Below are 71,575 nucleotides of genomic sequence, written 5' to 3' on the forward strand. Positions count from 1 at the left end.
CTGCTGAATTTTTCTTTTGTGTAGTTCCGCAGATGCTGGTAGATCAGTGGCACAGTGGGTTAGCACTGCTGCTTCACAGCTCCAGGGACCCGGGTTCGATTCCCGGCTCGGGTCACTGTCTGTGTGGAGTTTGCACATTCTCCTCGTGTCTGCGTGGGTTTCCTCCGGGTGCTCCGGTTTCCTCCCACAGTCCAAAGATGTGCGGGTTAGGTTGATTGGCCATGCTAAAATTGCCCCTTAGTGTCCTGAGATGCGTAGGTTAGAGGGATTAGTGGGTAAAATATGTAGGGATATGGGGATAGGGCCTGGGTGGGATTGTGGTGCAGACTCGATGGGCCAAATGGCCTCTTTCTGCACTGTAGGGTTTCTATGGTCTCTGTTACCCAGCCCACAATTCCATTCTTTGTGTGTGCATCGGGATGATACCTGTATGGTACTTGATGGTTTGCCAGGCTGGTTCCGGGAATGGCGGGACTGATGTATGAGGAGAGATTGACTCGGTTAGGATTGTTTTCGCTGGAGTTCAGACGAATGAGGGGGGATCTCATAGAGACTTATAAAATTCTAACAGGACTAGACAGGGTAGATGCAGGGAGGATATTCCCGATGGAGGGGGGAGTCCAGAACCAGGGGTCACAGTCTGAGGATTCGGGGTAGACCATTTAGGACGGAGGTGAGGAGACATTTCTTCACCCGGTGAGCCTGTGGAATTCATTCCCACAGGAAGTAGTTGATGCCAAAACACAATGTATTCAAGAGGCGGCTGGATATAGCACTTGGGGGCGAACGGGATCAAAGGTTATGGGGGGAAAGCAGGATTAGGCTATTGAGTTGGGTGATCAGCCATGATGGTGATGAATGGCGGAGCAGGCTCGAAGGGCCAAATGGCCTCCTCCTGCTCCTATCTTCTACGTTTCTGTATTTAGACTGGCTGCCATCACAGGTGACCATGCGCCTCCCCTCGTTAAACTTCCCGGCCGGGTAGCCATTGGGATGTGGAATTCTGACAGATTTTCTCCCCCCCCCTCCAGAGGCACTGAGGACAGATTAATGCCCCAACTTCTCTGCTGTCGAGCTCTGCATAGGCTCTCCTGTGCTGGTGTCACGATAGCTGAGCCATCGCAGGACCGTTCTCTGTTAGATCAGATTCGTTTTGTCTGCAGATTTTCTTTTCGCCCTGTCCACTTATGCTCCTCAAAGTCGAGCTTTTTGCCCATACAAAATTATGACACAGGAACAAGAGTGGTCCATTCGGCCCCCTGACCCTGTCCCACCAGTTAATAAGTTCAGAGCTAACCCGGATTGAGACCTTAACTCCCCTTTCCTGCCTCCTTCCTTTACACCCTCTACCCAAAGTCTTTGACTCCCCCTCCAGTCAAAAAAATGATTCTGATGTGCGGAGCTTGAGCTAGAATTTGACGCAGCATGCGGGTTACCGCTGTTGAATGACCTTTCGTGCCAAATAGGATCACAGTCGCACAGGTTCCCAGTAATAGGTGCACCTTAATCACCCGTCTGAACGCTGCTTGCAGGTTGACCGTCTGCAGAGAGTAGCTGCCCAGCTGAACGAAGAAAAGATGGAACTGCAAGCCAAGCTGAAGCAGTTGGAGAGAAGCCCTGTGGACAAAGAGGAGATTCCCGCTGACGTCATGCGGGAGAATGGCCTTGGTGAAGACCTCCTGCCAGTCAGCAGCCAACAGCAAGGTACCGTGCGAATTACCCTTCACCCGTATTACTCGTTGTCGATTCGGAGCGGCACGGTGGTGCAGTGGTTAACACTGCTGCCTCACAGTGCCAAGGACTCGAGTTCAATTCCAGCCTTGCATGACTGTGTGGAGTTTGCACGTGTCTACGCGAGTTTTCTCCCACACTTGATATGCAGATTAGGTCGATTGGTCATGCTAAACTGACCCTTAGTGTCCAAAGATGTGCAGGTTAGGTGGATTGGCCATGCTAAACTGACCCTTAGTGTCCAAAGATGTGCAGGTTAGGTGGATTGGCCAGGCTAAATTGCCCCTTAGCAACCAAAGATGTGCAGGTTAGATGGATTGGCCATGGTAAATTGCCCCTTAGTGTCCAAAGATGTGCGGGTTAGGTGGATTGGCCGTACTAAATTGCCCCTTAGTGTCAAACGATGTGCAGGTTAGTTGGATTGGCCGTACTAAATTGCCCCTTAGTGTCAAACGATGTGCAGGTTAGTTGGATTGGCCACGCTAAATTGCCCCTTAATGTCCTAACGTGTTGGATTAATTAGCTGTGGTAAATGTGTGGGGATAGGGCCGGGGGCAAATATTCTGTCATAGTCGCGGTGCGGATTCAATGGGCCGAATGGCCTGCTTCTGCACTGTAAGGGTTCTGTTCCAAACGTGGGCTTGGTTTCTGAACCAAGACTGGAAATAAGTCATGGGACGCCCAACGATGTTAACTGTTGCCCTGTCAAGCTGTTGAAGAGACGTCTGCAAGTCTTAGTGCAAATTCCTCGGTTGGTGCAAAGGAAGCTATTCAATCATTTGCCAGTTACACGATTAACCTTGAACGTGTGCAATTCTGAGTGCCTATTAAATACAACATAAGCGTGTAAATGCATTAAAGTCATGATGGCTGTGCCAAAAGATTTAACAGAATGAAACACTTGTTTCCAACCTAACAGAGGGTTCGACCTGTCCATTCATACAGAACGTCAGTGTGCACGTAGAATCATAGAATCACTACAATGCAGAAGGAGGCCATTCGGCCCATCGTGCCTCCGCCAACCACAATCCCACCCAGCCCCTATCTCCATAACCCCATGCATTTACCGTAGCTGGTCCCCCTGACCCTAAGGGGCAATTTTAGCACGGCCAATCCATCTAACCAGCCCATCTTCGGACTGTGGGAGGAAGCCGGGGCACCCGGAGGAAACCCACGCAGACGCGGGGAGAATGTGCAAACTCCACACAGACAGTGACCCGAGCTGGGAATCGAACCCGGGTCCCTGGCGCTGTGAGGCAGCAGTGCCAACCACCATGCCACATGTGAGGTGTCAATGTATAAATAAGTGCCGTTTGTGGTAACTCAAACATCGTAAGGTCAAGGACTGTCTGCATTGTATTATTAATTAGTAAATACTTGTGGACTTAATCTTCAAGCGAGTATTTCACATCTGTAGTGAAAATGATAAAGCGCGGAGCAACCGCAAAGTAGAACTCAACAAATCTTTCATTAAGCTCTTTCTCTGGGAGATTTAGCCGCAAGATACTGTCTGTCTTAACACAGTAAGAAGTCTCTCAACACCAGGTTAAAATCCCAACAGGTTTATTTGGTAGCACGAGCTTTTGGAGCGCTGCTCCTTCATCGGGTGAGTGGAGAGTTGGGTTCCACAAACACGGTATATACAGACAGAGGCACAATTGCAAGATAACGGTTGGAATGTGAGCCTTTACAGGTAATCAAGTCTTTACAGGTACAGACAGTGCGAGTGGAGAGAGGGATAATCACAAGTTAAAGAGGTGTGAATTGTCTCAAGCCAGGGGACAGTTAGTAGGATTTTGCAAGCCCAGGCCAAGTGGTGGGGGTTACATCTAGTGTGACATGAACCCAAGATCCTGGTTGAGGCCGCCCACATGCGTACAAAGATGTGCAGGTTAGCTGGATTGACCATGCTAAATTTGCCAGTGACTCATTTCTCCCCATGGGTTAAGCAATTGACTGGAACTTGGCTATCCCTCTCTCCACGCACGCTGTCTCTACCTGTAAAGATTCGCATTCCAACCATTATCTTGCAATTGTGTCTCTGCCTGTATATGTCGTGTTTGTGGAACCTACCTCTCCCCTCACCCGATGAAGGAGTGGCGCTCCGAAAGCTCGCGATTCCAAATAAACCTGTTGGGACTTTAACCTGGTGGTTGTGAGACTTCTTACTGTGCCCCACCCCAGTACCAACGCCGGCATCTCCGCATCATGTCCTAACATGGTCAGAAGGGATTTTTAACTTGATATTCTTGCTATTTCTTTGAAGGTACCGCGCAGATCACAGCAAGTAGGCTGGGGGCTGACCTGGAAGCTTTGAGGCAAACACTTCAAGCGAAAAGTGAGGAGGCCAATCGCAATCTGTTCAGCTATTCTGACTTGCTGGACAAGCGTCAAGCGCTGCAGGCGGCGAACACGGCTCTGTTTAAAGCGGTCAATCACCTCCATCAGTGCAAGGCCGAAACTCTCAACGGTGACCCACGGGACGCTGTAGATCCGGAGCTGCAGGCCTCGACTGAAGACCAGAGGCCAGTCTCTGGGCAGCAGATCGGCGCCCAGGCAGGTGAAGAACGGGACCGGATTGAGACCAGTCAGGTGTCAAAGGGGCACACTGATCTTGGAGGACACTTACGGGGATTAAATCCCGCAGACATCATGATGAAAATCAATGCTGCTGAACTCGCTACTAGAATACAGAGGAATCGGCAATTCCGGCATCGCCTCTCAGTGGCTTTTGATGAAACTGATTATGAGCCATACGGATTACCTGATGTGGTGCAGAAGGGTAGGTCGCTAACAACATTTCCGAGCCAGTGCGACACAGGGTTACATACAGAGTAAAGCTCCCTCTACACTGTCCCCATTAAACACTCCCAGGACAGGGACAGCACGGGGTTAGATACAGAGTAAAGCTCCCTCTACACTGTCCCCCCCATCAAACACTCCCAGGACAGGGACAGCACGGGGTTAGATACAGAGTAAAGCTCCCTCTACACTGTCCCCCATCAAACACTCCCAGGACAGGTACAGCACGGGGTTAGATACAGAGTAAAGCTCCCTCTACACTGTCCCCCATCAAACACTCCCAGGACAAGTACAGCACGGGGTTAGATACAGAGTAAAGCTCCCTCTACACTGTCCCCCATCAAACACTCCCAGGACAGGTACAGCACGGGGTTAGATATTCCGTCTTTGCCAGTGACTCACTTCTCCCCACCGGTTAAGCAATTGACTGGCACTCGGTGAAGGGGGTAATGGTATTGTCACTGACCTGGTAATCCAGGGACCCATAATACTCTGGGGACCAGGGCTCAAAGTCCACCACAGCAGATCAAATTTGAATGCAATAAAAATCTTGGGTTAAAAGTCTAATGTTGATCATGAAACCATTACTGATTGTTGAAAAAAACCCATTTGGTTCACTATTGACCTTTAGGGAAGGAAATCTGCCATCCTTACTTGGTCTGGCCTACATCTGAATCCAGAGTCACAGCAACGTGGTCGACTCTTAGATCTACTCTCAGATGGCCGAACAAGGCAAGGTGTAGGGATAGGTGATAAATGCTGGACCCGCCAGTGACGCCCACAAGCATGAAATAATCAAACGGTGCCTCTTGCAACGTTCAAACTTAACATTGTCTGTTGGGGTGGAGAATTTGGGCACATATTAAACCAGTTCCTTTGATATTTCGCATTGATACTGGCAGTGGGACATTAAGTTGATTTACAAAAGTGTGCTAAACACCTCTGATGTGGTATTATCCTTGTCTACAATTGGGGAATTGCATGTCTGACATTGTGCCGTTTGGTTTACACTGTCAAGTTCTGCTGCAATACTCCCAGGACAGGGCGGCACGGTAGCACAGTGGGGGTTAGCACTGCTGCTTCACAGCTCCAGGGTCCCGGGTTCGATTCCCGGCTCGGGTCACTGTCTGTGTGGAGTTTGCACATCCTCCTCGTGTCTGCGTGGGTTTCCTCCGGGTGCTCCGGTTTCCTCCCACAGTCCAAAGATGTGCGGGTTAGGTTGATTGGCCAGGTTTAAAAAATTGCCCCTTAGAGTCCTGGGATGCGTAGGTTAGAGGGATTAGCGGGTAAAATACGTGGGGGTAGGGCCTGGGTGGGATTGTGGTCGGTGCAGACTCGATGGGCCGAATGGCCTCCTTCTGCACTGTAGGGTTTCTATGATTTCTATGAATACACTTGCATGATCACAAAGTAAAATGCCAAAGTGATCTGTTTTCCTTTGCATAGAAAATAGATGCAGGAGTAAGTAGGCCATTCGGCCCTTCGAGTCTGCACCACCATCCAATATGATGGTGGCTGATCATGCACTTTCAGTATCCCACTCCTGCTTTCTCTCTGCATCTCTTAATCCATTCTAGCCGCAAGGGCCACGTCTCTCTCCCTCTTGAACATATCTAATGAACTGGCCCCAACAGCTTTCTGTGGTAGAAATTTCCACAGTAACGTTTATTTATTAGTCACAAGTAAGGCTTACATTAACATTGCAATGAAGTTATTGTGAAAATCCCCCAATCGCCACGCTCCGGCACCTGTTCGGGTTACACTGAGGGAGAATTTAGCACCTAACCAGCACGTTTTTCGGACTGTGAGGGGAAACTGGAGCACCCGGAGGTTCTGCCTCATCTCAGTCCTGAATGGCTTACCCCTTATTCTTAGACTGTGACTCCCTAGTTCTTCACCAACATCGGGAACATTCTTCCCACATCCAGCCTGTCCAGTCCCAGCAGAATTTTATATGCTTCTATGAGATCCCCCCTCATTCTTCTAAATTCCAGTCGATGCAGTCTTTCTTTATATGTCAGTCCTGCCATTCTGAGAGTCAGTCTGGTGAACCTTTGCTGGACTCTCTGAATAGCGAGAATGTCCTTCCTCAGACTAGGAGACCCAAAACTGCACACAATATTCAAGGTGTGGCCTCGCTAAGACCCTGTATAACTGCAGCAAGACATCCCTACTCCTATACTCAATCCTCTTGCTATGAAGGCCAGCGTGGCGTCAGCTTTCCTTACTGCCTGTTGTACCTGCATGCCAACATTTAGCGACTGTTCCAACATTTAGCGACTGTTCCACCAGGTCACACTGCACTTCCCCTTTTCCTAAACTGCCACCATTCAGATAATCTTCTTTCCTGTTTTTTAACCTCACATTTATCCACATTACATTGCATTCGCCCACTCAGTCAGCCTGTCCAACTCACCCTGCAGCCTCTTAACATCCTCCTCACAGCACACACTGCCACCCAGCTTAGTGTCCTCTGCAACTTTAGAGATATTGTATTCAATTCCTTCGTCCAGATCATTAATGTATATTGTCAACATTTTACATTTTGGGATATTGCAAGAGTGGCATTTGTTGCCTGTAGATGTTGCCCTGGTCTGGAGGGCATTAGCTATGAGGAGAGATTGGAGAAACTTGGTTTGTTCTCACTGGAACGACAGAGGTTGAGGGGCGACCTGATAGAAGTCTACAAGATTATGAGAGGCATGGACAGAGTGGATAGTCAGAAGCTTTTTCCCCAGGATGGAAGAGTCAATTACTAGGGGGCACAGGTTTAAGGTGCGAGGGGCCAGGTTTAAAGGAGATGTACGAGGCAGATTTTTACACAGAGGGTGGTGGGTGCCTGGAACTCGCTGCCGGGGGAGGTAGTGGAAGCGGATACGGTCGTGACTTTTAAGGGATGTCTGGACAAGTACATGAATAGGATGGGAATAGAGGGATGTGGTCCCCGGAAGGGTAGGGGGTTTTAGTTCAGTCGGGGGCAGCATGGTCGGTGCAGGCTTGGAGGGCCGAAGGGCCTGTTCCTGTGCTGTAATTTTCTTTGTTCTTTATCCCTTGTTGCCCTTGAACTGAGTGGCTTGTGAGGCCACTTCAGGGATCAGTTGAGAATCAACCACGTTGGTGTGGCTCTGGAGTCTCGCGTAGGCCAGACCAGGTAAGGGCCGCAGATTTCCTTCCCTAAAGAACATTAGTGAACCAGGCAATCAATGATAGTTGTCATGTTGCCTTTACTGAGACCAGCTTTCAATTCCATTCCAAATTTATCAATCGAATTTAAATTCCACCGGCTGCCGTGGTGGGATCTGAACCTGTGTCTTTAGAATATTAGCCTGGGGCCTCTGGGTTACTAGCCCAGTGACATTACCACGCGATCACTATTTCTTCACCCTCCTCCCCATTTTGTAACGTACTGTGGCCTGGTCAGAGCTTAGCTGAAAGTCACCTCATCATCAAAACATCTGTCCAGTCCTCATATAAACATCTGAAGTAGGAGCAGATTTAGGCCATTCAGCCCCCTCGAGCCTGCTCCACCATTCAAGTAATTTAAAAAAATAAAGTTTATTTATTCGTCACAAGTAAGGCTTACATTAACACTACTGTGAAGTTCTCCTAGTCGCCCACACTCCGGCGCCTGTTCGGGTCAATGCACCCTAACCAGCACGTCTTTCGGACTGTGGGAGGAAACCGGAGCACCCGGAGGAAACCCACGCAGACACGGGGGGAGAACGTGCAAACTCCACACAGTGATGCAAGCCGGGAATCAAACCCGGGTCCCTGGCGCTGTGAGGCAGCAGCGCTAACCACCGTGCTGCCCATGGTGGCACAATAGATCCCTGATCTATTGCGCTAGTTCAGCGAATCCTGCCGAATTGGACTGATAACAGTGAGCCAAAACCCCGTCCCAAGCCTGTTTTCCCCTCCATCCCCCCTCAGTTTTTATTGAACAGTTTTTGCAGGTCTCTTTTTTTCCTTTTCGAAATCTGTATGTTGCCTGCAGAGCCCTGATGTTATTTTCTGTTTTACAGGTTTTGCAGATATTCCTTCTGGACCTTCCTGTCCACACATCCTACGGCGAGCAACTCTAAACTCCACGTTTTGTCCTCAGAAACAGGGAGAAGGGCAGTCTCTGTTTAGCTTCTTCAAGGCACTAGGTGGTAGCAGCAAGGACTAGCTCCAGAACAATGCACCCAAACAGAAAGCAGCAACAGAATGTTTCCAGATGAACGCTTCATGGGATTTGTTTAAAGTGGGAAACCGTTTGCAGTTATTTGCTCAGATTTTAAAAAAATATATATATATATAGAATTTTTAAACAATGAGTGCAAATGATGATTGAGACTGTCCAGATGTATGTGTATCAGTCTCTCTCTCTCCCTGGCTTTCCCTCTCTATCTGGTGTCTCTCTCCCTCTCTGGCTTTCTTTCTCTCTCTCTCTCTGATCTCTCTCTCTGGTGCCTCTCCCTCTCTCTCTGGCTTTTTCTCTCTCTCTCGCTCTCTCTCTCTGGTGTCTCCCTCTCTCTCTTTCTCTCCCTCTCTCTGGCATTTTTTCTTTCTCTCTTTCTCTCCCTCTCTCTGGCTTTCTCTCCCTGTCTCTGGCTTTCGCTCTCTCTCTCTCTGACTTTCTCTCTCTCTTTCTCTCTCTCTCTCTCTCTCTCTGGCTTTCTCTTGCTCTCTCTCTCTCTGGCTTTCTCTCTCTCTCTCTCTCTGGCTTCTTTCTCTCTGGCTTTCTCTCGCTCTCTCTCTGGCTTTCGCTCTCTCTCTCTGGCTTTCTCTCTCTCTCTGGCTTTCTCTCTCTCTCTCTCTCTCTGGCTTTCTCTCTCTGGCTTTCTCTCTCTCGCTCTCTGGCTTTCTCTCTGGCTTTCTCTCGCTCTCTCTCTCTCTGGCTTTCTCTCTCTCGCTCTCTGGCTTTCTCTCGCTCTGGCTTTCTCTCGCTCTCTCTCTCTCTGGCTTTCTCTCTCTCTGGTCTCACTCGTCTCTCATTGATCTTCCCCCTCACTCTGATACAGCTGGGTCAGAATTTTTAAGTTGCACATTCATTGACTGCTTGGGTTAATGGTGGGTTCATTGATTTTTAAGCTCAATCACTCAATCTTAATTTATTTGCTGTTTTACGATTAGAAAGGAGGATGTGTGGGTGCTGCATATTGATGCGCCTCTTGTTTGGGGTTGTGCTTGTGGACAGTTTCTCGCCTACGGCTTTCCACCCCGTTTAGGTTTTGTGTGTGAAGAGATTGGCACTCCTTGCGGGTAGAGAAATTAGATTAGACCCCCTCCCCCTCCCGGATTGTCCAGTGGCACCTTGTGACGAGGACGGTACAGAACACCCAGCTGCAGGCCTGATGTTAGTGAGCCTTGTCGGGGTACGCTTCAGTTACAGATGATGAAACCGTTCCGCTGGTCTTGTGGAGGGCAGCGAGAGGAAAACGGAACATTCGAACCTCTCCAAAGAATCGAAACCTGATGAAGAAAGGAAAAAAATCTTTCCACGTTTCTCCATTGTGGGACCCCTTGTTTTTGGACCATAGGTGTTGGGATCCCGTTGGGAGAGTTTTATTTATTGATATTTTTACTTGGGATTTTGGGAAATGTGGAGGACACTTTTTTATATTCTTGGTTTTCATGAGGACTGGTGTAATTTTTTGAAATATTTTAAATATGGATGGATGATCCGGGACCGTTTTGTTCTAATATTGCCTCTTATTTTAGGTCACTCACTCTATAACACTAAAGGATACATGTTACCCTCGGTACTTTTAGTTCCGTTTAGAACGGGAAAGCAGATGCTACATTACATCTGCAATGTGAACGAACAAATCAGTTTCTGCTGTGGTTGCAAATGCCCTGTTTACCCTTCCTACGTTTGTGATGAAAATGCTGCTTTTTTTTTAAAAAAAATTGTGTTCCAATTTATATGAGCAACACAGTTTATTTGGTGCCTTGTATCCACTGTGAGGTCTGACAGGGTGATCCCGGGAGGGTGTCCCCCTTGTCGCAGCCAGAACGGCGACAGTCATTCGTGTGAAGATCGGAGGAGTGGGCGGAATCTAAAGTTGCCTTGCTCTCTCTCTCTCTCTCTCTCGCAATTCCCACATCAGCTCAACGCACTGCCGTCAGGATTTTGCTACAACTTGGGGAAAGCAGCCTGTTTGGTGAAAGACGGCGAATTAACTTCAGGGAAATGTCTCTCTCACACACACACACCGTGGGAACGCCTTCAGGGAGAAGTCCTGTCTACGGTGACCGCACAATCACTCAAAATATCGCCGGGAGTTTGGGGGTGGCAATATCTCAGAAGTTCAGCTTCGCTAAACGGCCTCGCAATGATCGCTTCGAACATTGAGCCGAAGAATTACAGACAGTGGGGTACTTACTCTGCGTCCTCCGTAACAGGTTGTGAGCCGAGTATAAATCTGACAGCGTACTTTATATTTGACATCAAAAATCTTCAGGTGGACTGCAATGAATTTTTTGAAAAGGATAGTTGAATTAGAAAAAATATTAGAAACCCTACAGCACAGAAAGAGGCCATTCGGCCCATCGAGTCTGCACCGACCACAATCCCACCCAGGCCCTACCCCTACATAATTTACCCACTAATCCCTCTAACCTACGCATCCCAGGACACTAAGGGCAATTTTTAGCATGGCCAATCCACCTAGCCCACGCATCTTTGGACTGTGGGAGGAAACCGGAGCACCCGGAGGAAACCCATGCAGACACGGGGGAGAATGCGCAAACTCCACACAGGCAGTGACCCAAGCCGGGAATCGAACCCAGGTCCCTGGAGCTGTGAAGCAGCAGTGCTAACCACTGTGCTACCGTGCTGCCCATGGAATTGTTATAACTTGGAAACAGGTTTTTACTCTTTAATGAGATGTGCTAAAGTGGATTGTAATTGTTATTTCATTCACTCGGTGAATTAATGGGGCTATCCACATTTTTTAAAAACACTATATATCGAATATTTTTTGCACTCGAGGCATTTTACCATACTACAGCGCAGAATCGGGCCACTCAGTCCAGCATTCTCCTCATGATTATTCTCCAAACATTGTGGTAATGTCACTGGACTAGTAATCCCGAGGCCCGGGCTAATGCTCTGGGGGAGGGCCATGGATTTGAATCTCGCCACGGCGGCTGGTGGAATTTAAATTCGATTAATTGAGTTTAAAAATTGGCAGGTCATGTTGCAGCTTTACAGAACCTTAGTTAGGCCGCACTTGGCATATAGCGTTCAATTCTGGTCGCCACTCTACCAGAAGGATGTGGAGGCTTTGGAGAGGGTACAGAAAAGATTTACCAGGACGTTGCCTGGTATGGAGGGCATTAGCTATGAGGAGAGGTTGGAGAAACTCGCTTTGTTCTCACTGGAACGACGGAGGTTGAGGGGCGACCTGATAGAAGTCAACAAGATCATGAGGGGCATGGACAGAGTGGATAGTCAGAAGCTTTTTCCCCAGGGTGGAAGAGTCAATTACTAGGGGGCACAGGTTTAAGGTGCAAGGTTTAAAGGAGATGTACGAGGCAAGTTTTTTACACAAGGGGGTGGTGGGTGCCTGGAACTCGCTGCCGGTGGAGGTAGTGGAAGCAGATACGATAGTGAGTTTTAAGGGGCGTCTTGACATATACATGAATAGGATGGGAATAGAGGGATATGGTCCCCAGAAGGGTAGGGGTTTTAGTTCAGACGGTGCAGGCTTGGAGGGCCAAAGGGCCTGTTGCTGTGCTATAATTTTTTTTGTTCTTTGTTCTTAATAGGAGTCTCGGTTTGAAAACTAATCTCAGTGACGGTGGCCATGAAAGTGTCATTGGTTGTTGTAAAAACCCATCTGGTTCACCAATGTCCTCGAGGGAAGGAAATCTGCCATCCTGACCTGGCCTGGCCTCCATGTGACTCCCAAGTCCACAGCAAGTAGGTTGACCCTTTAGCTGGTCTCTGAAGCGACTGAGCAAGCCACTCAGTTCCAGTTCAGTTAGGGATGGGCAATAAATGCTGTTCTTGGGCAATGATGCCCACGTCCCATTGACAGAGAAAGGAAAAATCGCCCCTGTAATTAAGGAAAGGATGAGAGCATCCATTTCGCTTCAACGGCGGGGACCAGGAATGTATTTTCCTGAAGGTGTAGTCATTTAGGAATAACCCCTTCACTTCCCAGTTAGACTTCAGCTCTCCTGTACATGTGGCTCTGAAGGTGTTATTTGTTGAGGCTTCCATCTCGCGGAGGAGGCGATACCCTAATGGTATTATCGCTAGACTATTAATCCAGAAACTCAGCTAATGTTCTGGGGACCCGGGTTCGAATCGCGCCACGGCAGATGTTACGTTGTTACATTAAAGCTTTTGAAACCAGCCTTTGTGTTTAAGAAGTTGAGTGTTCTTTGACCAGTGACAGTCAGTGAATCTGGCATTCTTGCCCTGGCCACGGTTGAGGGCAGAGTCAAAATTACATGAATTGATGTAAAAGATCACAGAGGAGATGGGTGTGCGTGGTCTGGGATCTAATTCTCGAGTAGAATGGAATCATAGAGTGCAGAAGGAGGCCATTCGGCCCATTGAGTCAGCACCGACCGCAATCCCACCCAGGCCCTATCCCTATAACCCCATGCATTTACTCTCGCTAGTCCACTGACACGAAGGGGCAATTTAGCATGACTAATCCACCTAACCCGCACATCTCCCTCTCTCTGGCTTTCTCTCGCTCTCTCTCTCTCTCTCTGGCTTTCTCTCGCTCTCTCTCTGGCTTTTTGTCCTCAGTCTCCCTCTCTGTGGGAGGAAACCGGAGCACCCGGAGGAAACCCACGCAGACACGGGGAGAATGTGCAAACTCCACACAGACGGTGACCCAAGCTGGGAATCGAACCCGGGTCCCAGGCGCTGTGAGGCAGTAGTGCTGAGGCAGCAGTGCTAACCCACCGTGCCGCCCAGTGGAATTTGAATTCAATGAAGAAATCTGAAATTAAGAATCTACTGATGACCGTGAAACCATTGTCGGAAAAAACCCATCTGGGTCACTAATGTCCTTTAGGGAAGGAAATCTGCCGTCCTTACCCTGGTCTGGCCTACATGTGACTCCAGAGCCACAGCAATGTGGTTGACTCTCAACTGCCCTCCAAGGGCAACTAGGGATGGGCAATAAATGCTGGGCCCAGCCAGTGACACCCATGTCCCAGAATGAACTAATAAAATAAGTCCCTGATTGGAGTTTCCCAATGCTGTGTCACTTGCATAGGGACCACCATGAGTTTAGAATTGTGATTATCTTTCAGACTTAAGTTTCACCATCTTCTCTGTCAGTGACGCAGAGTCCAGGCAGTTGATTTTTATAAACGACCCCACCCTCGGCCTTTTTGCCTAAGGCAATGTTAATTACAGCGGCCTCATAAGAATATCTGGAATCCCCTGATAGTTTTGCTGTCCCGTTTGTTCTGGGACCCTTCAAGCTGCCTTCAGCATCGTCTATACCGGTGCGGGGGGGAGTCCAGCATAGCCATGCCATCGTCGACACTGAAACCCGTATCGACTAAATCCAGGGGGTGATCAATGTGGGAATTTGACAATCCGTAACTGGGGTTTGGGTTCCTGTTCCTAAAGTGCACTTGCTTGAAACCTTGCGTCAGAGACCTTTGATCATCTTGACTGTGTCGAAAGCTTCCTCGTGTCCATTTGTTCACAGGTCTTCAATCTGATCTTCTCACGCGAATGTTCCATACGAGCTACAAAATATGAAATCCTTGAGCTGTTCACTCCGCCATCAGCTGCGAAGATTACTTTGATGTTACTTTGACTACGGTTGGGGAAAAAAAATGAAACCACACAAGTGTCACAGTGGTCGTTGTGAAATGGTGCGTGATGCTTTTCCTGTAGAAAGCACAAAGCGTTTCTGTTTTGATAAAAAGCGATCATTCACACGGCCTTGTTTATTCCAGCAAGATGTAGAATCGTAGAATCCCTCCAGTACAGAAGGAGGCCGTTCGGCCTATCGAGACTGCACCGACAACAATCCCACCCCATCCCCGTAACCCCACATGTTTACCCTGCTAATCCCTCGAAACTAGGATCAATTTAGCACAGCCAATCAACCTAACCTGCACATCTTTGGAGTGTGGGAGGAAACCGGAGCACCCGGAGGAAACCCACGCAGACACGGGCAGACAGTGACCCCAAGCCAGGAATCGAACCCGGGTCCCTGGCGCTGTGAGGCAGAAGTGCTAACCCACCGTGCCGGGAATCGAACCCGGGTCCCTGGCGCTGTGAGGCAGAAGTGCTAACCCACTGTGCCATCGTGCTGCCCCATCAGTACTGGATTACACAATTTCGGGCCCCTGGGTGTGCAACGGCCAGCGGGACTTGGATGATAACTGTTTTCCGCTGGGCCTTTACCACAGCTCCCCCAGTGCGTCCCTCAGTACGTAGTCCTGGACTTTGGAATGTGCTGGTCTGCAACACTGGGTCGTAGACAACACTTTGCATCGGGAGTCATAGAGGTTTACAGCATGGAAACAGGCCCTTCGGCCCAACTTGTCCATGCCGCCCTTTTTTTTTAAAACCCCTAAACTAATCCCAATTGCCTGCATTTGGCCCATATCCCTCTATACCCATCGTACCCACGTAACCATCTAAATGCTTTTTAAAAGATAAAATTGTACCCGCCTCTACTACTACCTCTGGCAGCTTGTTCCAGACACTCACCACCCTCTGTGTGAAAAAATTGCCCCTCTGGACACTTTTGTATCTCTCACCTTAAACCTATTCCCTCTAGTTTTAGACTCCCCTACCTTTGGGAAAAGATATTGACTACCTACCTTGTCTGTGCCCCTCATTATTTTATAGACCTCTATAAGGTCACCCCTCAGCCTCCTACGCTCCAGAGAAAAAAGTCCCAGTCTATCCAGCCTCTCCTTATAACTGAATCCATCAAGTCCCGGTAGCATCCTAGTAAATCTTTTCTGCACTCTTTCTAGCTTAATAATATCCTTTCTATAATAGGGTGACCAGAATTGCACACAGTATTCCAAGTGTGGCCTTACCAATGTCTTGTACAACTTCAACAAGACATTCCAACTCCTGTATTCAATGTTCTGACCGATGAAACCAAGCATGCTGAATGCCTTCTTCACCACTCTGTCCACCTGTGACTCCACTTTCAAGGAGCTATGAACATGTACCCCTAGATCTCTTTGTTCTGTAACTCTCCCCAACGCCCTACCATTAACTGAGTAAGTCCTGCCCTGGTTCGATCTACCAAAATGCATCACCTCGCATTTGTTTAAATTAAACTCCATGTCCGGAAGTCTGCCAGATATCGGACAAAATAAAGACGGAACAGGCTCGAAGGGCTGGATGGCCTACTCCTGTCCCTAGTTCTTATATCTTTCATCCATAGTACACCGAAGGACTGGAAACTGTGTAAGATCGCTTGGACTGTGTGAGTGACATTGAATATATACTGTAAGAATCAGGAGTATGTGGCACAGTGGGTTAGCACTGCTGTCTCACAGCGCCAGGGACCAGGGTTCGATTCCCAGCTTGGGTCACTGTCTGTGTGGAGTCTGCACGTTCTCCCCGTGTCTGTGTGGGTTTCCTCCCGGGTGCTCCGGTTTCCTCCCACAATCCGAATGACGTGCTGGTTAGGGTGCTAAATTCTCTTCAGTGTAACCCGAACAGGCGCCGGAGTGTGGGCGACTAGGGGAATTTCACAGTAACATCATTGCAGTGTTAATGTAAGCCTTACTTGTGACTAATAAATAAACTTTAACTTTATTGTAATTGTGTTGAGGCAACACAATTATCTCGATTGGTAATTTCACTGAGTTGTTGATCCAGCAGCTGCAGTTGATGATCATAGAACTTCACACTTGAGGAAAGAAAGGCATGTTTGGGAAAGATTCTGCCGCACTTACACATGGATAGTTGAATTCTATTTTTACCTTCGTTATCGGGGACAGCGCAAACACAATCCCCCACTACCACAAATATGGTCGTTATTTGTTTTTAGTTTATTTATTAGTGTCACGTGTGGGCTTACATTAACACTGTAATGAAGTTACTGTGAATACAGTGTTCAATTCTGGTCGCCACACTACCAGAAGGATGTGGAGGTTTTGGAGAGGGTACAGAAATGATTTACCAGGATGTTGCCTGGTATGGAGGGCATTAGCTATGAGGAGAGGTTGGAGAAACTTGCTTTGTTCTCACTGGAGGGACGGAGGTTGAGGGGCGACCTGATAGAAGTCTACAAGATTATGAGGGGCATGGACAGAGTGGATAGTCAGAAGCTTTTTTCCCAGGATGTAAGAGTCAGTTACTAGGGGGGCACAGGTTTAAGGTGCGAGGGGCAAGGTTTAAAGGAGATGTACGAGGCAGATTTTTTACACAGAGGGTGGTGGGCGACTGGAACTCGCTGCCGGGGGAGGTAGTGGAAGCAGATACGGTAGTGACTTTTAAGGGGCGGCTGGACAAATACATGAATAAAACAAAGAACAATACAGCACAGGAACAGGCCCTTCGGCCCTCCAAGCCCGTGCCGCTCCCTGGCCAAACTAGACCATTCTTTTGTATCCCTCCATTCCCACTCCGTTCATATGGCTATCTAGATAAGTCTTAAACGTTCCCAGTGTGTCCGCCTCCACCACCTTGCCTGGCAGCGCATTCCAGGCCCCCACCACCCTCTGTGTAAAATATGTCCGTCAGATATCTGTGTTAAACCTCCCCCCCTTCACCTTGAACCTCTGACCCCTCGTGAACGTCACCACCGACCTGGGGAAAAGCTTCCCACCGTTCACCCTATCTATGCCTTTCATAATTTTATACACCTCTATTAAGTCTCCCCTCATCCTCCGTCTTTCCAGGGAGAACAACCCCAGTTTACCCAATCTCTCCTCATAACTAAGCCCCTCCATACCAGGCAACACCCTGGTAAGCCTCCTCTGTTCTCCAAAGCCTCCACGTCCTTCTGGTAGTGCGGCGACCAGAACTGGACGCAGTACTCCAAATGCGGCCGAACCAACGTTCTATACATCTGTAACATCAGACTCCAGCTTTTATACTCTATGCCCCATCCTATAAAGGCAAGCATGCCATATGCCTTCTTCACCACCTTCTCCACCTGTGACGTCACCTTCAAGGATCTGTGGACTTGCACACCCAGGTCCCTCTGTGTATCTACACCCTTTATGGTTCTGCCATTTATCGTATAGCTCCTCCCTACATTATTTCTACCAAAATGCATCACTTCACATTTATCAGGATTGAACTCCATCTGCCATTTCTTTCCCCAAATTTCCAGCCTATCTATATCCTTCTGTAGCCTCTGACAATGCTCCTCACTATCTGCAAGTCCTGCCAATTTTGTGTCGTCTGCAAACTTACTCATCACCCCAGTTACACCTTCTTCCAGATCGTTTATATAAATCACAAACAGCAGAGGTCCCAATACAGAGCCCTGCGGAACACCACTAGTCACAGGCCTCCAGCCGGAAAAAGACCCTTCCACTACCACCTTCTGTGACTGAGCCAGTTCTCCACCCATCTAGCCACCTCCCCCTTTATCCCATGAGATCCAACCTTTTTCACCAGCCTACCATGAGGGACTTTGTCAAAGGCTTTACTAAAGTCCATATAGATGACATCCACGGCCCTTCCCTCGTCAGCCATTCTGGTCACTTCTTCAAAAAGCTCCACCAGGTTAGTGAGGCATGACCTCCCTCTCACAAAACCATGCTGACTATCGTTAATGAGTTTATTCCTTTCTAAATGCGCATACATCCTATCTCTAAGAATCTTCTCCAACAACTTCCCCACCACGGACGTCAAGCTCACCGGCCTATAATTACCCGGGTTATCCTTCCTACCCTTCTTAAATAACGGGACCACATTAGCTATCCTCCAATCCTCTGGGACCTCACCTGTGTCCAGTGACGAGACAAAGATTTGCGTCAGAGGCCCAGCGATTTCATCTCTCGTCTCCCTGAGCAGCCTTGGATAGATTCCATCAGGCCCTGGGGATTTGTCAGTCTTTATATTCTCTAACAAACCTAACACTTCCTCCCTTGTCATGGAGATTTTCTCCAACGGTTCAACACTCCCCTCCGAGACACTCCCAGTCAACACATACCTCTCCTTTGTGAATACTGACGCAAAGTATTCATTTAGGATCTCCCCTACTTCTTTGGGCTCCAAGCATAATTCCCCACTTTTGTCCCTGAGAGGTCCGATTTTTTCCCTGACAACCCTTTTGTTCCTAACGTATGAATAAAATGCCTTGGGATTCTCCTTAATCCTGTCTGCCAAGGACATTTCGTGACCCCTTTTTGCCCTTCTAATTCCCTGTTTGAGTTCTTTCCTACTTTCTTTGTACTCTTCCAGAGCTCCCTCCGTTTTTAGCTGCCTGGACCTAACATACGCCTCTCTTTTCTTTTTGACCAGTCCCTCAATTTCCCTGGTTATCCGCGGTTCTCGAATCCTACCCTTCCTATCCTTTTTTACAGGCACATGCCTGTCCTGTAGCCCAAACAACTGTTCCTTAAAAGACTCCCACATGCCAGATGTGGATTTACCCTCAAACAGTCTTTCCCAATCAAGAGCTGCCAATTTCTGCCTAATCCCACTAAAGTTAGCCTTCTCCCAATCCAACACCTTACCCTTGGGATACCACTCATCCTTTTCCATCACTATCCTAAAGCTAACAGAATTGTGGTCACTATTTGCCACATGTTCCCCTACTGAAACTTTGAAGACCTGACCGGGCTCATTCCCCAGTACTAGGTCCAGTATAGCCCCCTCTCTAGTCGGGCTATCTACATATTGTTCCAAAGAACCCTCCTCTACGCATTTTACAAATTCCTCCCCATTCAGAGTCCCAGCTCTCAGTGATTTCCAGTCTATACCAGGGAAATTGAAGTCTCCCACTACAACAACCCTATTTTTCCTGCACCTATCCAGTATCTCCTGACATATCTGTTCTTCCACTTCCCTTGGGCTGTTGGGGGGCCTGTAGTATACCCCCAACATAGTGACTGCGCCCTTCCTGTTTCTAAGCTCCACCCAGAGTGACTCGTTACACGACCCCTCCGAATTGTCCTCCCTCTGCACCGCTGTAATATGCTCTCCAACTAATACTGCTACTCCCCCACCTCTTTTGGCCCTCTTTAGGATGGGAATCGAGGGATATGGTCCTCCAGAAGGGTAGGGGGTTTTAGTTCAGTCAGGCAGCATGGTCGGTGCAGGCTTGGAGGGCCAAAGGACCTGTTCCTGTGCTGTAATTTTCTTTGTTCTTTGAAAATCCCCTAGTCGCCACATTCCGGCGCCTGTTCGGAACACTGATGGAGAATTTAGCACGGCCAATGCACCTAATCAGCACGCTTTTCAGACAGAGAGGAAACCGGAGCACCCGGAGGAAACCCACGCAGACACGGGGAGAACGTGCGGACTCCGCACAGACAGTGACCCAAGCTGGGAATTGAACCTGGGTCCCTGGCACTGTGAGGCGGCTGCGCTAACCACTGTGCTATGTTGCATACCCACATTTGGAGACATTGCACTACGCTTGCAATGGGCTAGCTTCGCCCTGGGAGAACTTTTTTTCCCTCAAACTATACTTCGTTCATAAGTTTATAAAAGTACGTTACAAAACATTTCAAACTGAATGTTTACAGAGCGCAATAAAATTCAGCTCTCCTCCATACAGCATCTTCCTCTATGCATTGTCTCAGTAAAATTACAATACTCCTGATACTTACAATATATATTCTACGTCAGGCACACAGCCCAAGCGATCTTGCACAGTTTCCAGTCCCCCGGTGTATTATGGATGAAAGACATAAGAACTAGGAGCAGGAGTAGGCCATCTGGCCCCTCGAGCCTGCTCCGCCATCCAGTAAGATCATGGCTGATCTTTTCGTGGACTCAGCTCCACTTACCCGCCCGCTCACCATAACCCTTAATTCCTTTACTGTTCAAAGATCTATCCTTGCCTTAAAAACATTCAATGAGGTAGCCTCAACTGCTTCACTGGGCAGGGAACTCCACAGATTCACAACCCTGTGGGTGAAGAAGCTCCTCCTCAACTCAGTCCTAAATCTGCTTCCCCTTATTTTGAGGCCATGCCCCCTAGTTCTAGTTTCACCCGCCAGTGGAAACAACTTCCCTGCTTCTATCTTATCCATTCATAATCTTATATGTTTCTATAAGATCCCCCCCCCCGAATTCTGAATTCCAATGAGTATAGCCCCAGTCAGTCTCTCCTCATAAACCAACCCCCTCAACTCCGGAATCAACCTAGTGAATCTCCTCTGCACCCCCTCCAGTGCCAGTATATCCTTTCTCAAGTAAGGAGACCAGAACTATACACAGTACTCCAGGTGTGGCCTCACCAGCACCTTATACAGCTGCAACATAACCTCCCTGTTTTTAAACTCCATCCCTCTAGCAATGAAGGACAAAATTGTATTAGCCTTAATTACTTGCTGCACCTGTGATGCGCGTTCTCAAACACGAGGCTAGATGCTCGGGAAATAAAAGGCTTTTATTTACTGTAATGAAGCAGCCAATAATTATATACACTATCCCAGACTGAAGGGGTCCCAGCCAGAGCAGGGACTTTTATACCTCTCCCAGGAGGCGGAGCCCGACTGGGATGTACCACAACACTACAGTACAAAGGTATAACAGCCCCACCCTAACCCCAACAGCAACAAGTAGCACAACCCAACAGTAACATATGTACATCCTTGTAGTACTGGCCAGACCCTGGCTCAGTACTATCCAGTGGGAACCAACGATGGTTCACCACATTCACCCCTCCTTTGAGAACAAAGGCCGGCGGGGTACAAAAACAGAATAAAGTGTCATCAGTCTATAAGTTCAGACGGTCAGGGGAACCACACCGTCGTTGTGACCTCCTCAATACCGGCGGTGACACCGGAGTAGGCACTTGCGGTGGCGTTCTCCCCAAGGCGGCGTCCAGCTGTTCTTCCACGGACTCACAGGCCGGTTGACCCTGAGGTGACGGTAGTCCATGGGGTCCTGACACGCCCTGCAGTGGCGACCATCTTCTGGGCTCAGGCAAGCTGGATATTCATCATAGATTTGTCAAGTCTATGAGGCTTGGCCTGGTCCAGGATGATCGACGCCACCGTTGGTTCATGAGCGCCACTGCAGGCAGCTGAAATCGACGAGGAGGACCCCTGCTGGTCGTTCGCTGTCAGTGCCGACCAACATGGCCGCTCCCATAAGTCGCACGTGGGTGATGGCGCCAAACTCAGGTGGACGGAGTGAGGACGGACTGATGAAGGAGCATGCTACCAAATAAACCTGTTGGACTTTAACCTGGTGTTGTGAGACTACTTACTGTGTCTACCCCAGTCCAACGCCGGCATCTTCACGTCATGATTTGATTTGATTTGTCACACGTATTAGCATACAGTGAAAAGTATTGTTTCTTGCGCCCTATACAGACAAAGCATACCGTTCATAGAGAAGGAAAGGAGAGGGTGCAGAATGTTGTGTTACAGTCATAGCTAGGGTGTAGAGAAAGATCAACTTAATACGAGGTAGGTCCATTCAAAAGTCTGACAGCAGCAGGGAAGAAGCTGTTCTTGAGTCGGTCGGTACGTGACCTCAGACTTTTGTATCTTTTTCCCGACGGAAGAAGGTGGAAGAGAGAATGTCCGGGGTGTGCGTGGGGTCCTTGATTATGCCGGCTGCTTTTCCCCGAGGCAGCGGGAAGTGTAGACGGAGTCAATGGATGGGAGGCTGGTTTGCGTGATGGTCTGGGCTACATTCACGACCTTTTGTAGTTCCTTGGGGTCTTGGGGCTGAGCTGGACTTGTGGTCAATGGTGTTTTTCTGCATAAGCTTTTTCACAAGGGTAGGTGGTAAGACATGATCCAACTGCTTGGAGTGTTCTCCTGCAATGTGGCCAGACCCATCCTCCGGAAACAGTTAAACCTGAGCACACAATGACACTTGGTGTTTGCGTACTGAGGGTCTACGCAGTTTGATGCAGTCACACATAGAGGTGGCCATCAGGATGAGGCTGGCATTGGATATGTTTTTACCCCATTTATCTAAGAGGTTTGTAAAAAGTAAAGTAAAGTTTATTTATTAGTCACAAGTAGGGCTTACATTGACACTGCAATGAAGTCACTATGAAATTCCCCTAGTCACCACACTCCGGCGCCTGTTCGGGTCAATCATTACAATCCTTCCAAGTCCGTCTGCATGCCTGAGAACATTGGACGCACTATCACGCACATATGGACCTGAACACTGAGTGGTGCAGTCCATTCAGCCCATCTCTGTGGCCCACACATTCCTAGCCCCTCTCCCCACCTCATGTGGAGGTGATTGGAGCTACAGATCAAACGCTCCTTTGCCAGAATGTTTTTAAAAGTGCCACAAGTAAGGCTTACATTAACACTGCAATGAAGTTACTGTGAAAATCCCCGAGTCGCCACACTCCGGCGCCTGTTCGGGTTACACTGACAGAGAATTTAGCACCTAACCAGCACGTCTTTTGGACTGTGGGAGGAAACCGGAGCATTCGGAGGAAACCCACGCAGGCACGGGGACAACGTGTAAACTCCACACAGACAGTGACCCAAGCCGGGAATCGAACCCGGGGTCCCTGGCGCTGTGAGGCAGCAGTGCTAGCCACTGTGCCACCGTGCCGCCCTGCACGTTGGACTTCTGCAAACACGCTCCATTCTTGACCTCGTGATAAAACAGAAGATGGCGCAGAGACTCAAGTGGACATGTCACAGTGGTTAGTTGGGCCGAAGGGCCTGTTTCCATGCTGTAAACCTCTATGACTGATATATTATTCAGTTATATTACACCATTATGTAAATTGGCTATCCAATCAATAGCGACATCTCAAACTACAATTAACAAAGCCTAAGAATGCAAATGATTTCAAGTTTAAATTGGCCTTTGTCAACACAATTACAATCAGGGTTTAGCAATACAATCAAAAATGCAAATAGCCTAATCATTCTTAATCATCTTTTTCCTGTCTCTTATTGTTAAACTATACATTTTCTCAGACACACGCAATCATTTTAAACTCTGGTAATTTCCATTTAATCATACAATCATCATAGAATCCCACAGCGCAGAAGGAGGCCATTTGGCCCATCGAGTCTGCACCGACCCCAATTCCAGCCAGGCCCTATCCCCATAACCCCATGCATTTACCCTAGCTAGTCCCCCTGACGCTAAGGGGCAATTTAGCATGGCCAATCCACCCAACCCGCACATCTTTGGAAACTAAGGGACAATTTAGCACGGCCAATCCACCCAACCTGCACATCTTTGGACACTAAGGGGCAATTTAGTATGGCCAATCCCCCTAACCTGCTTTTTTTTGAACACAACGGGACAATTTAGCACGGCCAATCCACCTAACCTACACATCTTTGGACACTAAGGGACAATTTAGCATGGCTAATCCACCTAACCTGCACATCTTTGGACACTAAGGGGCAATTTACCATGGCCAAGCCACCTAACCTGCACATCTTTGGACACTAAGGGACAATTTAGCATGGCTAATCCACCTAACCTGCACATCTTTGGACACTAAGGGACAATTTAGCATGGCTAATCCACCTAACCTGCACATCTTTGGACACTAAGGGACAATTTAGCATGGCTAATCCACCTAACCTGCACATCTTTGGACACTAAGGGACAATTTAGCATGGCCAATCCCCCTAACCTTTTTTTTGAACACAACGGGACAATTTAGCACGGCCAATCCCCCTAACCTTTTTTTTGAACACAACGGGACAATTTAGCACGGCCAATCCACCTAACCTACACATCTTTGGACACTAAGGGACAATTTAGCATGGCTAATCCACCTAACCTGCACATCTTTGGACACTAAGGGACAATTTAGCATGGCCAATCCACCTAACCTGCACATCTTTGGACACTAAGGGGCAATTTACCATGGCCAAGCCACCTAACCTGCACATCTTTGGACACTAAGGGACAATTTAGCATGGCCAATCCACCTAACCTACGCATCTTTGGACACTAAGGGGCAATTTACCATGGCCAATCCACCTAACCTACACATCTTTGGACACTAAGGGACAATTTAGCACGGCCAATCCACCTAACCTGCACATCTTTGGACACTAAGGGGCAATTTACCATGGCCAATCCACCTAACCTGCACATCTTTGGACACTAAGGGACAATTTAGCACGGCCAATCCACCTAACCTACACATCTTTGGACACTAAGGGACAATTTAGCACGGCCAATCCACCTAACCCGCACATCTTTGGACACTAAGGGGCAATTTACCATGGCCAATCCACCTAACTCACACATCTTTGAACTGGGAAGAAACCGGAGCACCCAGAGGAAACCCACACAGACACGGGGAGAACGTGCAGACTCCGCACAGACAGTGACCCAAGCCGGGAATCGAACCCGGGTCCCTGGCGCTGTGAGGCAGCCCTGTGCCACCGTGCCACCCACTTCCATTCTAAATGGTTATATCTTCTTACCCTCTGTTATCCCTAATCATGGTGTGGCAACCTTTATTTATTCTGACCCTAATCAATGCAGCAGCTCTTCATACACCAGCAGTTATCTCTTTGCTTACCAAAGGCGTGCTCAGATATTTCTAATGTTCAATACCTGAAATCTATAGTACAAGGAAAAAGATATGAAATCCCATACTTCTGAGTGTAGAACAGGGCGGCACGGTAGCACAGTGGTTAGCACTGCTGCTTCACAGCTCCAGGGACCTGGGTTCGATTCCCGGCTTGGGTCACTGTCTGTGTGGAGTTTGCACATTCTCCTCGTGTCTGCGTGGGTTTCCTCCGGGTGCTCGGGTTTCCTCCCACCGTCCAAAGATGTGCGGGTTAGGTTGATTGGCCATGCTAAAATTGCCTCTTAGTGTTCTGAGATGCGTAGGTTAGAGGGATTAGCGGGTAAATATGTAGGGATATGGGGGTAGGGCCTGGGTGGGATTGTGGTCGGTGCAGACTCGATGGGCCGAATGGCCTCTTTCTGTACTGTAGGGTTTCTATGATTTCTATGAACATCACGATAATTAAATGCAAATTATAACCTTTGAATTGACATGTGGGGAAAGGCACGAATGAAAAGTGGAACTTTTTCAAGGAACAAATACTGTGTGTCCTTGATAGGTATGTCCCTGTCAGACAGGGAGGAAATGGTCGAGTGAGGGAACCATGGTTCACAAAAGAGGTGGAATGCCTTGTAAAAAGGAAGAGGGAAGCTTATGTGGGGATGAGGAAACAAGGTTCAGATGGCTCGATTGAGGGTTACAAGTTAGCAAGGAATGAGCTGAAAAAGGGGCTTCGGAGAGCTAGGAGGGGGCATGAGAAGTCCTTGGCGGGTCGGATCAAGGAAAACCCCAAGCCTTTTTACTCTTATGTGAGGAATAAAAGAATGACCAGGGTGAGGTTAGGGCCGGTCAAGGACAGTAGTGGGAACTTGAGTATGGAGTCAGTAGAGATAGGAGAGGCGATGAATGAATACCTTTCTTCAGTGTTCACCAAGGAGAGGGGCCATGTTTTTGAGGAAGAGAAGGTGTTACAGGCTAATAGGTTGGAGGAAGTAGATGTTCGGAGGGAGGATGTACTAACAGTTTTGAATAAACTGAATTTGATAAGGAGTTTAAGAGCTGTTATGCTGCAACTGTACAGGACCTTGGTGAGACCACATTTGGAATATTGTGTGCAGTTCTGGTCACCTCACCATAAGAAGGATGTGGAAGCGCTGGAAAGAGTGCAGAGGAGATTTACCAGGATGCTGCCTGGTTTGGAGCGTAGGTCTTATGAGGAAAGGTTGAGGGAGCTAGGGCTGTTCTCTCTGGAGCGGAGGAGGCTGAGGGGAGACTTAATAGAGGTTTATAAAATGATGAAGGGGATAGATAGAGTGAACGTTCAAAGACTATTTCATCAGCTGGATGAAGCTATTACCAGGGGGCATAACTATAGGGTTCGTGGTGGGAGATACAGGAAGGATATCAGAGGTAGGTTCTTTACGCAGAGAGTGGTTGGGGTGTGGAATGGACTGCCTGCAGTGATAGTGGAGTCAGACACTTTAGGAACATTTAAGCGGTTATTGGATAGGCACATGGACCACACCAGGATGATAGGGAGTGGGATAGCTTGATCTTGGTTTCAGATAAAGCTCGGCACAACATCGTGGGCCGAAGGGCCTGTTCTGTGCTGTACTGTTCTATGTTCTATGTGTACTTGTTGTTGCTGAGGCCTAAATAGAACATAAGAGGAAGAGGCTTGCCAACTGTGATTAAATATATTCCTAGATGGCATAGTGGTTAGCACTGCTGCCTCACTGCGCTAGGGACCCGGGTTCGATTCCGACCTTGGGTGGCTGACTGTGTGGAGTCTGCACGTTCTCCCCCCCCGGGTCTGCATGGGTTTCCTCCGGGTGCTCCGGTTTCCTCCCACAGTCCGAAAGATGTGCAGGTTAGGTGGACTGGCCATGCTAAATCGACCCTTACCGTCAGGGAAATTAGCAGGGTAAGTACACAATGTTACGGGGAAAGGGGCTAGTTGGGACTGTTGTCGGTGCAGGCTCGATGGGCCGAATGGCCTCTTTCTGCACTGTAGGGATTCTATTCTATGATTCTCACAGTGCCAGGGACCCAGGTTCAATTCCGGCCTTGGGTGACTGTCTGGAGTTTGCACATTCTCCTCGTGGTTGCGTGGGTTTCCTCCCACGGTCCAAAGATGTGCCGGTTATGTGGAGTGGCCCCATACTAAATTGCCCCTTTGCGTCCAAAGATCTGTAGCCAGAGTGTGGCGACGAGGGGATTTTCACAGTAACTTCATTGGAGTGTTAATGTAAGCCTACTTGTGACTGATAAATAAACTTTAAACTTCTTTGGAAGAACAGCAGGAGGAGGGATATCTCCCTGATGTCCTGGTGCCAATATTCTATCAGCACCACCACATGTAGCTCAATATCATAGTGCTGTTTATAGGAGCTTGCTGATTTGATGTGATTTATTATTGTCACATGTATTAACCTACAGTGAAATGTATTGTTTCTCGCGCGCTGTACGGACAAAGCATACCGTTCATAGAGAAGGAAACGAGAGACTGCAGAATGTAGTGTTACAGTCATAGCTCGGGTGCAGAGAAAGATCAACTTAATGCAAGGTAGGTCTATTCAAAAGTCTGACAGCAGCAGGGAAGAAGCTGTTCTTGAGTCGGTTGGTACGTGACCTCAGACCTTTGTATCTTTTTCCCGAAGGAAGAAGGTGGAAGAGAGAATGTCTGGGATGCGTGGAGTTCTTGATTATGCTGGCTACTTTGCCGAGGGAAGTGTAGACAGAGTCAATGGATGGGAGGCTGGTTTGCGTGATGGATTGGGCTACATTCACGACCCTTTGTAGTTCCTTGCGGTCTTGGGCAGAGCAGGAGCCCATACCAAGCTGTGATACAACCAGAAAGAATGCTTTCTATGTTGCATCTGTAAAAGTTGGTGAGAGTCGTAGCTGACATGCCAAATTTCCTTAGTCTTCTGAGAAAGTAGAGGCGTTGGTGGGTTTTTGTAACTATAGTGTCGGCATGGGGGGGGACCAGGACAGGTTGTTGGTGATCTGGACACCTAAAAGCTTGAAGCTCTCGGCCCTTTCTACTTTGTCTCCGTTGATGTAGACAGGGGCATGTTCTCCTTTACGCTTCCTGAAGTCGATGACAATCTCCTTCGTTTTGTTGACATTGAGGGAGAGATTATTGTTGCCGCACCAGTTCACCAGATTCTCTATCTCATTCCTGTACTCTATCTCATCATTGTTTGAGATCCGACCCACTACGGTGGTGTCATCAGCAAACTTGAAAATCGAATTGGAGGGAATTTGGCCGCACAGTGATAGGTGTATAAGGAGTATAGTAGAGGGCTGAGAACACAGCCTTGTGGGGCACCGGTGTTGAGGATGATCGCCGAGGATCGTTCAAGTTTTCCCTGAGCAGTTTAAATTGTTCAACTTTTGATGGAAGGCGCTATCTGAATGCAAGTTCTCCCTGAGCAGTTTAAATTTTAACATTTGATGGAAGGCGCTATATCAATGCAGGTTTTCCCTGAGCAGTTTAAATTGTTCAACATTTGTGGAAAGGCGCGATCTCAATGCAAGTTTTCCCTGAGCAGTTCAAATTGTTGAACATTTGATGAAAGGCGCTATATCAATGCAAGTTCTTCTTGAGCAGTTTAAATTTGCTGATGACACCAAGTAAATTTGCTAATGAATCATAGAATCCTACAGTGCAGAAAGAGGCCATTCGGCCCATCGAGTCTGCACCAACCACAATCCCACCCAGGCCCTATATCCCTACATATTTACCCACTAACCTATGCATCCCGGGACACTAAGGGGCAATTTAGAATGGCCAATCAACCTAGCCCGCATATCTTTGGACTGTGGGAGGAAACCGGAGCACCCGGTGGAAACCCACGCAGACACAGGGAGAATGTGCAAACTCCACACAGACAGCGACCCGAGCCGGGATTCAAACCCAGGTCCCTGGAGCTGTGAAGCAGCAGTGCTAACCACTGTGCTACCGTGCCGCCCATAATGACACCAAGTAAATTTGCTGATGACACCAAGATTGGTGGAGTAGTGGATGAGGTGGAGGGCTGTTGTAGGCTGCAAAGAGACATTGATAGGATGCAGAGCTGGGCCGAAAAATGGCAGATGGAGTTTAACACTGATAAGTGCGAGGTGATTCATTTTGGGAGGACAAATTTGAATGCAGATTACAGGGTCAACGGCGTGGTTCTGAGGAATGTGGGGGAACAGAGAGATCTTGGGGTTCATATCCACAGATCTCTGAAGGTTGCCACTCAAGTGGATAGAGCCGTGAAGAAGGCCTATAGTGTGTTAGCGTTTATTAACAGGGGGTTTGAGTTTAAGAGCCGTGGGGTTATGCTTCAACTGTACAGGACCTTGGTGAGACCACATTTGGAATATTGTGTGCAGTTCTGGTCACCTCACTATAAGAAGGATGTGGAAGCGCTGGAAAGAGTGCAGAGGAGATTTACCAGGATGCTGCCTGGTTTGGAGGGTAGGTCTTATGAGGAAAGGTTGAGGGAGCTAGGGCTTTTCTCTTTAGAGTGGAGGAGGATGAGAGGCGACTTAATAGAGGTTTATAAGATGATGAGGAGGATAGATAGAGGGACGTTCAGAGACTATTTCCTCGGGTGGATGTAGCTGTTACTAGGGGGCATAACTATAAGGTTTATGGTGGGAGATAGAGGAGGGATGTACAGGGTAGGTTCTTTACTCAGAGAGTGGTTGGGGTGTGGAATGGACTGCCTGCAGTGATAGTGGATTCGGGGCACTTTAGGAAATTTCAAGCGGTTATTGGATAGGCACATGGAGCACACCAGGATGATAGGGAGTGGGATAGCTTGATCTTGGTTTCGGACAAAGCTCGGCACAACATCGAGGGCCGAAGGGCCTGTGCTGTACTGTTCTATGTTCAATTCTTAGAATCTTAGAATCCCTACAGCACAGAAAGAGGCCATTCGGCCCATCGAGTCTGCACCGACCAAATCCCACCCAGGCCCTACCCCCATATATTTACCCACTAATCCCTCTAACCTACGCATCCCAGGACACTAAGGGCAATTTTTTTTTTAGCTTGGCCAATCAACCTAACCCGCACATCTTTGGACTGGGAGGAAACCGGAGCACCCGGAGGAAACCCACGCAGACACGAGGAGAATGGGCAAACTCCACACAGACAGTGACTCAAGCCGGGAATCGAACCCAGGTCCCTGGAGCTGTGAAGCAGCTGGTGTTGTTAAACTTCTTGCTGTGAAGCAGCAGTGCTAACCACTGTGCTACCGTGCCGCAATTGTTGAACATTTGATGGAAGGCGCTATCTCAATGCAGGTTCTCCTTGAGCAGTTTAAATTGTTGGAACATTTGGTGATAGGCGCTATGTGAATGCAGGTTCTCCCTGAGCAAGTTAAAGTTCCTTTGTTTGACCTTAGAGGGCGGCACCCCTCTGCCTGGGCGGGGCCAGGTGGGCGGCACTCCACTGCGTGGGCGGGGACAAGGACTCCGATTGACAGGGGGACGGGCCAATCAGAAGTGCGGCCGCCGGGAGAGGGGCCCCAATGAGGGACAGCGGGTCCGGATGACTGACAGGGCGGTTGACCAATAGGAGCCGGGGCCTGATGGAGGCAGCGACCAATGGGAGCGCGGCGGTGGGCGGGATGTTTGAAGGGAGCCAGGACGCAGCGGACGCCATTTTGTGGAGAGCGGTTGGGCGGGTGGTAGGAATAAAGGTGGTGGTTTTTAATCCTTAAAAAAAAGCACTCAAATTATCCTTTTTCCTCAAGGGAGGGGGAAAAAATGGTGAAAATATTTATCGGGAATCTGCCGCGCATCGCGACGAAGGAAGAGATTAAGGAGTTATTCGAGAAGTACGGCAAACTGACCGAGTGCGACATCATCAAGGTGGGAGAGAGTCGGTGAAGCGGATAAATAAATAAACAAGCTGGGCTTTAACCTACTCCAGTTGGTGCCCAGTGTCTGCGCTGCAGGCTGAGGGCACTGGGACAGGGGTTTAAAAATGTACTTTCCAGTGAGGCCGGGGGGGAGGCATTGGGGACGGACCGATCTGATGGTGGGGGTGTTACACTGAATCCCTTCCCCCCTCCCCAAAACCATGGACATGACCCAGCAAAGGGGAGATATTCAGCCCATCTTGTCCATGCTGGCCCAAAGACACTCAGGTGTTGCATTGTAATCCCACCGAGCTGCACTTGGCCCATAGCCCTGTAGCTTACAGCACTTAAATCCAAAAGTTTTTGAAGTTTATTTATTAGTCACAAGTAAGGCTTACATTAACATCGCAATGAAGTTACTGTGAAATTCCCCGAGTCGCCACACACTCCGGCGCCTGCTCGGGGCAATCCACCTAACCAGCACATCTTTCACACAGTGGGAGGAAACCAGAGCATCCCATAGAAGAGGGGTATTCGATCCATCTTGTCCATGCTGACCCAAAGACACTCAGGTGTCCCATTGTAATCCCACCTGGCTGCACTTGGCCCATAGCCCTGTAGCTTACAGCACTTAGGTGCAGATCCAAAGTTTTTAAAGTTTATTTATTAGCCACAAGTAAGGCTTACATTAACACTGCAATGAAGTTACTGTGAAAATCCCCGAGTCGCCACACTCCGGTGCCTGTTTGGGTCAATGCACCCTAACCAGCACGTCTTTCAGACTGTGAGGAAACCGGCGCACCTGGAGGAATCCCACACAGACAGTGACACAAACCGGAAATCAAACCCGGGTCCCTGGCGCTGTGAGGCAGCAGTGCTAATCGCTGCCACTGTGAGGCTAGCACTGCTGCCTCACAGCGCCAGGGACCCCCAGTTCGATTCCCGGCTTGGGTCACTGTGTGCAGTCTGCATGTTCTCCCCCGTGTCTGCGTGGGTTTCCTCCGGGTGCTCTGGTTTCCTCCCACAGTCCGAAAGCCATGCTGATTAGGTGCATTGGCCGTGCTAAATTCTCCCTCAGTGTACCCGAACAGGTGCCGGTGCGGGGGGGGCGACTAGGGGATTTTCACAGTAACTTCATTGCAGTGTCAGTGTAAGCCTACTTGTGGCACTAATAAATAAACTTTAAGTTCCAGATGCCCATCACCTCTGCGTTTTTAAAAAAAAAAAGATTTTCCTCATAACCCCTCTAATCCTTCTGCTCACTTAGCTTGAATCTATGACCATTGATTTTTGAACTCTATCAAGGGAAACAGGTTCCTCTATCTCCAATCTTCACAATTTTGTACACCTCAATCATGTCAGCCTTCTCTATTTCAAGGAATCAACTCCAACCTCTCCAATCCCCCCCTCGTAGCTACAATTCTCCAGCCCTGGCAACATTCTAGCAAATCTCCTCTGCAGATTCCCCAGTGCAATTACGTCCTTCCTGTAATGTGGTGACCAGAACTGCACACAATACTCCAGTTGTGGCCTCACCAGTATCATGTACAGTTTCATCATTAAATCCCTACTTTTTGTACCCTGTACCTCAGCAAATGAAGGAGAGCATTCCATATGCCTTTACAACCTTATCTACTGTACAGCTACCTTTAGGACCCTGTGCACTTGCATGCCAAGATCTCTCACTCCAGCTACCGGGACTTGATGGATTGAGTTATAAGGAAAGGCTGGATAGACTGGGACTTTTTTTCTCTGGAGCGTAGGAGACTGAGGGGCAATCTTATAGAGGTCTATAAAATAATAAGGGGCACAGATCAGCTAGAAAGTCAATATCTTTTCTCAAAGATAGGGGAGTCTAAAACTAGAGGGCATAGGTCTAAGGTGAGAGGGGAGAGATACAAAAGTGTTCAGAGGGGCAATTCTTTCACACAGAGGGTAGTGAGTGTCTGGAACAAGCTACCAGAGGTAGTAGTAGAGGTGGATGCAATTTTATCTTTTTCATAGAAACCCTACAGTGCAGAAAGAGGCCATTTGGCCCATTGAGTCTGCACCAGCCACAATCCCACCCAGGCCCTACCCCCATATCCCGACATATTTACCCACTAATCCCTCTAACCTATGCATCTCAGGACACTAAGGGGCAATTTTAACATGGCCAATCAACCTAACCCGCACATCTTTGGACTGTGGGAGGAAACCGGAGCACCCGGAGGAAACCCACGCAGACACGAGGAGAATGTGCAAACTCCACACAGACTGTGACCCAAGCAGGGAATCGAACCCAGGTCCCTGGAGCTGTGAAGCAGCAGTGCTAACCCACTGTGCTACCGTGCCGCCCCGTTCATGATAGTGCTGAAGAACATGACTATATGGCATTTAAAAAGCGTTTAGACAATTACATGGGTAAGATGGGTATAGAGGGATATGGGCCAAATGCGGGCAATTGGGACTAGCTTAGGGGTCTAAAAAAAAAGGCGGCATGGACAAGTTGGGCCAAAGGGCCTGTTTCCATGCTGTAAACCTCTATGACTCTACCCCTCTCAATTATATTTCCATTTATTGTGTATTCCCTTTTACCGGTTGATCTCCCTCAATGTATTACCTCACACTTGTGAGAATTGAACTCCATCTGCTAGTTGCTTGTCCACTCCACCAACCTGTCTAAATCATTTTGGAACTTACAGCTACCCTCGATACCATCCACAACACGGCCAATTTTGTGTCGTCTGCAAATTTCCCAATCGTGCCCCCCACGTTCAAGTCCAAATCATTAATGTAGGAAATAAATAGCAGGGGTCTCAACACCCAGCCCTGTGGAACACCACTTGGAATAGCTTTCCATTCGCAAGGACGGCCGTCAACCATTATCCTCTGTTTCCTCTTATTAACCAACTTTGGATCCAATTTGCCACGTTACCCTGTATCCTGATTTTACTTTCTTTGTAAGGAGTCTAACAACACCAGGTTAAAGTCCAACAGGTTTATTTGGTAGCAAACGCCACTAGCTTTTGGAGCGCTGCTCCTTCGTCAGGTGAGTGGGAGATCTGCTCAGAAACAGGGAATATAAAGACACAAACTCAAGTTACTGAATAATGATTGGAATGCGAGTCTTTACAGCTAATCAAGTGTTAAAAGTACAGACAATGTGAGTGGAGAGAGCATTAAGCACAGGTTAAAGAGATGTGTGTTGTCTCCAGACAGGACAGCCAGTGAGATTTTGCAAGTCCAGGCAAGTTGTGGGGGTTACAGATAATCATAGAAATCATAGAAACCCTACAGTGCAGAAGGAGGCCATTCGGCCCATCGAGTCTGCACCGACCACAATCCCACCCAGGCCCTACCCCCACATATTTTACCCGCTAATCCCTCTAACCTACGCATCCCAGGACTCTAAGGGGCAATTTTTTTAACCTGGCCAATCAACCTAACCCGCACATCTTTGGACTGTGGGAGGAAACCGGAGCACCCGGAGGAAACCCACGCAGACACGAAGAGAATGTGCAAACTCCACACAGACAGTGACCCGAGCCGGGAATCGAACCCGGGACCCTGGAGCTGTGAAGCAGCAGTGCTAACCACTGTGCTACCGTGCCATGCTCAGCGACAATCACCAGGCAAGACTGTTCTCTTCCTGTTGGGGAGGGTCACGGGCATTCGGCCTTTGATATTCGGGTAAGTGTTCTCCAAGGCGGCCTTCACGACACACGTCAGCGCAGAGTCGCTGAGCAGAGACTGATAGCCTGGTTCCGCACACATGAGGACGGCCTCAACCGGGATCTTGGGTTCATGTCACACTATCTGTAACCCCCACAACTTGCCTGGACTTGCAAAATCTCACTGGCTGTCCTGTCTGGAGACAACACGCATCTCTTTAACCTGTGCTTAACCCTCTCTCCACTCACATTGTCTGTACCTTTAAAACTTGATTAGCTGTAAAGACTCGCATTCCAATCATTATTCATTATTCTGTAACTTGAGTTTGTGTTTTTATATGCCCTGTTTACTGTTTGTTAGCAGATCTCCCACTCACCTGACGAAGGAGCAGCGCTCCAAAAGCTAGTGGCATTTGCTACCAAATAAACCTGTTGGACTTCAACCTGGTGTTGTTAGACTCCTTACTGTGTTTACCCCAGTCCAACGCCGGCATCTCCACATCTTTACTTTTTTTGACCAGTCTGCCACGTGGGATCTTGTCAAATACCTTATTAAAATCTGTGTAGACAACATCCACTGCACTCCCCTCATCGATCCTCTTTGTCACATCCTCAAAAAAGTCAACCAAATTTGTTCAGCGTGACCTTCCCTTAACAAAGCCATGCTGACTATCCCTGACTCATCCACGTCTTTCTAAGTGACAGCTTATCCGATCTCTCAAGATTGATTCCAAGTTTGTCCGCCACTGAAGTAAGACTAACTGGCCTATAATTGTTTAGAAATTACTTTGTACCTTTTTGAAGCAACAAACCACACTTGCGATCCTCCGGCTCATCACCTGTGTCCAGAAAAATAATCCTCCGAGGAGCTGCTATTTCATAGAATCCCTACAGTGCAGAAGGAGGCCATTCAGCCCATCGAGTCTGCACCGACCACAATCCCACCCAGACCCTACTCCCACAACCTCACATAATTACCTTGCTAATACCCCTCGCACTAGGGTCAATTTAGCTTGGCCAATCCACCTACCTACAGATCTTTGGACACTAAGGGGCAATTTAGCATGGCCAATCCACCTAACCTGCACATCTTTGGACACTATGGGACAATTTAGCATGGCCAATCCACCTAACCTGCACATCTTTGGACACTAAGGGGCAATTTAGCATGGCCAATCCACCTAACCCGCACATCTTGGGACACAGTGGCAATTTAGCATGGCCAATCCACCTAACCCGCACATCTTGGGACACAGTGGCAATTTAGCATGGCCAATCCACCTAACCTGCACATCTTTGGACAGTAAGGGGCAATTTAACATGGCCAATCCACCTAACCTACACATCTTTGGACAGTAAGGGGCAATTTAACATGGCCAATCCACCTAACCTGCACATCTTTGGACTGTGGGTGGAAACCGGAGCACCCGGAGGAAACCCACACAGACACGGGGCGAATGTGCAAAATCTGCACAGACAGTGACCCAAGGCTGGGAATCGAACTCGGGTCCCTGGCGCTGTGAGGCAGCAGCGCTAGCCACTGTGCCACCGTGCCACCCACATCCCTGTACTTTCTATGTTCCTCTGGGCTATCTGCAGTGTTGAGTTTTTTGTGACTATCGCCAGCTTTCTTTTTCTGTTTAATCTTCCCCTGTATTTTTCTAGCTAACCATGGGGGTCTAGATTTGGCAGTACCATTCTTATTTTTAGAGGGGAAACATATCTGCATTGGACCTTAAGGATTTTGCATATTATTGCTTCCCACTGGTTTACCACTGATTTGTCCTTCAGCAGTCCACCTCAGCCAAATCACATCTCAGTTTTGTAAAATGTGCCTCCCTCCAGTTTAAAACATTCACTCTTGATTGATCTCCTGTTCTTTGGCACGGTGGCACAGTGGGTTAGCGCTGCTGCCTCACAGCGCCAGGGATCCGGGTTCGATTCCCGCTAGGGTCACTGTCTGTGTGGAGACTGCACTTTCTCCCCGTGTCTGCGTGGGTTTCCTCCGGGTGCTCCGGTTTCCTCCCACAGTCTGAAAGATGTGTGGGTTAGGGTGCTAAATTCTCCCTCAGTATAACCCGAACAGGCACCGGAGTGTGGCGACTGGGGGATTTTCACAGTAACTTCATTGCAGTGTTAATATAAGCCTTACTTGTGACACTAGTAAATAAACTTTAAACTTTTTCCATAATAATACTAAATCTAACTGAATTGTCACTTTCTGGATGTGGACCATGGGAGTTGGTGGCATCAGTCAGGGGATGTCTCTGTAGGTGGCGAGTGGGAAGGGAGAGACCTTTTTCTACTAAGTGTTCCCATTCTGAAGAGAGAAATGAGGTACAATCTTAGTTCTGTAATGTCCCCGGGACTGTCTTCAGTGCAAAATACGTGGGGGGAAAAGCCCCGTGTGGAGCAACCTTTTTGCATCATCCATCAAAAACATTCATCTAGTGTGTTTAGAATTTTTTTTTTTTGGACAAGTGACAAGGTTGCAGGTTCCCCCACTCTGGGACGTCACAAAAATCTAGGCAGGTACTCCAGTGTCAGTACCGAGGAAGTGCTGTACTGTCAACAGTGTTGTCGGCACCTTCATGCCAGTACCGAGGGGTTGGTGCACTGTCAGGCGTGCCCGGCACCACCTCAGTGCCAGTACTGAGGGGCGCAGCGCTGTCGGCGGTGTCGTTGGCACCTTAGCGCCAGTACCGAGGGGCTGCAGCACTGTTGGAGGTGCCGTCTTTCCAATTAGACGTCGAGTGCCCTGTCTGCCCCGTCAGATGAACGTGAAGCCATCTTTTGGATGAGTCGTTAGGCTGTGCTCCTGTTTGTGCTCTTAGGTTCACATAAAAGATTCCTCGGTCACTAAAAGAGCAAGGAGACTTTTTATTTCGTTATCAGCTTCTCAAACAGATTTGATTGTTATCGCATTGCTGCTTGTAGGAGCTCGCTGTGCACACATTAGCTGCCATGTTTGCTATATTTTAGCAGTGACTACATTTTGAAATGGGCTGTAATGTGTTTAAAAATGGCTGGTAAATCATCCATCACTGTGTGAATGCCAGTCTCTGTTTGAAGGAGAAGGACTTTGGGTTTCCCATCACATAGGAGCTTTATAGGTATACCTAACTCAATTAAAGATTGTTCGCTTGAGTCCTATTCTAGATAGGGGGAACACGGTGGCGCAGTGGTTAGCACGGCTGCCTCACAGCACCAGGGACCCGGATTCAATTCTGGGCTTGGGTCACTGTGTGGAGTCTGCACATTCTACAAAGTTTACTTATTTGTCGCAAGTAAGGCTTACATTAACACTGCAATGAAGTTACTGTGAAAATCCCGTGGTCGCCACACTCCGGTGCCTGTTCGGGTTACGCTGAGGGAGAATTTAGCACGGCCAATGCACCCTAACCAGCACGTCTTTCTTTGGACTGTGGGAGGAAACCGGAGCACCCGGAGGAAACCCAGGCAGACACGGGGAGAATGTGCAAACTCCACACAGACAGTTCTCCCTGTGTCTGCGTGGGTTTCCTCCGGGTGCTCTGGTTTCCTCCCACACTCCAAAGATGTGCAGGTTAGGGTGGATTGGCCATGCTAAATTGCCCCTTAGTGTCCCGGGATGCGTAGGTTAGAGGCATTAGTGGGGTAAATATGTGGGGTTGCGGGGGATAGGGCCTGGGTGGGATTGTTGTCGGTGTAGACTCGATGGGCCAAATGGACTCCTACACTGTCGGGTTTCTTTCTATTTCTATATTTGAGTACAGAATCCAAGCTAACACGCTCAGGAGTGAGTGCTTGCTGCAGTTTTGGAGGTTTTGTCATTTTGGTTAGACCTTAAGTTGAGACCCTATCAGCCCTCTTGGGTGAATGTAGTGTGTTTCCTAAACTTTGTTCTTCTGTGCTTGACACTGAGTGTGACCTCAGAATGAAGATTGGGGTGCCGGGGTGGAGAGCTATTAAGCATGGTAGGGGGTTCAAAGAGCAGGGATATCGGCACAAAAACGCCTGCCATTTTCAGGCTGTCACTGTCAGTGATCAGGCCTTAACACATTGGATTAGTTAGCGCCCACGAACAAAGAACACACATGCATGAGGAACATAGAACATAGAACAGTACAGCACAGAACAGGCCCTTCGGCCCACGATGTTGTGCCGAGCTTTATCTGAAACCCAAGATCAAGCTATCCCACTCCCTATCATCCTGGTGTGCTCCATGTGCCTATCCAATAACCGCTTAAATGTTCCTAAAGTGTCTGACTCCACTATCACTGCAGGCAGTCCATTCCACACCCCAACCACTCTCTGCGTAAAGAACCTACCTCTGATATCCTTCCTGTATCTCCCACCACGAACCCTATAGTTATGCCCCCTTGTAATAGCTCCATCCACCCGAGGAAATACTCTTTGAACGTTCACTCTATCTATCCCCTTCATCATTTTATAAACCTCTATTAAGTCTCCCCTCAGCCTCCTCCGTTCCAGAGAGAACAGCCCTAGCTCCCTCAACCTTTCCTCATAAGACCTACCCTCCAAACCAGGCAGCATCCTGGTAAATCTCCTCTGCACTCTTTCCAGCGCTTCCACATCCTTCTTATAGTGAGGTGACCAGAACTGCACACAATATTCCAAATGTGGTCTCACCAAGGTCCTGTACAGTTGCAGCATAACCCCACGGCTCTTAAACTCCAACCCCCTGTTAATCAAAGCTAACACACTATAGGCCTTCTTCACAGCTCTATCCACTTGAGTGGCAACCTTCAGAGATCTGTGGATATGAACCCCAAGATCTCTCTGTTCCTCCACAGTCTTCAGAACCCTACCTTTGACCCTGTAATCCACATTTAAATTAGTCCTACCAAAATGAATCACCTCACATTTATGTGGACCTCATGGACCTCATAGCCATTCCCAGGACAGTCAAATCCCCACTCCACCGTGACCTCGATTACCCTTCCCACCCTCACTCTTGAGGGCCACGACCCACAGTTTGGGAATCCCAGATGTGAAGGACCCCGCAGCCACTACTCATATAAGAGCCGCGCTGACCTCTTTAACACGGCCGTTAACTAAATGGGAAGTTGTGATCAAGCTTTATAAAACACTAGTTTCAGCCTCATCTCGAGTATTGTATCCAAGGAAGGCGAAAGGTTGTTGAGAACGGTCCGTGGTGCGAATGAATTGGGTTACAGGGAAAAATTGGAGAAGGTGGGGTTGTTCTTGAAGGAGATTTGAACAGAGTTTGCAATCACGAGGTGTCCGGATCGAATCGATGGAAACTTTCCATCGGTAAAATGATTGAGCGGCTAATGCGATTGGTAAAATAACCAAAGGTGCCGCGAGGGAAATTGTTTTCCTCAGCGTGCCGTTAACATTTGGAATTCCACCACCCACAGGCGTGGAGGGGAGGGAGACAGAGTCAATCAGGAGCAAATCGGATAAGCACCTGAAGAGAGAACATTTGCAGGGCACTGCTTGGCACAAAGGCAGGGGAGTGGGACAAGAGCGGGCACGGAATACCACCAAGATGTGTTGGGGTCTGGTAATTTACGTGATTTCCTCTTTGTTAGTTCATTCCCTTTTGAAATTTATGAGTTGAAGAAAAAGCAAAGCTGTGACTTCCTCAATCTCCAAACTTCATTTACTCCCCACGTCCTTCCAGCTTCATCCACCTGTCTGATTCTGGATGATAACAGTTTCTACACTGGTGACTAATGTTGGAAAGGATTCCTCCCCATCCTCACAACTCTGCGTAATCAGGTTCTCCTCTTTGTTCTAGAGCTCTTGCATTTAATACTCGCGACCCTCATTAGAAACATAGAAGATAGGAGCAGGAGGAGGCCATTCGGCCCTTCGAGCCTGCTCCCCCATTCATCACCATCATGGCTGATCGTCCAACTCAATACCCTAATCCTGCTTTCCCCCCATAACCTTTGATCCCCAAATGCTATATCCAGCCGCCTCTTGAATACATTCAATGTTTTGGCATCAACTACTTCCTGTGGGAATGAATTCCACAGGCTCACCGGGTGAAGGAATGTCTCCTCACCCCCGTCCTGAATGGTCTACCCCGAATCCTCAGACTGTAACCCCCTGGTTCTGGACTCCCCCCACCATCGGGAACATCCTCCCTCATTCTTGATCCCTCAACTAACTATCTAGCTATCCTATCCCGTCCTTTCATAATCCGTAACCTTTCTCTTGGGTGTTACGTTTCCTCACAGTAGGTATCATCTCAGTGAACTGACACTACACCCTCTTAAAGCCTCACCTGCAGTGTGGAGAACATCCATTGTCAGGAGTTTGAGGTTGATCGTTGGCAGGGCAATGACGGCTTTGTGTTTAGTTTTAAGTCTTGTCCTGTGGTGCCTTGTAGCACCTACACATAATCTGGGAGATTGGTCAGTGGAATGGAGGTAAAGAGCTCACAGCTTTTGAAGAACTCAAAGCTGAAATGGAGACGAGAAGGTGCAGGAGGACTCTTGAATGGTGTTGTTTAAAACAAATGGTTGTTTAAAATGGTGTTGTGAGACTTCTTATGTTGTTTAAAAGACCATGGTAAGGAATTGGAGCGCCACGGTGGCAAAGTGGTTAGTAAAGTAAAGTTTATTTATTTTAGTCACAAGTAGTCTTACATTAACACTGCAATGAAGTTCTTGTGAAAATCCCCTAGTCGCCACACTCTGGCACCTGTTCAGGTTACACTGAAGGAGAATTTAGCACGGCCAATCCACCTAGTGTGCACATCTTTGGACTGTGGGAGGAAACCGGAGCACCCGGAGGAAACGCACGCAGACACGGGGAGAATGTGCAAACTCCACGCAGACAGTGACCCAAACCGGGAATCGAACCCAGGTCCTGGTGCTGTGAGACGGCAGTGCTAACCACCGTGCCGCCCGTTGCACTGCTGCCTCACAGCTCCAGGGTCTCAGGTTCGATTCCCGGCTTGGGTCACTGTCCGTGTGGAGTCTGCACGTTCTCCCCCCCGTGTCTGCGTGGGTTTCCTCCGGGTGCTCCGGTTTCCTCCCACAGTCTGAAAGACGTGCTGGTTAGGGCGCATTGACCCGAACAGGCGCCAGAGTGTGGCGACTAGGGGATTTTCACAGTAACTTCATTGCAGTGTTAATGTAAGCCTTACTTGTGACACTAATCAATAAACATTACTGTAGCTATCCATGTTTGAGGTTCGCGGAGAGGAGAAGAAATAAAATAATTGTTTCTTGTTTTGCTAGAATTATGGCTTTGTGCACATGGAGGATAAAGAGGCGGCGGACGAGGCAATCAAGAACCTGCACCACCACAAACTACACGGCCTGCCCATCAACGTCGAGGCCAGCAAAAGCAAGGTGAAGACCTCGACCAAGCTGCACGTCAGCAACATCGCTGCAGAATGTTCCAACCAGGAGCTGCGGGCCAGGTTCGAGGAGTACGGGCCTGTCATGGAGTGCGACATTGTCAAGGACTATGCCTTTGTGCACATGGAACGGGAGGAGGATGCCATGGAAGCCATTCGGGGGTTTGATGGCACTGAGTTTAAAGGTGAAATTGCTGGAGTGCGGGGGTGGTGGGGGGGATGAGAGTGGGGGGGGTGGGGGGGGGGGGGGGGGGGCGGTGTCAGCAAGGGTGTCGACCACACCAGGCAAGGGCACCACTGCGATACTGACACTTGGTATTTCTATTTTAGCATCCCATAGAACTGCCTAGTTGTTGTGGATGGAAGTGGCAGAACGGAGGGAGCAGTTAATGTTCTCTTTACATCTTTCAGCCACCCCTCACTGTTGTTCAGTAGAACGTTCCTTTTTAGGACAAGCGCACCTGATATCTGCAACATCTGACTTCCTTGTCTCTTCTCCATCTAGATTTATGTTTTTCCAGATGATGTGTGTGATGCTAGGGTTCTGGGTGAAGTTGCCAGTTGCGCTGAATCCTGCAGCACCAAGTCATTGTTCACATTGTCTATCCAGCTAGATAGGCAGTGTCGCTGATCTGGCGAGGGCTGTGGGTGAGGGAGTTAAATCTGTGAGCTGCTGATCACTGTCCAATAACTCCCCTCCCCCACCAACAGGGAGCACATTAACGCGCATTGAAGACTGGGGGTTGAGCTTGGATTTTGTCTTCCCATAGTTGAAGAGTTGCCCATACTCGACTCCGAGGTGAAGACTGTCTGTTTGAGCGCTGTTGGGGAGACCTGGAGTTGGTTCCCGATGTGTGAATCATTCAGCGGGAGGGGGGGAGGGAGGAGGGGGGGAAGGGGATGGGGGGGAGAGGGGGAGGAGGGGGGGGGAGGGAGAGGGGGAGGGAGGGCGGTGGGGGGAGAGGGGGAGGAGGGGGGGGGAGGGAGAGGGGGAGGGAGGGCGGTGGGGGGGAGGGAGAGGGGGAGGGAGGGCGGTGGGAGGGAGGGCGGTGGGGGGGGGGATGGGGGGGTCTGATGATTCCTTTAAATGAGTAGCGATGCGTCCATTCCCTGCAATTTCTTTCACACTTATCGATTGATGTGGGGATGGGGTGCTCACCTCAAAGTTTATTCGGTTCATTGGGGGCTTCCTTGAGGTAATTCTGAGTGCAGGGTCGCTTCAGCAGCGTCTGACTGAACGTAAATCGCTGCTGTGGACCGAACACAGGAAGAGCTGTGCTCAGATAATGATGCGGGAATTAAAAACCCGTGTTACTCTGATAGGCATCTTGCACTGAGCTTTGCATATCCGAAAGGCCTTGCTTTGATTCCCCAGGCCGTCCAGTGCAAGCTGTACGTTCCTCACTCACTGAAGGGGACGGAGACCGTAAATTGTTCAGGATTCCCACCCCTGAGAAGTGCAGACAGAACTGGGCGCCACACTGTTCCCCAACATAGACAAATAGCCTGTCAGTGAAATAGGCCACACGTGAGTGATTATCGCAAAAAAAAAACCTGTTTGAGAGAGGGTAATTTAACCAGAAAACTGTCAAATAACTTGTGTGCACCTCAGTTCCATTAGCCAGAGACCTGACAAATCCAGGTACTGATGGGTTAAATTGCAATAAATGAGCTCGGGAGACACTTTGTTTTAAATGGAAGTTCAGCAGTACTTAGTTTTGGTTTGCTGAAATTTATTGTGTGCCAGTCGGATTGGAATTGTAAATGAGGTTGCGTTGATTTTGCTGTTGTTACACTTTGGTTTGCAGTCCACCTGCTGTGTACGTGCCCGGTTGGCATTTGCTCTTTATCTGTCCTGGGTACACTCCCAATTGTTGTCCCTCCAGGAGCCGACCAAGAAAGCTATTCCGCAGTAAGTTTGTGAGCGCTGTTCTGTGCAGTGATGTAATGGTTGTGGGTTCTAGGGGTAATTCAAGCCATGCTGTGCTCCCAGTGAGGGCCCCGCACTGAAACGGCACGCAGGCAGGAGTTATAGCTCTGACAGTGTGTCCCCCTCGAGCCCGATTCCCCAGCCTATGTTTCTTACTGAGCTCAGGGTGGCACAGTGGTTAGCACCGCTGCCTCTCAGCGCCAGGGACCAGGGTTCAATTCTGGCCTCGGGTCACTGTCTGTGTGGAGTTTGCACATTCTCCCTGTGTCTGCGTGGGTTTCCTCCGGGTGCTCCGGTTTCCTCCCACAGTCCGAAAGATGTGCAGGTCGGGGGATTAACCATGATAAATTGCCCCTTAGTGTCAGGGGGATTAGCAGGGTGACTATGTGGGGGTTACGGGGACAGGATCTGGGTGGAATTGTTGTCGATGCAGGCTCGATTGGCCAAATGGCCTCCTCCTGCATTGTAGTGATTCTGAAACTCCCATCATGGCATTATCCCATTTACAAGGCAAAACCTGAATCTGTCACTGACCTCCTGAGAACTCAATAGAATTTGGTCTGTTTTCAAACCTTGAAGTAACAAAAGCTGTTCTCCTCGTGGCTCGGAAAGTTTATGTCGAGATTGACTTGTTCTAATGCCAACCTCTGCATCTTGTCCTCTCCTGCCTTCCTTTTGTGTTCTTAATGTTGTCGCCAGTGTTACTACATGTTCATCCTGCGATCGGCAGCTGTTTTATGGTCCTCGTTGTGCTCAGTGTTTGCTCTGCTTGGAATTCCTGGGCCTGGGAGCCTTCTTAACTCTTGTTGCCTCACTGTTGAATAAATCCTAAAATCAGAGCCATCAGGATGTGTTGGTATCAGCCGCGTCAGGAAATAAATGTGGACTCAAAAGTCCAAGATAGCTCCTGCCCTCTGAAGCTTGCATACTTGGCAGCTTGGTCACCTCAGATTTGGTGTGTTGATAACAGTACAGAGTAGCAAAGCTTATCATTTTATCCTTGTGTAACACTCTTCATACACCATCTTAGTCGGTGCGGAAGGTCACCCTCATGTTTGCAAGCAGAAGTTGAGAATTCCTTAACTGCTCTTTTCAAGTGAACATGCCGGAAAGATCTTGCAACCTTGCTCTTGGAAGCTTCACAAAAACCTGGCGTTCTCTGCAGCTTTGGCCCCTTGCTGACAAATATTCTCCTCTCTGCCCATCCACTTTGGATGTCGGCCTTTGGAAACTTGTTTCGCTTTTCAGCCAAGGTCCTGCAGCTCGGTGTCGTCTGTGGAACTACCTCGAGGGGCTCCACCGGGGGAGAGAAGCCACTCAGCTGCGCAGTCTGACTGACCTGCTGTCTCCTGGGTGGAGACCTCAGCGTTTTGCTCCTTTTAGAAACTTGCTTCTCCAGTTTGTGGAAAGCTGGTGCTCTGTGAGAACCTCGGGGAATTTCTGGGTGGTAAGTAATGTGAGGAGGCCGAATGTCGCATCCTTTCTGCTGACACGTTTGGCTTCCTCGCGCTCTGGCTTGACACCTGATCAGGTGATACCTCTTCACTCTCCAAGGTTTAATGGAAAAGTCCAAGGATTAAAGTACCAAAATTAATTTGCCTTAAATCATAAAATCTAGGGAAGCGAATCTTGAATTTAAAAAATGCTCTTCCATTTCCAAGGAGCAATGAAAAGATTGTGTTAAGACACCTTTTCTGATCCGCCTGGAGATTTGCCAGCCAGATTTCCCCTCTCTGCCAGACCAGTGCGTAATGGCACCCGTATGGAGTGATCAGCTGACTTTGATCAAAGAACAAAGAAAATTACAGCACAGGAACAGGCCCTTCGGCCCTCCAAGCCTGCGCCGACCAGGCTGCCTGACTTAACTAAAACCCCCTACCCTTCCGGGGACCATATCCCTCCATTCCCATCCTATTCATGTTTTTGTCAAGACGCCCCTTAAAAGTCACTATCGTATCTGCTTCCACTACCTCCCCCGGCAACGAGTTCCAGGCACCCACCACCCTCTGTAAAAAAAAAAATCTGCCTCGTACATCTCCTTTAAACCTTGCCCCTCGCACCTTGAACCTGTGCCACCCAGTAATTGACTCTTCCACCCTGGGAAAAAGCTTCTGACTATCCACTCTGTCCATCCCTCTCATAATCTTGTAGACTCCTATCAGGTCACCCCTCAACCTCCATCATTCCAGTGAGAACAAACCAAGTTTCTCCAACCTCTCCTCATAGCTGATGTCCTCCATACCAGGCAACATCCTGGTAAATCTTTTCCGCACCCTCTCCAAAGCCTCCACATCCTGCTGGTGGTGTGGCGACCAGAATGGAACATTATATTCCAAGTGCGGCCTGACTCAGGTTCTATAAAGCTGCAACATGACTTGCCAATTTTTAAACTCAATGCCCCGGCCGATGAAGGCAAGCATGCCGTACGCCTTCTTGACTACCTTCTCCACTTTCAGCGACCTGTGTACCTGTACACCCAGATCCCTCTGCCTATCAATACTCTGAAGGGTTCTGCCATTTACTGTATATCAATGCGGTGCCAGCCAAGATACCCCATCAGTTGGATCTGTAGCCCTCAGGAAATAGCAGCTGTATTCTTGTGGGGAATTCTAATTCCCGTACAGTATTTTGTGACTTCCCCTCTTCCCCCTTGAGCCTGGTGTTTGCAGAGCTAACGAGCCATTTGTCACAGAGCTAGTGTGTGAAATCCCTGTTCAGCCTCATCAACAATTCATTTTATAGAGTTAGTCTCTCTGTTTCACCAAATGTCTCCGAGTCTCTCCTGCGCCCCCCAACGCCCATTGCGATTCCCAGTCCCTCAGTCACCAAATGGTGGTTATTTGACTGGCCTGCCTAGTGGCGATTTATCCTCACGTTCTTTGGTAGCAGTTGTAATCAGAGCTCCCCCGAACCTACCCCACTTTCCCCACCACCCCCACCCCTTTGCTTTTTGCGTTGGGTTTAAGCAGAACCACACAGCAAGAGACCACATTTTTCTTTTTTTTTTGGAAAAAAAAAAATGTCATTGAGCAAACTCTCTCGCGTCTTGTTTTCAAAGGCAAACGGATCCATGTCCAGCTGTCGAGGAGCCGGCTTCGGACACAACCTGGGATGGGCGAGAAAAACAGCTGTTTCCGGTGCGGTAGAGAGGGCCACTGGTCTAAAGAATGTCCCAAAGATCGCGGTGGTTTTGACGGTGGATTCTCTTGCGACTACCCCCAACCTTACCCAATGCGGCCCATGTCAGCGTACGGAGAGCGTTCGGTGTACAGCGAGCGGTACGGAATGGCTCATCCCTACCAGAGCTATCCGGCACAGCCGTATGCGGCGGCGGGAGATCCCTACTTTGATCGGCGGCAGACTCAGCTCGCACCTATAGGCACCGCGATGAGCAATTGCGTCCCTGGCGGGTTAGACCCCTATGGGAGGCACACTGTGCCGCCCCCAACCCCTTCCTATTACGACAGGGATAGGAGCCCTCTGCGACGGATGCCCATGGCGGCCTCAAGCACCGGATACGGGTTTGATTACACACCAGTCAATGCGGCAGCAATGTCCACTAGATCTTCGTATGACGTGCCGGGCACCGCAGGGAATACCTACTTGGACCGTTCGCGATACTCTATGTTCTGACCCTGAAGGTGAGGCTCCATCCTCTTTCAAACCGCAGGTCTGTGTCTCTGACATTGCAGGTTTCGCTTCAGTCGGAACGTACTCAGTGGCTAATGTACAAGGTGCTTCAAGGCTCCTCTCCTGTCTTAACCCCCCCCCCTGCGCCCCCAAAAGGATTAATCCAGAGCCACACCCCGACTGACCCAGTGGACCCTAGGTTAGCCTGTCCTGGCCCTTTGCAAACGCAGGGGGAGGGAGGGACATATTCGCTAAGGTGTAGCTGCTCTCAGTTGTGGTTTAATGCCCTTCCAAAGTGTGTGTGTGTGTGGGGCGGGGGGGTAACCTGGGCTGACACTAGGATCAGGGTGGACTGGGACTACCCACGTTGTTCAGCAGGCTTCAGATTCACTCCCAAGATCGACGGGTGAATGGGGACCAATTAGACAGGGATGTCTGTGGACTGGTAACTTCCACTAGGGTCAGTGTTAATAGGAGACCATTGGCCGGGAAAGCTTGCCCTGTGGCCTGCACCGCTTACTGAAGTTGATAAGTGCTCGGAGTGCTACCGGAACCTCACGCTCAATCAACCTTTATTTTTATACGAAACAGGTTTTTCTCTCTCAGCGGCCGAGGACCTCAGTGCATTGTGCATTAGCCACTGAATGTCTCCGAGTCTGTTACCCACATGTAGGACAGGGTGAGAAATGACTGCGTGTTTCAGGGCAGCCGATTCAGGCTGTGATCTCAAGGTGAGGCGCGTGCCTTTTTTTTTTTAACACGTCTTTTAAAAAGAAACCTAAATTGACGTCCGTGTGTGCTTTTTCTTCTGTTGTTTCTTACAGGAATGATAAGTGTCCCTTTGATGAGAGAGTCGGGTTCCCCCCCCGGTATATGTGCGAATCTTCGGGTTGTGCGGATGCGTCCATCGGCGGGGATATAGCGCAAGGGACGTTTGGTGTGATACCCCGCCCTAATTATGATTTTTTTTTAAAGAAGTAGTTAACAAAGTAAGACTCGGTTCCAGATACGGGCTCACTTCAATCCACGGTGAGCAGTGGCCAAACTGTCTTTCCCAAGACCGGGCTCGTGTTTTAGTTTTAAACAGTAACAGTTCTTTGTGCTAGTCGGGAGTATATTGCGTCTCTATTAGCAATAGAAAACTTACACTCTCCTTTTTTTTTTCAGTGATGCATTTTTCTTGTATTGAAAGCTGATACAATAAATACCAGGTGTTTCACACTCAGTTTCTGGCTCCGAGTTGCTGCTTTGCATTTGGTCCCTTCACTGTCTTGTGGGGTTTTTTTTTTTTGCGTTGAGCGGTGTGTGTGTGTGTGTGTGTGGCAGGCTGCAGTTTCTCTGTATAACGGGAGGTAGCTTCAGACACTCGCCGAGCTTAACATTCGTTCACACAGACCCCAAGGTCCCCGAGCGCTGTTAAATTAGCCAGTGTCTGCTGCTTACTGGTGTGGGAAGAATGGGTTCGCATCCATGGGGCATTGGCACCAGTATTTGGGCAGATGGGACCTCTATAGATGGGATGGTCTCCGTTTGAACCGTGCTGGGACCAGAGTCCGAGCGAATCGTATCACTAGGGCTGCAGATAGGGCTTTAAACTAATTTATGGGGGGGGAGGGTGCAGAGGTAAGAGGAATTACGAAATCAATGGTCGAGAAGAGGGAGCGAGTGCAAGTGAATGAGGGCATTCAAGTAGTTAAAGGATTAGAGGGCGAGGGAGAGGTTGATAGCGTTTCATCAATTCAGGTCCAGATAAAAGCTGGAATAAAGACACTTTGCCTGAATGCAAGAACCATTCGGAACAAAGTTAATGAGTTGATGGTGCAAATCAGCACTAATGGGTATGATCTAGTGGCCATTACAGAAACGTGGCTGTAGGGAGACCAGGACTGGGCGATGAATATCCAGGGGTATCAGGCATTTAGGAAGAATAGACAGGAAGGAAAAGGTGGTGGGGTAGCTCTGTTAATAAAAGATAATGATGTGGAGATGCCGGCGTTGGACTGGGGTGAACACAGTAAGAGTTTTAACAACACCAGGTTAAAGTCCAACAGGTTTATTTGGTAGCAAATACCATTAGCTTTCGGAGCGCTGCTCCTTCGTCAGATGGAGTGGAAATGTGCTCTCAAACAGGGCACAGAGACACAAAATCAAGTTACAGAATACTGATTAGAATGCGAATCCCTACAGCCAACCAGATCTTAAAGATACAGACAATGTGGGTGGAGGGAGCATTAAGCACAGGTTAAAGAGATGTGTATTGTCTCCAGACTGTCTGGAGACCGCTCGACAATCACCAGGCAAGACTGTTCTCTTCCTGTGGGGGAGCACTTCAGCAGTCACGGGCATTCAGCCTCGGATCTTCAGGTAAGCGTTCTCCAAGGCGGCCTTCACGACACATGACAGCGCAGAGTCACTGAGCAGAAACTGATAGCCAAGTTCCGCACACACGAGGACGGCCTAAACCGGGATGTTGGATTTATGTCACATTATCAGTAACCCCCACAGCTTGCCTCCTGGACTTGCGGGCTGTCCTGTCTGGAGACAATACACATCTCTTTAACCTGTGCTTAATGCTCCCTCCACCCACATTGTATCTTTAAGATCTGGTTGGCTGTAGGGATTCGCATTCTAATCTGTATTCTGTAACTTGATTTTGTGTCTCTGTGCCCTGTTTGAGAGCACATTTCCACTCCATCTGACGAAGGAGCAGCGCTCCGAAAGCTAATGGTATTTGCTACCAAATAAACCTGTTGGACTTTAACTTGGTGTTGTTAAAACTCTGACAAAAGATAATATCAGGGTAGTAGTGAGGGATGACATAGGCTCTAGGGAACAAAACGTGGAATCGTTATGGGTAGAGATAAGGAATAGTAGAGGGAGAAAGACACTAGTAGGCGTGGTCTATAGGCCCCCAAATAATAATGTTGAGGTGGGGAGGGCTATAAACAAGCAAATAATGGATGCGTGCCAAAACGGAACGGCAATAATCATGGGGGACTTCAACCTGCATATTTATTGGCTGACTCAAGTTGAAAGGTGGGATGGCGGAAGAGTTCTTAGAATGCTGTCGGGATAGTTACCTTGAACAGTATGTTACAGAACCGACGAGGGAACGAGTTATCTTAGATCTGGTAATGTGTAACGAGGTAGGTAGAATTAAGGATGTTCTTGTGAAGGACCCTCTTGGGTCAAGTGATCACAATATGGTCGAAGTTCTGATACAAATGGAGGAGGAGCAAGTAGGGTCCCATACCAGTGTCCTCTGTTTGAACAGAGGGAAGTACGATAGGATGAGGGCTGAATTGGCTAAGGTGGACTGGGAGAGCAGACTGGTAGGTAAGGCAGCTGAGGAACAGTGGAGGATTTTTAAGGAGATCCTTTTCAGTACTCAGCAACAATATATTCCGGTGATAAAGAAGGACTGTAAGAAAAGGGATAACCAGCCGTGGATAACGAAGGAAATTAAGGAGAGTATTAAATTAAAGACCGATGCGTACAGAGTGGCCAAAAATAGTGGAGAATCGGAAGATTGGGAAAACTTTAAGAAACAACAAAGAACGACTAAGAAAGCGATAAAGAAAGGAAAGATAGGTTATGAAGCTAGGCTAGCTCTAAATATAAAAAAAGGATAGTAAAAGCTTTTACAAATATATAAAAAGGAATAGAGTGGCAAGAGTGAATGTTGGACCCTTGGAGGACGAGAGGGGGGATTTAATAGTGGGAAATGAGGAAATGGCTGAAACTTTAAATAAGTTTTTTGTGTCGGTCTTCACGGTGGAAGACACAAATAGTTTACCGAATATTAACAATAGAGGGTTGGTAGGAGGAGAGGTACTCAATACAATTAATGTTACCAGGGAGGCAGTGCTTGGTAGACTAACGGGACTGAAGGTGGACAAGTCCCCGGGCCCAGATGGAATGCATCCCAGGGTATTGAAAGAAATGTCAGAGGTAATAGCGGATCCGTTAGTGGTTATTTATCAAAATTCGTTGGATTCTGGGGTAGTGCCGGCGGATTGGAAAACGGCTAATGTTACGCCGCTGTTTAAAAAAGGAAATAGACAAAAGGCGGGTAACTACAGGCCAGTTAGCTTAACGTCTGTAGTTGGGAAAATGCTGGAATCCATCATTAAAGAAGAAATAGCAGGCCATCTGGATAAGAATGGTTCGATTAAGCAGATGCAGCATGGATTCATGAGGGGAAAGTCCTGCTTGGCGAACTTGTTGGATTTTTATGAAGATGTGACTAGTGCGGTTGACCGAGGGGAACCGGTGGATGCGGTGTTTTTGGATTTCCAAAAGGCGTTTGATAAGGTGCCTCACAAAAGGTTGCTGAAGAAGATTGGGTCACATGGAGTTGGGGGTAGGGTGTTAGCGTGGATTGGGGATTGGCTATCCGACAGGAAGCAGAGAGTCGGAATAAATGGGTGCTTTTCTGGTTGGCGGATGGTAACTAGTGGCGTGCCGCAGGGATCGGTACTAGGGCCTCAACTATTTACCATTTATATAGACGATCTGGAGGAGGGGACTGAGTGTAGGGTAACAAAGTTTGCAGACGACACAAAGATAAGTGGAAAAGTGAATCGTGTGGAGGGCGTAGAAGGTCTGCAGAGAGATTTGAACAGGCTGAGTGAGTGGGCGAGGATCTGGCAGATGGAGTATAACATTGACAAATGCGAGGTTATTCACTTTGGAAGAAATAATAGCAAATTGGATTATTACCTAAATGGAAAAAAATTACAACATGCTACTGTGCAAAGGGACCTGGGGGTCCTTGTGCATGAGACGCAAAAACCCAGTCTGCAGGTGCAACAGGTGATCAAGAAGGAAAATGGGATGTTGGCCTATATCGCAAGGGGGATAGAGTATAAAAGCAGAGATGTCTTGCTGCATCTGTACAGGGCATTGGTGAGGCCGCAGCTGGAATACTGTGTGCAGTATTGGTCCCCTTATTTGCGGAAGGATATATTGGCCTTGGAGGGAGTGCAGAGAAGGTTCACCAGGTTGATACCAGAGATGAGGGGGTGTTGATTATGAGGAGAGACTGAGCAGATTGGATTTGTACTCGTTGGAATTTAGAAGGCTGAGGGGGGATCTTATAGAGACCTATAAGATAATGAAGGGGCTGGATAGGGTAGAGATGGAGAGATTCTTTCCACTTAGAAAGGAAGCTAGAACTAGAGGGCACAGCCTCAAAATAAAGGCGGGTCAGTTTAGGACAGTGTTGAGGAAGAACTTCTTCTCTCAGAGGGTGGTGAATCTCTGGAATTCTCTGCCCACTGAAGTGGTGGAGGCTACCTCGTTGAATATGTTTAAATCATGGATAGATGGATTCCTGATCGGTAAGAGAATTAGGGGTTATGGGGATCAGGCGGGTAAGTGGAACTGATCCACTTCAGATCAGCCATGATCTTATTGAATGGCGGGGCAGGCTTGAGGGGCTAGATGGCCTACTCCTGCTCCTATTTCTTATGTTCTTATGTGCTCCTTCTGGAAAGTGCGAGGTTCTTGTGGTTCTATCTAGTGCCCTCTGTGTGATTGAACACGAATAAACTGGCCTCTTGGGCTGAGCTGTGTGGACCTCATCTGGGATTCAAAACCTCATGATGTGGAGATGCCGGCGTTGGACTGGGGTAAACACAATAAGAAGTCTAACAACAACAGGTTAAAGTCCAACAGGCTTATTAAGTAGCAAATGCCACTGGCTTTCGGAGCGCTGCCCCTTCGTCAGGTGGAGTGAGAGATGTGCTCACAAACAGGGCATCTCCATTAAGGACGGTCACCTCAGCACCTCACTGTACCGCAAGCCCACGGATAACCTCACGATGCTCCGCTTCTCCAGCTTCCACCCTAAACACGTTAAAGAAGCCATCCCCTACGGACAAACCCTCCGAATACACAGGATCTGCTCGGATGAGGAGGATCGCAACAGACACCTCCAGGCGCTGAAAGATGCCCTCATTAGAACAGGATATGGCGCTCGACTCATCGATCGACAGTTCCGACGCGCCACAGCGAAAAACCGCACCGACCTCCTCAGAAGACAAACACGGGACACGGTGGACGGAGAGTACCCTTCGTCGTCCAGTACTTCCCCGGAGCAGACAACAGGATCAACGGAAAGGAAGCCTGAAAGATGGATTGACTAATGGACGATTTCACTCCAACACCTTTTTGTACATGTCTTACGAGTATGCTGTAAAGTTTAATGTAAGTAGGTGTTGGGTCCGCTCACACAGACCACCACATGCTAAAGAAAGGATTCCTCTGTTCCCTATTCCTCTCAACCCCCAGGAAATGATAGAATGGATTTTGCATCAAAACGAGACTAAAAACGGAATGAGGGCAGTGTTCGATCCTACAGGCTTCATAAAAGTTAACGGACAGGACGCCCCTCTAATGGTACCTGTGGACAAAAATATTACTCAATTTGTAGAAAGTAATATAACGAATTCTTTTAAGAACCATTACCAACCTAACTACGATAGATCAGACTCCCCACCCCACTTTGTTGTAAAAAATCAACAAAGAAGATCTATCTGCCTGATAAGAAACGGAACCATACCCGTTGGCCATAGCTACTGCATTCAGCAGTTTAATATTACCAATCCCAGGCGGAAAGAAAAAAAGGTTTCTTGTCCCATTCCACAAACTGGGATGTCCATACAGAACGCCATCTCATTAAAGGAAGGTTGGGGTTGGGAAGGAAGAAAACCTGCATGCCCTAATGACAACAGTTTCCCAGCCAATCCCGGCCTATGAGGCGATATGATAGCATACAATCGCACCTACTTTATCTGTGGAGATAACGCCTACCCTTGGCTTCCCTGGGACTGGTCCAGATCTTGCTACCTAGCCTATGTGGTCCCCCTATGTCCGACATTATGACTCCCTGCACCTCCACCCCAAGATAGAATCAAATCATAGAAACCCTACAGTACAGAAAGAGGCCATTCGGCCCATCGAGTCTGCACCGACCACAATCCCACCCAGGCCCTACCCCCATATCCCTACATATTTTACCCGCTAATCCCTCTAACCTACGCATCCCAGGACACTAAGGGGCAATTTTAGCATGGCCAATCAACCTAACCCGCACATCTTTGGACTGTGGGAGGAAACCGGAGCACCCGGAGGAAACCCACGCAGACACGAGGAGAATGTGCAAACTCCACACAGACAGTGACCCAAGCCGGGAATCGAACCGGGACCCTGGAGCTGTGAAGCAGCAGTGCTAACCACTGTGCTACCGTGCCGCCAACCTGTTAAGATCTAAACGGGCCATCACTGAAGCTCAACGGTTTTGGACGATGGCCTTTCCTGCCTATGGGACCGCCATAGCAGCTCGAGAGCTGATCTATATGGCATCAGCTCTTGAGAAAATAGCTAATGATACTGCGGATGGATTAGAGGATGTGAGCACCGCTATCTCCGAAGTTTCAGCTGAAGTCGTAGCTATACGGACGGTGGCACTCCAAAATCGAATGGCTTTAGATTACTTGTTGGCTGCAACAGGAGGCACCTGTGCCCGAATAGGCTCTGAATGCTGTACATACATTCCAGACGCCTCCGACAATATCACTGATTTAGCTGAGCATATTAAAAAGACCGCTGACAAAATTAGGGCTGAAGGGCAAAACTTTAAGAACTACAATCCTCCTGGCTGGTGGCCTTTTGGTAACCTCTTTGGAGACTGGGGAGGGATGCTCATGCACCTGGGAGTCATTATCCTGGTAGTTTGCTTGCTGCTAGGCTTATTGAAGGATGTCTGCCAATGCCTAGCATATCATAGAGCACAAGTTCCCCTCTAAAGAGGTTAGTGTTATCATGGAATGATAAAAGGAGGGAATGAGATGTTAAGGGGTTAACATCCCATGAATCTCCTATGATCTTGGCTTTTTTTTTAAAAAAATGCGTGCTTGCAAACTTTTGAACTTTGCAAACGCAGCTGGTTGCTACAAGATAAGGTGAAGTAAATTCTTAGCTTGAAACCGTGATTAACTTGCTGTCTGGAACAATTTGTGCTGGTAACATATTCCCTATTCTAAACTGTTACCCCCTTGCAAATATCAACTCCTAATGCTGTCCTTGTTTGAAGGAGATAACATTCGCTTTATGTGCAAAGTAGCGTCCAAAGATATATGGGAACGGTTGCTATCTCACACTCGAGCAATGGCGGACGTGCAGTTTCGATGGCAACTGGGGGGTGGGTTTTCGACATATTTTTATTCACATACTGTCTTTGTACTTACTTTTGCTGTTGCTAAGCACGTGGTCTGGGTGAGGTTATACTGTGTACGTGACTAATTGCTGTAAAAAGAGTATAAAGGGAGGAACTCCCCTCCCCCCCCCCTGCCCCTTAACTATCTGTCTTAACTATAGTGTCGGCATGGGTGGGACCAGAACAGGTTGTTAGTGATCTGGACACCTACAAACTTGAAGCTTTCGAACATTTCTACTTCGTCCCCATGGATATAGATAGGGGCAAGCTTGAAGTTACAAAGAACAGTACAGCACAGGAACAGGCCCTTCGGCCCATCAAGCCTGCGGCCGACACATGACACCTTTCTAAACCAAAGACCTTTTGTCTCTCCATAGTCTGTGTCCCGGCACAATGGTTAGCACTGCTGCTTCACAGCGTCAGGGACCCGGGTTCGATTCCCGGCTCGGGTCACTGTCTGTGTGGAGTTTGCACATTCTCCCCGTGTCTGCGTGGGTTTCCTCCGGGTGCTCCGGTTTCCTCCCACAGTCTGAAAGACGTGCTGGGTTAGGGTGCATTGACCCGAACAGGCGCCGGAGTGTGGGCGACTAGGGGATTTTCACAGTCATTTCATTGCAGTGTTAATGTAAGCCTTACTTGTGACTAATCAATAAACCTTTCTATTCCCTCGCTATTCATGTATCTGTCAAGATGCCTCTTAAGCGTTGCTATTGCATCTGCTTCTACCACCTCCTCTGGCAGCGCGTTCCACCACTCCCTGCATTTAAAAAATAACTTGCCCCTCACATCTCCTCTTTCCCCCCTTTCACCTTTAATCTGTGTCCCCTAGTCATTGACATTTCCACCCTGGGATGAAGCTGTTTGATTTTAGTGTCTTCTGGGTTAATCACCTCAAAGCTCCCACTTCTGAAAGCTGTACACCCGGAAGTGCGCGCCCTGCGGGAGAGCGGGGTTTGACTGGGCTTTCTAAGTGCCCCTCCACACTGGACCAATCCACTGACGCTCGCAGCCCTGGTTCTCGCGTGAAGGGCAGTGGGGTTGGGCAAGGGGCCAGATAGCCAGTTAGAGCCCATGGCCCTGCAAGAGTTAGTGCCTCGAGAGTGAAAGGCAGGCAAAAAGAAAGTTTTGGGCGCGCGAATCTTACCCAGTGAGTAGCTGCATTCCATAAATCAGCAGGATCCCAGTTTTCGATGGTCTGGCTGGAGTGGTCATAGTACGCGACTGCCAGTGACTTTGGAGTCACTACTTCTGCCTGAAGAGCAGAAGCAGTGAAACTTAACTGTGATGCCTGTTGTGGTTGAACAGTCTGCCTAGGTTGCAGAAAAAATAAGCAGTACAGGAGAACTGCTATTGTCTTTAAAATATGGGGACTCTGATGGAGTCACCGTCGGTGTGGAGTCTGCACGTTCTCCCCGTGTCTGCGTGGGTTTCCTCCAGGTGCTCCAGTTTCCTCCCACAGTCCGAAATTGGTGAATTGGCTGTGCTAAATTCTCCCTCAGTGTACCCGAACAGGCGCCGGGAGTGTGGCAACTAGAGGAATACTCGTTGGAGTTTAGAAGGATGAGGTGGGGGGGATCTTATTGAAACTTACAGGATACTGCGAGGCCCAGATAGAATGGACGTGGAGAGGATGTTTCCACCAGCAGGAAAAACTAGAACCAGAGGGCACAACCTCAGGCTGAAGGGACGATCCTTTAAAACAGAGATGAGGAGGAATTTCTTCAGCCAGAGAGTGGTGAATCTGTGGAACTCTTTGCCGCAGAAGGCTGTGGAGGCCGGGTCATTGAGTGTCTTTAAGACAGAGATAGATAGGTTCTTGATTAATAAGGGGATCAGGGGTTATGGAGAAAAGGCAGGAGAATGGGGATGAGAAAAATATCAGCCATGATTGAATGGTGGAGCAGACTCGATGGGCCGAATGGCCTCATTCTGCTCCTATATCTTATGGTGTTATAAAAGGAAACAAAGTTTATTAATTAGTTACACATAGGCTTACATTCACACTGCAATGAAGTTATTATGAAATTCCCCTAGTTGCCATACTCCCAGCGTCTGTTCGGGTTACACTGAGGGAGAATTTAGCACAGCAATTCACCTAACCAGCTGTGGGAGGAAACCGGAGCACCCGGAGGAAACCTACGCAGACACGGGGGGTAGAACGTACAGACTCTGCACAGACAGTGACCCAAGCCGGGAATCAAACCCGGGTCCCTGGCGCCGTGAGGCAAGCAGTGCTAACCCACTGTGCCACCGTGCCAGGAATCGAACCGGGTCCCTGGCGCTGTGAGGCAAGCAGTGCTAACCCACTGTGCCACCGTGCCAGGAATCGAACCCGGGTCCCTGACGCTGTGAGGCAAGCAGTGCTAACCCACTGTGCCACCGTGCCGGGAATGGAACCCAGGTCCCTGGCGCTGTGAGGCAGCAGTGCTAACCCACTGTGCCACCGTGCCAGGAATCGAACCCGGGTCCCTGGCGCTGTGAGGCAAGCAGTGCTAACCCACTGTGCCACCGTGCCGGGAATGGAACCCAGGTCCCTGGCGCTGTGAGGCAGCAGTGCTAACCCACTGTGCCACCGTGCCAGGAATCGAACCCGGGTCCCCGGCGCTGTGAGGCAGCAGTGCTAACCCACTGTGCCATCGCGCCGCCCCTATGTCAAGAGCACTGTATTTTCCCATGGATGAGGCTGCGATTCCCTCTTCAACCTGCGGCATCGGAAACAGAACCAGCGATTGTCTGATTCCTGCTCCAGACTTGTAGTCAAGTTTGCATTCGAATGTTCAGCATTTTCACAAAACAAAAGGCGCTTTGAGATATGAGAAGCCAAATATAAGTAAGTTTGTACTAAAATCAGAAACTCGGCAGACAGCGGAGCGCATGTCAAGATGAGAAGGTTGGAAGTAATGCATCAAAAGATGCTGCATGCGCTGGTACATTACGTCACCCTGGGACTCAGTTACCTCTTTTGTTTCACGAAGATTTTTTTACTCTGCCACGGGAAGTGGGAGTTGGTGAGGCCAGCACTTACTATCCATCTCTAATTGACCCTTGAGAAGATGATGGTGGGCTGTTACCTTGAACCGGTGCAGTCCCTGTGGTGTAGATACCCTAAACACGTTAAAGAAGCCATCCCCTACGGACAAGCCCTCCGAATACACAGGATCTGCTCGGATGAGGAGGATCGCAACAGACACCTCCAGACGCTGAAAAATGCCCTCATAAAAACAGGATATGGCGCTCGACTCATCGATCAACAGTTCCGACGCGCCACAGCGAAAAACCGCACCGACCTCCTCAGAAGACAAACACGGGACACGGTGGACAGAGTACCCTTCGTCTTCCAGTACTTCCCCGGAGCGGAGAAGCTACGGCATCTCCTCCGGAGCCTTCAACATGTCATTGATGAAGACGAACATCTCGCCAAGGCCATCCCCACACCCCCACTTCTTGCCTTCAAACAACCGCGCAACCTCAAACAGACCATTGTCCGCAGCAAACTACCCAGCCTTCAGGAGAACAGTGACCACGACACCACACAACCCTGCCACAGCAACCTCTGCAACACGTGCCGGATCATCGACACGGATGCCATCATCTCATGTGAGAACACCATCCACCAGGTACACGGTACATACTCTTGCAACTCGGCCAACGTTGTCCACCTGATACGCTGCAGGAAAGGATGTCCCGAGGCATGGTACATTGGGGAAACCATGCAGACACTACGACAACGGATGAATGGACACCGCTCGACAATCACCAAGCAAGACTGTTCTCTTCCTGTGGGGGAGCACTTCAGCAGTCACGGGCATTCAGCCTTGGATCTTCAGGTAAGCGTTCTCCAAGGTGGCCTTCACGACACACGACAGCGCAGAGTCGCTGAGCAGAAACTGATAGCCAAGTTCCGCACACATGAGGATGGCCTAAACCGGGATGTTGGATTTATGTCACATTATCAGTAACCCCCACAGCTTGCCTCCTGGACTTGCAGGCTGTCCTGTCTAGAGACAATACACATCTCTTTAACCTGTGCTTAATGCTCCCTCCACCCACATTGTCTGTATCTTTAAGACCTGGCTGGCTGTAGGGATTCGCATTCTAATCAGTATTCTGTAACTTGATTTTGTGTCTCTGTGCACTGTTTGAGAGCACATTTCCACTCCATCTGACGAAGGAGCTCCGAAAGCTTATGGTATTTGCTACCAAATAAACCTGTTGGACTTTAACCTGGTGTTGTGAGACTTCTTACTGTGTAGATACACCCACAGGATGTGGGAGTTCCAGGGTTTTGACCCAGCGACAGTTTAGGCTGGTCAATGGGTGGCACAGTGGTTAGCACTGCTGTGGCACAGTGGTTAGCACTGCTGTGGCACAGTGGTTAGCACTGCTGTGGCACAGTGGTTAGCACTGCTGCCTCACAGCGCCAGGGACCCGGGTTCGATTCCCGGCTTGGGTCACTGTCTGTGCAGAGTCTGCACGTTCTCCCCATGTCTGCGTGGGTTTCCTCCGGGTGCTCCAGTTTCCTCCCACAGTCCAAAGATGTGCGGGTTAGGTGGATTGGCCATGCTAAATTGACCCTAGTGTCAGGGGGACTAGCTAGGGTAAATGCATGGGGTTATGGGAATAGGACCTGGGTGGGATTGTGGTCGGTGCAGACTCGATGGGCCGAATGGCCTCGAAGAACAAAGAAAATTACAGCACAGGAACAGGCCCTTCGGCCCTCCAAGCCTGCACCGACCATGCTGCCCGACTGAACTAAAACCTCCCACCCTTCCGGGCACCATATCTCTCTATTCCCATCCTATTCATGTACTTGTCAAGACGACCCTTAAAACTCACTATCGTATCTGCTTCCACTCCCTCCCCCGGCAACGAGTTCCAGGCACCCACCACCCTCTGTGTAAAAAAACCTGCCTCATACATCTCCTTTAAACCTTGCCCCTCGCACCTTAAACCTGTGCCCCCGAGTAATTGACTCTTCCACCCTGGGGGAAAAAGCTTCTGACTATCCACTCTGTCCATGCCCCTCTTGTAGACTTCTATCAGGTCGCCCCTCAACCTCCGTCGTTCCAGTGAGAACAAGCCAAGTTTCTCCAACCTCTCCCCATAGCCCTCCATACCAGGCAACATCCTGGTAAATCTTTTCCTCTCCAAAGCCTCCTTCTGCACTGTCAGGATTCTAAGATTCCCTCCTCTCTGTGCACCGGCTGACAGTGTTTTCTGTTTTTATTTTAAATTTGCGCCATGATGATAACCATGAAGAACGAGCGAAGTGGGGATTCCACTGCTTGTCGCTCTGTACCGCTGCCACTGGGTGATACTGTTGCTCTATGTACTTAGATCAGTGTGTCGTCAGACCGTGTGTTGATCGGTAGTCCAGCAACGAGCTGTGTCTTGTAAGCAGCGCCACCAGCTCCATTCTGTTGTTTAGGATTCACTTGTACATGACGGCAGTCTCTCAAACCGATGCAGGAACCTATGCGGCTCCAGTAAGAATAGTGGGAAACCCCCTCCAACTCTCTTCCATCTCATTGGGGTGGGAGCTACTCTCCCAGAGGGGGGGGGGGGGGGGGGGGGGAAAGAGGGTTGCATTTATACGGTGACTTTACCCGTCACCCAGACCTCGCAAAACACTTCATATTTGAAATGTCACCCACTCTTATACCGTGGGGGAGTGTAGTCTGTTCCGTGGGGGAGGGGGGGAGTGCGGTCTGGACCGTGGGGGGGGAGGGGAAGGGGAGGGGGGGGTGCGGTCCGGACTGTGGAGGAGGCGGGGAGGGAGTGCGGTCTGGACCGTGGGGGTGGGGTGGGGTGGGGAGTGCGGTCTAGACCGTGGGGGTGGGGGGAGTGCGGTCCGGACCGTGGGGGTGGGGGGAGTGCGGTCCGGACCGTGGGGGTGGGGGGAGTGCGGTCTGGACCGTGGGGGTGGGGTGGGGAGTGCGGTCTGGACCGTGGGGGTGGGGTGGGGAGTGCGGTCTGGACCGTGGGGGTGGGGCGGGGTGGGGTGGGGAGTGCGGTCTAGACCGTGGGGGTGGGGGGAGTGCGGTCCGGACCGTGGGGGTGGGGGGAGTGCGGTCCGGACCGTGGGGGTGGGGGGAGTGCGGTCTGGACCGTGGGGGTGGGGTGGGGAGTGCGGTCTGGACCGTGGGGGTGGGGGGAGTGCGGTCCGGACCGTGGGGGTGGGGGGAGTGCGGTCCGGACCGTGGGGGTGGGGGGAGTGCGGTCTGGACCGTGGGGGTGGGGGGAGTGCGGTCCGGACCATGGGGGTGGGGGGAGTGCGGTCTGGGCCGTGGGGGTGGGGGGAGTGCAGTCCGGACCGTGGGGGTGGGGGGAGTGCGGTCTGGACCATGGGGGTGGGGGGAGTGCGGTCTGGGCCATGGGGGTGGGGGGAGTGCGGTCTGGACCATTGGAGGGGGGGGGGGAGTGCGGTCCGGACCATGGGGGGGAGGTGGGGGGGGGGGAGTGCGGTCCGGACCATGGGGGTGGGGGGAGTGCGGTCTGGGCCGTGGGGTTGGGGGGAGTGCGGTCTGGACCATTGGGGGGGCGAGTGTGGTCCGGACCATGGGGGGGAGGTGGGGTGGGGGGGGGGGGGAGTGCGGTCCGGACCGTGGGGGTGGGGGGAGTGCGGTCCGGACCATGGGGGGGAGGTGGGGGGGGAGTGCGGTCCGGACCATGGGGGGGAGGTGGGGGGGGGGAGTGCGGTCCGGACCATGTGGGGGAGGTGGGGGGGGAGTGTGGTCCGGACCATGGGGTGGAGGTGGGGGGGGGGGAGTGCGGTCCGGACCATGGGGGGGAGATCGGGGGGGGGGAGTGCGGTCCGGACCATGGGGGTTGGGGGCGGGGGAGAGTGCGGTCCGGACCATGGCGGGGGGGGGGGGGGGGGGGGGAGTGCGGTCTGTACTGTCGATGTGGTCAACCCAATGGGGATGTTGCAGTCTTCATTTTATTTATGAGTCACAGTAAAGCTTACATTAACACTGCAATGAAGTTACTGTGACCATCCCCTAGTCGCCCACACTCCGGCGCCTGTTCGGGTCAATGCACCCTAACCAGCACTTCTTTCAGACTGTGGGAGGAAACCGGAGCACCCGAAGGAAACCCACGCAGACACGGGGAGAACGTGCAGACTCCACACAGACAGTGACCCAAGCCGGGAATCGAACCCGGGTCCCTGGCGCTGTGAGACAGCAGTGCCAACCCACTGTGCTGCCCTGTGCAGTATGGGGTATTAACGAGAATGAGTGAGTGTTAACACCCTATTCAGCTGTGGAGACCATCACGACTGTGTCTGATGCTGCCCCAAACCATGCACCTCAGATCTGCTTTTGAGCAGAGATCACTGAGTGTCGATTGGGGACAGTTACACTGACTGGGTTTATCAGACTTTTGTTTCCTTCCTGCGCTGACTCTGCTTTTATCCCAGCTGAGATCAGCTCGCCCCAATTTCACTTTCTCTGTTGTAATGTGAGATGACGGGCTAGAATGAGCAGTAGAAGGCTCTGGTCAGACCCCATTTGGAGCATTGTGAGCAGTTCTGGGCCCCCCTATCCAAGGAAGGATGTGCTGGCCTTGGAAAGGGTCCAGAGGAGGTTTACAAGAATGATCCCTGGAATGAAGAGCTTGTCGTATGAGGAACGGTTGAGGACTCTGGGTCTGTACTCATCAGAGTTTAGAAGGATGAGGGGGGGGATCTTATTGAAACTTACAGGATACTGCGAGGCCTGGATAGAGTGGACGTGGAGAGGATGTTTCCACTGGTAGGAAAAACTAGAACCAGAGGGCACAACCTCAGGCTAAAGGGACGATCCTTTAAAACAGAGATGAGGAGGAATTTCTTCAGCCAGAGAGTGGTGAATCTGTGGAACTCTTTGCCGCAGAAGGCTGTGGAGGCCGGGTCATTGAGTGTCTTTAAGACAAAGATAGGTTCTTGATTAATAAGAGGATTAATGGGTTTAGGCCACGATTAATAAACTCCGCACAGGCAGTGACCCGAAGTTGGAATTGAACCCGGATCCCGGGTGCGGTGAGACATAGTCATAGAATCCCTACAGTGCAGAAGGAAACCATTTGGCCCATCAATTCTGCACCGACCGCAATCCCACCCAGACCCCATCCCCATAATCGCATGCATTGACCCGAGCTAGTCCCCCTGACACTAAAGGGCAATTTAGCATGGCCAATCGACCTAACCTGCACATCTTTGGACACTAAGGGGCAATTTAGCATGGCCAATCCACGTAACCCGCACATCTTTGGACACTAAGGGGCAATTTAGCATGGCCAATCCACCTAACCTGCACACCTTTGGACACTAAGGGACAATTTAGCATGGCCAATCCACATAACCTGCACATCTTTGGACACCAAGGGGCAATTTAGCATGGCCAATCCACCTAACCTGCACATCTTTGGACCCTAAGGGGCAATTTAGCATGGCCAATCCACCTAACCCGCACATCTTTGGACACTAAGGGACAATTTAGCATGGCCAATCCACCTAACCTGCACATCTTTGGACACTAAGGGACAATTTAGCATGGCCAATCCACATAACCTGCACATCTTTGGACACCAAGGGACAATTTAGCATGGCTAATCCACCTAAACTGCACATCTTTGGACACTGAGGGGCAATTTAGCATGGCCAATCCACCGAACCTGCACATCTTTGGACACTAAGGGACAATTTAGCATGGCCAATCCACCTAACCTACACATCTTTGGGCAGCAGTGCTAACCACTGTGCCACCGTGTCCGCCCTCTCATTCCCTCATTACCCGCTGCTCCCAACCAAAAACCTCCACGATTGTTGCCTCCTTGTATGTGCCTTTATTGGACGAGGCATAGAGTATAAAAGTTGAGGTCTGATGTTGCAGTTAGATAGAATGTTGGTTCGGCCGCATTTGGAATACTGCGCCCAGTTCTGGTCGCCACACTACCAGAAGGACGTGGAGGCTTTGGAGAGAGTGCAGAGGAGGTTTACCAGGGTGTTGCCTGGTATGGAGGGTATTAGCTATGAGGAGAGAACAAAGAACAAAGAACAAAGAACAGTACAGCACAGGAAACAGGCCCTTCGGCCCTCCAAGCCTGTGCCGCTCCTTGGTCCAACTAGATCAATCGTTTGTATCCCTCCATTCCCAGGCTGCTCATGTGACTATCCAGGTAAGTCTTAAACGATGTCAGCGTGCCTGCCTCCACCACCCTACTTGGCAGCGCATTCCAGGCCCCCACCACCCTCTGTGTAAAAAACGTCCCTCTGATGTCTGAGTTAACTAGGGTTGTTCTCCCTGGAAAGACGGTGGTTGAGGGGCGACCTAATAGAAGTTTATAAAATTATGAAGGGCACAGATAGGGTGAACAGTTGGAAGCTTTTTCCCAGGTCAGAAATGACAAACACAAGGGGTCACAAGTTCAAGGTGAGGGGGGGGCAAGGTTCAACACAGACATGCGGGGGACATATTTTACACAGAGGGTGGTGGGGGCCTGGAATGCGCTGCCAAGCAAGGTGATTGAGACGGACACGCTGGGATCGTTTAAGACTTATCTAGATAACCACATGAACAGACTGGGAATAGAGGGATACAAACGGATGGTCTAGTTAGGAACACATGATCGGTGCAGGCTTGGAGGGCCGAAGGTTCTATTCCTGTGCTGTTTTGTTCTTTGAACCCAAGTCTCTTTGAACATCAGCGCTGCAAGTTCCTCACCTTTCTCAAAAGAAATTATGCTCTTGTATCCTTTTGATCAAAGTGAATAATTTTTTTGATTTGATTTATTGTCACATGTATTAGCACACAGTGAAAAGTATTGTTTCTTGCGCGCTATACAGACAAAGCATACTGTTCATAGAGAAGGAAAGGAGAGGGTGCAGAATGTAGTATTACAGTCATAGCTAGGGTGTAGAGAAAGATCAACTTAATGCGAGGTACGTCCATTCAAAAGTCTGACGGCAGCAGGGAAGAAGCTGTTCTTGAGTCGGTTGGTACGTGACCTCAGACTTTTGTATCTTTCTCCTGAAGAAAGGAGGCGGAAGAGAGAATGTCCGGGGTGCGTGGGGGCCTTAATTATGCTGGCTGCTTTTCCCCGAGGCAGCGGGAAGTGTAGACAGAGTCAATGGATGGGAGGCTGGGTTTGCGTGATGGATTGGGCTACATTCACAACCTTTTGTAGTTCCTTGCGATCTTGGGCAGAGCAGGAGCCCATACCAAGCTGTGATACAACCAGAAAGAATGCTTTCTATGTAAAAGTTGATGAGAGTCATAGCTGACGTGCCAAATTTCTTTAGTCTTCTGAGGAAGTAGAGGCGTTGGTGGGGCTTTCTTAACTATAGTGTCGGCATGGGAGGGACCAGGACAGGTTGTTGGTGATCTGCACACCTAAAAACTTAAAGCTCTCTGATGCGCGATTAAATCACTCGGGAGGCTGGATCGTACCCGGGAAATAAAGGCTTTTATTAGTAACAAGAATGGAGCATACTGCTTAACAATACAATCCCAGACTAAAGGGTCACCAGGCAGTGCAGTGACCTTTATACTCCTACAGGTAGGCGGAGCCAACCGGAGTGTACCACAGAACAATACCAACAGGTGGAACACCCCAACCCTAACCCCAACAGTGACAACAGTAACATATGTACAAGTACCCATAGTGCTGACCATCTATGGTTCAGTACCCATAGTGCTGACCATCTATGGTTCAGTACCCATAGTGCTAACCATCTATGGTTCGGTACCCATAGTGCTAACCATCTATGGTTCGGTACCCATAGTGCTAACCATCTATGGTTCGGTACCCATAGTGCTAACCATCTATGGTTCGGTACCCATAGTGCTAACCATCTATGGTTCGGTACCCATAGTGCTAACCATCTATGGTTCAGTACCCATAGTGCTAACCATCTATGGTTCGGTACCCATAGTGCTAACCATCTATGGTTCGGTACCCATAGTGGTAACCATCTATAGTTCACCACACTCTCGAACCTTTCTACTTCGCCCCCATTGATGTAGACAGGGGCATGTTCTCCTTTACGCTTCCTGAAGTCGATGACAACCTCCTTCGTCTTGTTGACATTGAGGGAGAGATTATTGTCGCCGCGACACAAAGTTGGGGGAGGGGTGGGTGGTGGTCAGGCCAAAATGCCTGGTGAAGCCTTTTGGGGGAAAATGGAATGGCGACAGAATAGGAAAGCTTCAATAGAAAAGTGCGGTGTGCTTCCTGTCAGAGTTGAAGCGTGTCCCCCAGTCCGGCGTATCTCCATCTAATTCGCTGGTGGAGTTTTTGTTCGATTGCCGAGGTTCACAGTGTGTCTGCTGCTGAGTGGAAAAGCTGATGATTTGCTGCAGGAGCCTTCTGTGTTCAGTGTCATAATTCCATTAATAGTCCATTAAATCACCTTGGGGCATCCGGCGACCGCCAGGTGCACCGTTTACTGTGTGCATCGTGTTGAGAGCCTGACCCAGTTAGCATCCGAATCCACGCATAAGCAAATAAAAGGCAGCTTCTGGCAGCTTAGGCTGCGAATAGCTGAATCAAACTAGATTGAACCTCGGCCTGGGTTGCACCAGCCGATCTGAGCTGGTGCTGCACTTGCTGGGTTCCTGCTTACCGGCTTATTCAGGGAGCCCTGGGTGATGTTTACCTGGTAAGAAGTCTCACAACACCAGGTTAAAGTCCAACAGGTTTATTTGGTAGCAAATACCATAAGCTTTCGGAGCACAGCTCCTTCGTCAGATGGAGTGGATATCTGTTCTTAAACAGTGCAAACAGACACAGAAATCAAATTACAGAATACTGATTAGAATGCAAATCTCTACAGCCAGCCAGGTCTTAAATGTACAGACAATGTGGGTGGAGGGAGCATTCAACACAGGTTAAAGTTTGCGTGATGGATTGGGCTACATTCACGACCTTTTGTAGTTCCTTGCGGTCTTGGGCAGAGCAGGAGCCCCATACCAAGCTGTGATACAACTAGAAAGAATGCTTTCTATGGTGCATCTGTAAAAGTTGGTGAGAGTCATAGCTGACATCAGCTGGTGTATACCTGAGGCAGGGACAAGCTTTTCCTGAACTTCCTAACTCACAGACCACAATCAGTAAGGATCGGCAACAACACCTCCTCCACGATCAACACCACAAGGCTGTGTTCTCAGCCCCCTACTATACTCCTTATCCACCTATGACCGTGCGGCCAAATTCCCCTCCAATTCGATTTTCAAGTTTGCTGACGACACCACCGTAGTGGGTCGGATCTCAAACAATGACGAGACAGAGTACAGGAATGAGATAGAGAATCTGGTGAACTGGTGCGGCAACAATAATCTCTCCCTCAATGTCAACTAAACGAAGGAGATTGTCATCGACTTCAGGAAGCGTAAAGGAGAACATGCCCCTGTCTACATCAACAGGGACGAAGTAGAAAGGGCCGAGAGCTTCAAGTTTTTGGTGTCCAGGTCACCAACAAACTATCCTGGTCCCCTCCATGCTGACGCTATAGTTAAGAAAGCCCCACCAACGCCTCTACTTTCTCAGAAGACTAAGGAAATTCGGCATGTCAGCTACGACTCTCACCAACTTTTACAGATGCGCCATAGAAAGCATTCTTTCTGGTTGTATCACAGCTTGGTATGGGGCTCCTGCTTTGCCCAAGACTGCAAGGAACTACAAAAGGTCGCGAATGTAGCCCAATCCATCACGCAAACCAGCCTCCCATCCAATGACTCAGTCTACACTCCCCGCTGCCTCGGGGAAAAGCAGCCAGCATAATCAAGGACCCCACACACCCCGGACATTCTCTCTTCCACCTTCTTCCGTCGGGAAAAAGATACAAAAGTCTGAGGTCGCGTACCGACCGACTCAAGAACAGCTTCTTCCCTGCTGCTGTCAGACTTTTGAATGGACCTACCTCGCACTAAGCTGATCTTTCTCTGCACCCTAGCTATGACTGTAACACTACATTCTGCACTCTCTCCTTTCCTTCTCTATGAACGGTATGCTTTGTCTGTATAGCGCGCAAGAAACGATACTTTTCACTGGATACTAATACGTGTGACAATAATAAATCAAATCAAACCTGGGTTGCACCTGCTGATCTGAGCTGGTGTTACACTTGTTGGGTTCCTGCTACTGGCTTATTCAGGGAGCCTTGGGTGGTATATCCTGAGGCAGGGACAAAATTGGGCTTGGCTACAATCCACTCCATAAAAGTGAAGTTTATTTATATATTAGTCACAAGTAAGGCATACATTAACACTGCAATGGAGTTACTGTGAAATTCCCCTAGTCGCCACACTCCGACGCCTGTTCGGGTCAACGCACCCTAACCAGCACGTCTTTCAGACTGTGGGAGGAAACCGGAGCACCCGGAGGAAACCCGTGCAGACACGGGGAGAATGTGCAGACTCCACACAGACAGTGACCCAAGCCGGGAATCGAACCCAGGTCCCTAATGCTGTGAGGCAGCAGTGCTAACCACTGGGCCACCCCATGTTTGAATTGGGGTTAAGGTGTTCGTTGTCCAGGGTCATGGTTGTGGCAGATTTAGATCTAATGTCAGGAAGGTCTTTGCAAAGCAGCAGAATCCATCATAAGAACATAAGAACATAAGAAATAGGAGCAGGAGTAGGCCATCTAGCCCCTCGAGCCTGCCCCGCCATTCAATAAGATCATGGCTGATCTGACGTGGATCAGTACCACTTACCCGCCTGATCCCCATAACCCTTAATTCCCTTACCGATCAGGAATCCATCCATCCGCGCTTTAAACATATTCAGCGAGGTAGCCTCCACCACCTCAGTGGGCAGAGAATTCCAGAGATTCACCACCCTCTGGGAGAAGAAGTTCCTCCTCAACTCTGTCTTAAACCGACCCCCCTTTATTTTGAGGCTGTGTCCTCTAGTTTTAACTTCCTTACTAAGTGGAAAGAATCTCTCCGCCTCCACCCTATCCAGCCCCCGCATTATCTTATAAGTCTCCATAAGATCCCCCCTCATCCTTCTAAACTCCAACGAGTACAAACCCAATCTCCTCAGCCTCTCCTCATAATCCAAACCCCTCATCTCCGGTATCAACCTGGTGAACCTTCTCTGCACTCCCTCCAATGCCAATATATCCTTCCTCATATAAGGGGACCAATACTGCACACAGTATTCCAGCTGCGGCCTCACCAATGCCCTGTACAGGTGCATCAAGACATCCCTGCTTTTATATTCTATCCCCTTCGCAATATAGGCCAACATCCCATTTGCCTTCTTGATCACCTGTTGTACCTGCAGACTGGGCTTTTGCGTCTCATGCACAAGGACCCCCAGGTCCCTTTGCACGGTAGCATGTTTTAATTTGTTTCCATTGAGATAGTAATCCCATTTGTTATTATTTCCTCCAAAGTGTATAACCTCGCATTTCTCAACATTATACTCCATTTGCCATATCCTCGCCCACTCACTCAGCCTGTCCAAATCTCTCTGCAGATCTTCTCCGTCCTCCACACGATTCACTTTTCCACTTATCATTGACATTCGATTCATAAGTAGAGAACAGAAGATCATTTGGCCCATTGAACCTATGCCAGCTGTTGGAAAGAGTTATAGAATTTGTCCCATTTACCCCTTCCATAAGATCATGAGACATAGGAGCAGAATGAGGCCACTCGGCCCATCGAGTCTGCTCTGCCATTCAATCATGGCTGATATTTTTCTCATCTCCATTCTCCTGCCTTTTCCCCATAACCCCTAATCCCCTTATTAATCAAGAACCAATCTATCTCTGTCTTAAAGACACTCAATGACCCGGCCTCCACAGCCTTCTGCGGCAAAGAGTTCCACAGATTCACCACTCTCTGGCTGAAGAAATTCCTCCTCGTCTCTGTTTTAAAGAATCGTCCCTTTAGCCTGAGGTTGTGCCCTCTGGTTCTAGTTTTTCCGACTAGTGGAAACATCCTCTCCACGTCCACTCTATCCAGGCCTCGCAGTAGCCTGTAAGTTTCAATAAGATCCCCCCTCATCCTTCTAAACTCCAGCGAGTACAGACCCAGAGTCCTCAACCCGTTCCTCAAACGACAAGCTCTTCATTCCTTCCCCCAGAGCCCTGCAAATATTTCCCCTTCGAGTATTTATCTGGCTCCCTTTGAAAGTTGCTATTAAATCACTTCAGCAGCCTTCAAATCTTTCGACTTTCTCAGTGAGCACTGGAGGTGCACAGGTGCCCGAGTGATGCGGTACTTAAATTCAATCTGGGGGAGAATGGAGGAAATCAGGTTGGTTAAATTATGCCCAGAAGTTTGTTTTTCGGTCTCCAGTGTGCATAGGTGTCTGGTATCTGGGGGCGGCGCAGTGGTTAGAGCGGCTGCCTCACAGCGCCAGGGATCTGGGTTCGATTCCCGGCTTGGGTCACTGTCTGTGTGGAATCTGCACGTTCTCCCCGTGTCTGCGTGGGTTTCCTCTGGGTGCTCCGATTTCTTCGCACAGTCCAAAGATGTGCGGGTTAGGTGGATTGGCCATGCTAAATTGCCCCTTGGTGTCCAAAGATGTGCAGGTTAGGTGGATTGGCCATGCTAAATTGCCCCTTGGTGTCCAAAGATGTGCGGGTTAGGTGGATTGGCCAAGCTAAATTGCCCCTTGATGTCCAAAGATGTGCAGGTTAGGTGGATTGGCCATGCTAAATTGCCCCTTGGTGTCCAAAGATGTGCGGGTTAGGTGGATTGGCCAAGCTAAATTGCCCCTTGATGTCCAAAGATGTGCAGTTTAGGTGGATTGGCCGTGCTAAATTGCCCCTTGGTGTCCAAAGATGTGCGGTTTAG

At 49.3% G+C, this 71,575-nt stretch overlaps 2 protein-coding genes across 14 annotated transcripts in view; both read left to right on the forward strand.

The window, feature by feature from the left end:
- The window catches only part of LOC144481792 (uncharacterized), a 76,563-nt gene extending 66,123 nt beyond the window's left edge, over positions 1-10,440 (forward strand). For all 3 annotated transcript variants that reach the window (XM_078200928.1, XM_078200927.1, XM_078200929.1), the window contains 3 exons: positions 1,533-1,704; positions 3,998-4,513; positions 8,556-10,440. In XM_078200928.1, coding sequence (XP_078057054.1) covers positions 1,533-1,704; positions 3,998-4,513; positions 8,556-8,701 — 834 coding nt within the window. In that variant the 3' untranslated portion in view covers positions 8,702-10,440. The remainder of the gene's footprint in view (positions 1-1,532; positions 1,705-3,997; positions 4,514-8,555) is intronic.
- A 20,330-nt stretch (positions 10,441-30,770) lies between these two features.
- On the forward strand, positions 30,771-48,786 carry LOC144481804 (RNA-binding protein 4-like). Of its 11 annotated transcripts, none has more exons than XR_013495782.1 (5): positions 30,771-31,016; positions 41,880-42,186; positions 46,990-47,572; positions 48,153-48,292; positions 48,386-48,786. XR_013495782.1 is itself a non-coding variant. In XM_078200955.1 (5 exons), exons 1-4 carry the CDS (start codon positions 30,912-30,914, stop codon positions 48,249-48,251), a joined length of 615 nt encoding a protein of 204 aa, XP_078057081.1. In that variant the 5' UTR covers positions 30,772-30,911; the 3' UTR covers positions 48,252-48,292; positions 48,386-48,786. The 11 variants fall into 11 exon arrangements, 8 of the variants coding, with proteins under 8 accessions (XP_078057077.1, XP_078057078.1, XP_078057079.1 ...); XR_013495783.1 differs by having other exon boundaries at positions 46,990-47,209; XM_078200955.1 differs by lacking the exon at positions 46,990-47,572 and adding an exon at positions 43,810-43,913 and having other exon boundaries at positions 30,772-31,016.
- The last annotated feature ends 22,789 nt before the right edge of the window (positions 48,787-71,575 follow it).

The sequence above is a fragment of the Mustelus asterias genome, chromosome 33, assembly GCF_964213995.1.
Source record: "Mustelus asterias chromosome 33, sMusAst1.hap1.1, whole genome shotgun sequence".
Classification (NCBI taxonomy): Eukaryota; Metazoa; Chordata; class Chondrichthyes; order Carcharhiniformes; family Triakidae; genus Mustelus; species Mustelus asterias.

Excerpts from the sequence above, each read along its gene's own strand:
- LOC144481804 (XM_078200950.1), top strand. The coding sequence starts at position 30,912 with ATGGTGAAAATATTTATCGGGAATCTGCCGCGCATCGCGACGAAGGAA. Across the intron at positions 31,017-41,879 it reads CCGAGTGCGACATCATCAAG|AATTATGGCTTTGTGCACAT; the intron begins GTGGGAGAGAGT and ends TTGTTTTGCTAG. Across the intron at positions 42,187-46,989 it reads TGATGGCACTGAGTTTAAAG|GCAAACGGATCCATGTCCAG; the intron begins GTGAAATTGCTG and ends TTGTTTTCAAAG.